Source organism: Panthera pardus, unplaced genomic scaffold (genome assembly GCF_024362965.1).
Source record: "Panthera pardus isolate Hobbes unplaced genomic scaffold, ASM2436296v1 HiC_scaffold_2, whole genome shotgun sequence".
NCBI classification, from domain to species: Eukaryota; Metazoa; Chordata; class Mammalia; order Carnivora; family Felidae; genus Panthera; species Panthera pardus.
The window spans coordinates 41,392,065-41,464,153 of NW_026526765.1; the positions used below are offsets into that span (position 1 = coordinate 41,392,065).

At 43.2% G+C, this 72,089-nt stretch overlaps 1 long non-coding RNA gene across 1 annotated transcript; it reads right to left on the reverse strand.

Moving 5' to 3' along the window:
- Window positions 1–620: 620 nt before the first annotated feature.
- LOC109275922 (uncharacterized) lies at window positions 621–59,592 on the reverse strand. The gene is made up of 4 exons (XR_008423702.1): window positions 58,745–59,592; window positions 55,809–55,990; window positions 4,114–4,234; window positions 621–1,113 (listed from the first exon to the last, which is right to left on the reverse strand). It is a non-coding gene; the product is annotated as an uncharacterized LOC109275922 (long non-coding RNA).
- Window positions 59,593–72,089: the final 12,497 nt, after the last annotated feature.

A 72,089-nucleotide genomic window follows, 5' to 3' on the forward strand; every position in this document is an offset into this window, starting at 1 on the left:
ACACACACACACACACACACACACACACACACACACATATCCAAACATGGTCTCATAGACTATTAAATGATATGAGAAAATATTCACAAAATATTGTTAAGAGAAAAAATGGGGTGCCTGGGTGGCTCAGTCTGTTGAGGATCCGACTCTCGATTTTGGCTCAGGTCGTGATCCCAGGGTCACGAGATCGAGCCCGGCCATGGGCTCTGCACTGAGCATGAGCCTGTTTGGGTTATCCCTCTCTCCTTCCCTCTGCCCTTCTTCCTGCTCACTCAGGAGCTCTGGAGCTCTCTCTCTGTCTCTAAACAGCAACAATAACACAAACAACAACAGTGACAACAACAACAAAAACCTGGAATGCCTAGCAGCACGTTTTATAGCTTTCCAATTGTAGGAACGCCCGTGGCACAGGATGAAAAATCTATGAAGAATTTCCCAAAATAACAGTGGTCTTTTCTGAGTAGCAGAATCGTAGTTCTTACTTGCTTTTTTGATTTATACCCTTCAGTATCTGTCCAATTTTCTATATGCGGTATGTGTTCCTTGCTAATCAGAAAAAAGCAACGTACTTCCTTTCAAATGTTTTAAAGATATTTTTTAATTGAAAAGAGTGCTGGACACTGATACCATAGCTCTTTGGGAACACCAGCTGGCATCTGCCGTGTTGAGGGAGACGAGAGCAAGGGACGTGACCACAAGTGGGCTCGGAGCCATGGGAAATGAATGGGGCAGCCTGGCTCCAGAGGCAAACTGAGCTGTCCTCACAGTCGTGCTGAGGGCTGCACTCTCAGGGCTTAGAGCAACAGATGTGGCCTGAGACAAACTTGCTGAAGCAGAGAGCACACTCTAAATATATATGCCCGCAGGGACACCGTAACTCGCCTCCACGGAGGGGCAGGTCCCCCCAGGCAGGCAGGTTTGACTCTGCCTTCCTCCATCCTCTACCCAGAGACGGACTGGGGAAGTAGAGTCAGAGACTAGAGGAGCACGTGATGCGCACCCGCTCAGGGCGAGTGTCCTTCTGAACACGCAGGTGGTAACAAAGACTGGCTTTGTGTGTTTTATAGCTTCAGTATCTTTCTGATCCAAAAGGCGGCCTGGGTCATAAAGTACCTGGAGGAGAGAAAACAGAAGAAGGGTACAAAGTTGATGTAGATAGTCTCTCATTTGGCACCAGGAAATATCATAAACTCTAGATTAAGAGCACAAAGTCAAAGGGGCCCCTTTGAAGTGAGTTAGTCAATTAGCTTTCTAAAACAAAGCAAACTTATGATCTTCCGGGAAAAACGAAGCAAATGATTTTTTTTTTTTTTTTTTAAGGGAAACACTGATTTCGCGAATAACCTGGAAATTCGATGGCCCTTCTCTAAGCTTCATTCTACGGCCTAAAAAACGGGATAATTGGACAAGATCAATGTCCTCAAGCTTTTGGAAAGTTACACAGTACAATTACGAAAACAACAGGATTCCCATAGAAGAGTGACACTAGTTCATTGAGAGATTGGTTCTCCTGTTGGCATTTGTTCCACTTAGTTTAAAACAGAAACGCTTGACAAAGCAGAGAGCTGCAGTTTGCAGGGTCTCCAAGCCGCTTTCGCTCGGGTCCTCACAATATCTGTGCCACACCTTCTCCAAAGCTCAAACAGCTTGCCTCTCTGCCACACTGCCCTTTGCTTTGCCCTGGGACCCGTCAGGTGCTAACATTCCTCCACCTCCTAGCCTCTGCCTCCTCCTTTTTCTAATGATAATGGAAATGATAACAATGACAATATGAGAAAACTTAAGCTACTCATCTGACAAGCTAGGGACCATACCCATAATGCTCCCAGGCATTTAAAAAAAAATGAGTAAACCCTTTGAAATTTCTGAGCAGGTTAGAGTAGGATGGGCTCTTCATTCATCTCTGACTCCTCAGTACCTGGGACAGCATCGGGCACGTAGAACATTCTAAGAGTAGTGAATGAACTCATGAATTCTTCCAGTCCCCCAAAGGTAAAAATACGTCACACCCTGCTATACCAAAAATCTCCTCCTTGAGGACCCTCATTCGTGATAGACCCTTAAGAGGCCAATATTATTTACCAGAGACACTGAGAGGTAATATGCATGTGTATTAACTTGCACAAAATCAATTTTATGTGCTTGTTGAAAAATAGAAAGAAAAAAACAATAAATACATAAAAACACTTCTGTCCTCCATTCCATAAAATGACTGTATGTCCTAGAGTTAGCATGAGATGATAACAGTGAATTTCATTGCCCTCATTTGCTCTCAGTTTTCATGTACCATTCCTGAAATGAACATCTCACTGTGCTACATGTGATTCTAGTGTCTAAAGTGATGCACTTTTCATATAACATGCTGTCTAAATACAAACAAGCAACACCATCTGACATTCAACTAAAGAAGCAACAATCCATTCTAAGCTAGAGAAGAAATCAGCTGAGTTGGGTTTGTTCTGAGATGACAGTCTGCTTTCCAATGTTGTCCTTTATAAGGAAATTTATTGACACTGCAGTGTTGGCCGTTAGGTTATTTTCACCTTTATACTAACTTGAGGACCAAGTCTAAGATGCCACTACACTGTGAAAACCAACAGATTCCCAAGCAGTCTTAAAATTTGTCTGGAACCACAAAAGACCCCAAATAGCCAAAGCAATCTTGAAAAAGGAAAGCTAAGATGAAGGCATCACAATTCTGGACTTCAGGTTATATTACAAAGTTGTAGCAATCAAAACAGTATGGTACGGGCACGAAAATAAACACATAGATCAGTGTTACAGAATAGAAAATCCAGAAATAAACCCAGAATTATATGGTCAACTAATCTTCGACAAAGCAAGAAAAAATATCCAGTGGGAAAAAGATAGTCTCTTCAACAAATGGTATTGGGAAAACTGGATAGCTACATGCAGAAGAATCAAAGTGGACCCCTTTCTTACACCATACACAAAGATAAATTTGAAATGGATTAAAGACCTAGATGTGAGACCTGAAACCATAAAGCCCTAGAAGACAACACAGGTAATAACTTCTTTGACATTGGCCATAGCAACTTCTTTCTAGATAAGTCTCCTGAGGCAAGGGAAATAAAAGTAAAAATAAACTGTTGGGACTTCATCAAAATGAAAAGCTTCCGCGCAGTGAAGGAAGCAACCAACAAAATTCAATGGCAACCTACAAAATGGGAGAAGATATTTGTGAATGACCTATCGGATAAAAGAACATATCCACAGATTCTGGAAAGAAGGACGTCAGTGTGTGAGCGTACGTGTGCATATGTGTGTTGCCATGACAAGATGCAGCTTTAAGCACAATGGAAACTCACCTTCCATCACAGAGCTTCCCGTTTGCCACTCCCCTTTGCCTTACTTAGTTGAGGAAATAGATTGTGTAGTAAGGACTTGTAGAGGTCCCTGCTCCAGGGGAATGACTTTTTCTCTTAAATCAGGTATATGTTCTTTTCAAAGAGAAAATGAGATCAGAAACTGGAGGCAAAGATAGTTGAGGAGAAGTACAATGGCTACCATCGTACTACCATTGAGTGAGAGACAGCCATGGAGATATATACATGGCGTCTATATCTTGGGAAGTACTTGTGTATTTTAGCATTCACAGGAATTAAAGCAATGCAGAGCATCTAAATCATAAGCTATATGACCCTGGACAAGCTATTTTCTCTGCACAGTCTTCATCTCAAAAATGGGCATAACCCATTTTACCTAATGCGTAGGATTGCAGTAAAGACTGGATGAGATGACACATGTAGGTGCCAGGCCCCATTATCAGGTATGCAAAACTGACTCAATAATGAGCTATTATCATCATTCTTTGCTCATTAAAGAAGGAAGAAAATTACACAGTCTCTCCCAGGTTTGATCTTTCAGCACAGAACCATCCAATAGAAATAGCCAAGTCACATACGTAATTTTAAATTTTCTAAGAGCCACATTTTAAAAATTAAAAACAGGTGAAATCCATTTTAATCATATGTTTTATTTAATTATTGCATACAACATATTATCACTCTAGCACGGAATTAATATAAAAATCATTAATGAGCTATTTTTCCCTCTTCTACTCCCTCTTCGAAGTTGAAGTGTTATACTTACAGTATACGTCAGTTCAAACTGGCTGCATTTCGTGTACTCAGTGTAGCTGTTGACCGCCATGTTGAGCCAGTGTTGACCATGTTGACACATGTTGACCAGTGTAGCCATGTGGAGCACAGTCCTAGAATAACAATGAGTTTAGTTTTAAACTTCATTTGCTTTGACTGAAGGCCATCGAAAAAGTAATGTCTCCAAAGCACTTAAAAGTTAAGCATTGAGACCTTGGGTGAGAAACTGGGCTAAAAATGGAAATGAAAGACCTATTGTCATCATTAATACCATGAGCATGGATGGCCACCACCAAGCCTGCAGTTTTTCCTAGGGGACCATCCGCTGGCTTAAGCCAGTATATCCACAAAGGAATTATAGGAAAATACATTCCCTTAAATGAATGATTGCTATGATTACATGGATTTTCCCATGGGCTTATGAGAGAGCAAGAGAAATTACGCAATGCTTAGGATCCTGACTAAAGCCCGGTGACTTAATGGTTATTGTTATTATTTATCATAACAATAATTAAAAGTTAATGAACAAGCAAAATGGTAATAATCATTAAATGTATGTAAACATAGTTTTATGTTAGTACTTGAACCAGAGAGCCACTGACAATGAATTGTGAAGCAAAAGAGGAAGATCATGGTGTGTGTGTGTGTGTGTGTGTGTGTGTGTGTGTCTGTCTACTTGTCCGTGTTTGACCAGAGGGGCCATGAGACCTGATAAGGAAAGACTGATTTAGCTATTGACCCAAGAATCCAAAAAGAAGGGTGCCTGAGTGGTTCAGTCGGTTAAGCATCCGACTTTGGCTCAGGTCCTGATCTCATGGTTCCTGGGTTCAAGCCCCGAGTCAAGGTCTGTGATGACAGCTGAGAGCCTGGAACCTGCTTTGGATTTTGTGTCTCCCTCTCTCTCTGCCCCTCCCCCACTTGCGCTCTGTGACGGCAGCTAGAATTGCAGGGCAGGAATTGCTAAAGTATCGGAACTGTCCCCTGTGATGCTTCGGTTGATCTATCCCAGCCAGCCCGTCGAATGAGCTTTCTCACAGCCCATAGGAAGGAGTCCACTGAAATTAAATCCTCTGCAGGGCTGCTCTGCAGTGGCAGCTGCCTCTTCTCGTGGCATCCATCCATGACGTCTAGATAGCGAGAATGAGGATATAAAATGGTTCCACCTTTGAATCGATGTATTTAGTCTTTTGATGAGTAAAATGGCAAGATGAAGAGCTCAGACCTGAATTATCCCGGACCTGGGCTTCGATGCTGGTTCTACCATCTGACCTGGAACCGAACCTCTCCAAATCTTCACTCCCCTGTAAAATGAAAACGTCGAGGTACCTCACTCACGGGAGTGTTGCCGGCTTGAGTGAGGAGGGACACTCAAGCCTCTAGCCTCACTGCCAGGGTCTCGTTATTATTGTTGTTTGTTCTAAACTCTCTCCCGGCAGATTTTACTTTGCTCAAGGCACGTTTTTAATTTGGCGGATCATAACCAAGAATAAGCATTTGGGTGATTCTATACGTCTTGCTTTATGTTATGCATTTAATTATTCTGGGTAGCTGGGGGAAAAATTAATAAAAATGCCATCAAGGAAGGCAATTTTTTTGAAATGTTGTTACCATATTCAAACATAAAAATAGAAATGAGAAAAACCGTATTCTGGCTTCATGAGGAGAATCTTTAAGGTAGCACTGTGATCCCACCGAGCCACAATAGAATCTTCTGGGGACGGGAATTTAGTGGAAGGAATATAAGTTTTGAGCCTCATTCAAGGGAGTTTAGCTATTAAAATATGAATGCATGGCCTCAACTGTCTCAGGGTTTCTGGCCCTGAGAACTTCTCCAGCCTCCACTCTATGAACCTCAGAATTCTCATCTGTAAAGTAAGAGCGTTGTACTAAGATCCCCGCTTTCCTTCACACATTTTAGGATTCTGTGTCTATAGTAGAATTGAATTTTTGCAGATCCTATTAATGAGCGTGTGACAAAATGAAAATTTCGAGCTTTTGAGGGTCCTCTCCCTGGAAGAGAGATCAACGTTATCACTCTCGGGATCACAGGGTGCAGGATCAAGAGGAAATGACTTGGGTGAGGGTAACAAAAAGCACACAAAGATTTAGGCAGAGAGAGGTCGGGGCAGGGGGCACCTGCAGTTTGAGAAGTGGCAGGGAGAAAGCAAGAAAAGAGGGAATTGGAAGGTCCCTAGGGATTACGTTTCTCGTTCATGTTGTTGAGACACATCTACAAAGGATTTGGTTTATTTTTAGATGGTTGTAGATGGCTGGTCCTGTTTTGATGAAACACCAGTCCTAGACCAACCAGGTGGGCAGAGGCATTCTCAGCACTCCCATTGGTTATAATCTAACCATCACGTGGTCAGGCTTACGCCTTTTCAGATTGATACACCTGCTCTGATGCCATGCATACTCTAAGGTAGTGTCTCATACGAGATGATTGAATATATCCCAACGGTGGCAATTTGACCCCTTTCACCTGGGAAAATCCAAGACCACAAATGTTTAGGAATTTCCTTTTCTTAGGTAGTTCAGAATTTTCTTTGCCTAGACCCACACCCATCCTTTGTACATGGACATCGGTGATGGGAAGACTGTCGTTTTTACTTTTCTGAGGTTTTAATGTCTTTCTCATCTTTTCCTCGTGCATTCCAACCATTCTTCATGCTTTCGAATTGAACCAGGAAAATAAATGGCCATTGATGAGAGATTTCCTCCCACTCTTTCCTCTCATCCTTTGTTGGGCTAACTCCAGGACAATTTTCGAACACAATTTAGGCATTGTCTCTCCTAAAGCTTCCTTGACCTCTCTCTTTAAACACAAAACCCCTTGCACAAAAGTATCACATCACTCACCACGCCGTATTGAAAGGATTCATTTAGTGGCCCCTTCTCCTCCCTGGTAAGCACTAGATCTTGTTCTCCTCCTTTCCCTCACTACCTGGGACAGCCTCTGGTCCTGAGCAAGTTCCAACAAGGGTGTGTCACCCTCAGCCACCTGATGAACCAGGAATTTTGGAGCAGCTCTTGAAAACTCCCTCCTGGTCCATTTTTCTTTGCTGAAGCCCAAAGAGGAGGGGAAAATAGGGAAGTCCCTCTCTAGGTTCCCATGGAAACTGAAATAAATGCAGCAGCAATTAGAGGAGAAATGAATACACTAAAAATATCATTTGACAAAGTAAAAGGATGTCACTTCTTCAAGTATTCACATTATACCTGCTGCCCTTTCTTTCCTTTAGGAGAATGTTTAGCACAGTTTATAAAACGATGGCTCTTTTGTTGCTCACAAAGCTTACTTCCTCTGTCCTAATAGTACAATTCATGCGTATATCATTACGGACTGAATGTTCATGGCCCCCTAACATGCACATGTGGAAATCCTAACCCCCGATGTGATGGTATCGGGAAATGGGGCCTTTGGGGAGATAGTTAGGTCGTGAGGGTGAAGCCATTATGAAGGGGACTTGCGGCCTTATAAGAAGACACGAGAAAGATGATTTCTCTTTCAGCAGCATGAGGATCAATGAGACGATGGTAGTCTGAAACCTAGGAAGAAGACGCTCACCAGATACGAGATCTGCCAGCACCTTGATCTTGGATGCCCCAGCTTCCAGAATCGTGAGAAACCAATGGTTGCTGTTGAAGAATACTAGTCTATAGTATTCTGTCACAGCAGCCCGGACTGACTAAGAAATGAATACGTGTCATTCCACAGTCTGGATGTGTCTATGGCCCTCTCCCTTCCTTTTATTCACTCAGTCATTTCTCACTGAGTGCCAAGAGCAACATGCCAGACGACCATGACTGAGAGACGCAGAGGAGTCCTTCCCTCACAGAGTTCACAGTGTAGCAGAAGAAACAGATGACTTAAAAAGTAAGCAAACGAATAAATACAGCCTCACCAACTGTGCAGGTGACCTTCAGGAACGAACAAGGTACTCCGATAGAGAGTAATGGAGGGACAGTTGGGATGAGCAGGTGCAAAGAGCCTGAGGCAGAGAGAGTTGGGGGTTTGAGGGACGGAGAGAAGGCTTGTGTGGCTATAGCAGAGTTGGACAGGTTGAGAGGAATTTAGGTTTTGCTCAAAGCGCAACGAGAAGTCATCAAAGCCTAAGCAAGGGCGTGTTGGTGATACGTTTTATTGATCATGGTGGTTGCTGCCTACAGAACAGTTTTGAGAGGGTAAGTACAAAACTGTGGAAGCCAGGTCTGAGGGTTCCCAGAAGTTGGCAAGAAATGCTGGTGTTTTAATTTTTTTTTTAATGTTTATTTATTTATTTTGAGAGGCAGTACAGGCGGGGGAGGGCCAGAGAGAATCCTACAGGCCCTGCACTGACAGCAAGGAGCCGGATGCGGGGCTCGAACCCACGAACCATGAGGTCGTGACCTGAGCCGAAACCAAGAGCTGGACACTTAACCGACTGAGCCACCCAGGCGCCCCGGTGGTGTTTTAGACAAGGATGATGGAAGTGAGACAGGAAGAAGTTGGATGCCCTTGACGAATATCTTGCAAGTAGGCACTTTAGGACTTCTTGTGTCCTTTCTCTGCTCAAAACCCTTTGATGGCTCTTCTTATCCCTCGGAGTGTCAGCAAAGCTCTTGCGGAATCTGCCCCTTCCCCCACAGCTCTGTTCTCATGTCCTGCTCGTCCACGCTGACCTCTTTGCTGTTCCTTGAAAATACAAGCCATGCATTCGGCTCTTCTGCCTGAAATGATTTCCCCCAGGATGTTCAGACGTCCTCACAGTTCACCCTCTCAGCTTTTCTTCTCTTTGCTCAACTGTCTCAACAAAGCCCTCCATGACCATATTCTTTAAAATTGCATGCCCCCTGCCACCTGCAGCTTCCCTTATTACCCTTCCTGCCTTATTGCGTCTCTTGGCACTTTCCACCTTCTATCATGTTGTGTCATTTCATTTTTTATTTTGTTCATTATCTGACCCCCTTATGCTAGAACGGCATGGAGCTCCCATGAGATTCACCACAGTATGGAACAAAGTCTACACATGGTAAGGACTCAATACATTTTGTTTTGTGGGAAGTCAGGGAAAGAATCAAGGCTAGGCAGCTGTGAACAACTGGGTTCTGCTTTTCTTTTAATTAAAAAAAATTTTTTTTAATGCTTATTCATTTTTGAGAGACAGAGAGAGACAGAGCATGAGCAGGAAAGGGGCAGAGAGGGGGAGACACAGAATCTGAAGCAGGCTCCAGGCTCTGAGCTGTCAGCACAGAGCCTGATGTGGGGCTCGAACTCACGGACTATGAGATCATGACCTGAGCTGAAGTCGGACGCTCAAACGACTCAGCCATGCAGGCGCCCCTGATTTTTTTTTTTTAATGTTTATTTATTTTTGAGAGAGAGAAAGAGAGCAAGAGCAGGAGTGGGGGAGGGGGGGAGGGACAGAGAGAGAGGGAGACACAGAATCCAAAGCAGACTCCAGGCTCCGAGCTGTCGGCACAGAGCCCAACGCGGGGCTCGAACTCACAGACCTCGAGATCATGACTGGAGCCAAAGTCAGATGCTTAACCCACGGAGCCACCCAGGTGCCACCAATTGGGTGCTGCTTTTTAACAGGGTGGAAAAACCTGGAGGGAAGCTATTTTGATTCTACGGTAGAATTAAAACAGCTCAGGTCCATTTTATTCTAGGACAAAGTCAGTGTTTATAATAAAATGGGAACGAACTTTGTTTGTTTGTTTGTTTGTTTGTTTGTTTGTTTGTTTGTTTTTGAGATGAGAAACATTGATCTTGAGGAAACGGTGAAAGCCCAGAGTAGAACAGCTAAAGGGAGTGTGGATGCTCCCTCTGTGTCCCTGTCTCCCTCCCCCGCCTGCTCCCTTCCTCACCCTGAAGCGACCTCCTTCTCCCTCCCGGTGAGTCCTACCTCCCCTGCTTTGTTGTCTCTGGCACTTCCTGCATTGGCTTCCAGTTGGCGCCTCCAACCACTCATAATCTGGCTCCTGAGTCCCTTGCAAACAAAAACAGTGTCTTCATCACGGAATAAAATCCTTCCATTAATTTTCCTGAACTCACCCTTCCAAGCTGCTCACCGTCTTACAACTATACGCACCATCCCCTGGGCTAATAAATCTAGACCACACACAAATCCCTTTCTACCTACCTGTTCAGGCCTTTCTCTCTTTTACAGGCCCACCTCCTTCCTCTCCATTATCTTTTGTAATCAACCATGGGATTCAGGCTGCAGTGACAGGCAGGGAATTATAGTTAGTGGCTTTCCTAGGGACCAGGAAGGCTGCTTAGAAAGTCTTTGGTGAATGACATAAACACCAGCATTTCACTGCAGAGCTACGCGCTCATAAAAATGCATTCCTAATTGCTCCCTTAACACTTTCATCCTGATGCTAAGCATCCTGCTCCTTGCTGGCCTTTTGGAAGAGAACTCTTTTAATTTTTTTGTTTGAATGACATCCTGTTGCAGAGAGGATTAAATGGGGTAATACGTGCAAAGCAATTAGGACATTGCCTGCCATCTAACAGATGTGCCATAAATGTTAACTATTCTGAGCTATCAAAGCCCTTTCCCTCCGCCTGTTGTCAGATTGGGTCTCATCCAAAAGGAGTCCCCCACAAAAGCATCCTCAAAACCGAGGGGAAGCCTTCCCCTTGCTGAAAGATTTCACACCTTAGAGCCTGGTAATCTTCATCTGTTTTCAGCCAGGCAACTGATACAGGGGTTGAAATTGGGTTTTTTGTTTTGTTTTGTTTTTTAAATATGAAAAATTTAAGTTTAACAAAACCAGCTGGTTATTAAACCAAAAACCACAGATCTTAGTGTTTGTTGTGGTTTCTCCACTACAGACATACAGTGATGGGTAGAAAGTGAGAACTCAAGCCTGAAAAAGACCTTAAACATCCTTACCCAATTTTTCATGTTCTTTTCCTTATAGGAAATGAAGGTACAGAGGGAGAAAAGTAATTTGCCTGAGGCCATGTTGGTGAGTTTGCGACTGAGCCAAGATGAAACCAAGGTTTCTGACCTGCCGTCCGGTGCCCTTCAGATTTCCTTCCCTCGCTGGCAGGGGGTTCCTCCGTGGAGCTGTAGTCAGATCTCATTCCACACAGGGACAGAGAGAGGGGAGCCTCAGGCTGTGGGGAATCGCAGACCCTGACATCCCCCCCACTCACGCTAACCTCTCAGGCACAAAGAAAGGCCAGAGACCAGCGCAAACTTCCTTGTTGGTCACGGGCACCTTGGATTAATCCAGAGTTGACCTAAACTGAATGCTAATTTGCAGAAGCAAGAGCAAACCAAGGATGCGGTAGGAATGGGCAAGGGAAGTTGGCATGCATCTTCCGCACTGTGCTTCTTTAAGGCCAGGACCGTGTTTTTCTGATCTTGCGTTTCTCAATAAGTATTTGTTGAACGAATGATAAATTCTCAGCCTTGCTCTAGCATTACCCTTAAACAATATGTTAAACGTATCCTAAATCCCTGTCGGAGCATCAGATACCATTGCATTAATCTGACAGTGCAAGAATGAGGCAAAATTAAGATCTGAAAAATAAAGCTGGCCCAAAACTATGCTCCAGATAAATGTGCCTAGTGGACTCATTTTCCAGCTCATTTGTCTTATCTAATGCAATTTCTTAGTTCTGTGTTTGTCTTAAAAGTCTCCTTATTTTGACAATTTTTAGACAGAGTGTACATAGTGCCTCCATGATTGAAGACAGACAGTAATCAAATGATTACCCAAATAAATGCATAACTACAATTGCAGTAAATCACACGGAATAGGGAACTCTGAGCAAGAAAAGTTGGATTTCTAAAGGTGAAGCTTTCAGAACATGGAAGGAATGGTCTGTTGCAACTCTTTTCCACATTTGAGTTTTGAGTTCAGATTTAGCTGCCTCCATTTTTTAAGTTTATTTCTTTATTTTGAAAGAGACAGCACGAGTGGGAGAGGCACAGAGAGGGAAGGAGACAGAATCCCAAGCAGGCTCTGCACACCAACGGGGAGCCTGACACGGGGCTCGAACTCACAAACCGTGAGATCATGACCTGATCTGAAGCCAAGAGTCAGACACTTAACCAACCAAGCCACCCAGGCGCCCCTAGCTGCCTCCACTTGAAAACCCAAGCAAGAAGTTATCCTATAGACTCCACAGTTAAGCTGATTGCTTTAAGTGCCATTTTTTTAAGGGGCTCTGCTTTGCTTCAGAGCAGGAGCAGAAATAGACAAAAGGAAACTAGATTTCATTTCTTCATCAAATATTTACGGAGTCCCTGCTAGGTGTTAGGCACTTTGCTAGAGCTTAAGATACAATGAATAATGACACAGATTTGGTTGCTGATCTCTTGATGTTTACAGTCTTATAAGAGAGGTGGATGGTAATTACATGATTATACAAAGAAAGACATAAACACAAGTTATAAGTGCCAAGAAACACAGGAACTTATGAGAAAGCGTCCTTTAATTCCAATTAAGGTTCTTAAAAGGCTTTTGTAATGATTGAAATTCAAACTGAGTTTTTTAGAAACCACTGTATGGAGGTATGATTGACATGTAAAAAGCTATGCGTATTTAATATGTATAACTCGACGAATTTGGTGATAAACCTATATCTGTGAGACAATCACCACCATTTAGATAATAGACATGTGCATCACCTCCCAAAGTTTCCTCCTGCTCTCTTTATTATTATTATTGTTATTACAGTATGTGTGTGTGTGTGTGTGTGTGTGTAAGAGCACTTGACATAGTATCTGTGCTCTTAGCAAATTTTAAATATATAGTACACTACATTGTTAGCTGTAGGCACGATGTCGCATAGTAGATCTCTAAAACTTGTTTATCTTGCATAAATAAAACTTTGTACCCTCTAACTATTGCCTCTGCGTTTCTCCCCCTTACACCATCCCTGAGCTACCACCATTCTATCCCTTGCTTCTAGGAGTTTGATTATTCTAGATTCCACATGTAAATGAAATTATACAGCATTTGGCTTTCTGTGTCTGGCTTATTTTGCTTAGCATAATATTCTCCAGCTCCATCCATGTTGTTACAAATGGCAAGATTTCCTTTTTTTTTTTTTTTTAATGGTTAAAACATAGCCACATACGAAAGAAAGAAGTTGGACCCTTATCTTATACACTCACAAAACACAAAAATCAACTCAAAATGGATTAAAGTCTTAAATGCAAGACCTGAAACCATAAAACTCCTAGAAGAAAACATTTCTGGTCTTGTTCCGGGCAATGTTTTTTTTTTCGGTTTTTGTTTTTGTTTTTTCTTGGCTATGACTCCGAAAACACAGGCAAAAATAAACACATGGGACTACATCAAACTAAAAAGCTTCCACAAAGAAAAGGAAACCACTAGCCAAGTGAAATGTCAACTTCTAGATGGGAGAAAGTAATTGCAAACTATAAATCTGAACACGAGTTGATAGCCGAAGTGGATAGGGGAATCCAACAACTCAATAGCAAGAAAACAAACAGCCTGATTTAAAAATGGGCAGAGGAAATGAATAGACAATTCCCCAAAAAAGACATACGAATGGCCAGCAGACACATGTAGATATGCTCAGTCAGGGAGATGCAAATCAAAACCACAATGAGATATCACCCCCCACCTGTCAGAATGGCTAAAATCAACACAAGAAACAAGCGTTGGATTTGGGATGAGCACTGGGTGTTGTATGGAAACCAATTTGACAATACATTTCATATATTGAAAAAAAAAAAGAAACAAGTGTTGGAGAGGACGCAGAGAAAAGGGAACCCTTCCACATGTTGGTGGGATTATAATTTGGCATAGAGGTCATGGAAAACAACCTGGAGTGTCCTCAAAAAATTAAAAATAGAAGTAGCTAGTTGAGATTTGAAGAAGGGGTAAGAGTTACCAAAGCAGAGAGGAGTGCAGCACAGGTATAGATAGATACTGGATAAACACTGCCATCAGACCAGTGTTTGTCCCTGGAAAATTACTTGACCTGATGATCAAACTGTAAATTACAGGGAACTGAGATTCCAGAGTCATGGGTTAAATTGTAGGGCCAGGGGACCAATCTGGCCCTGATGCTTACTTTTGTACAGTTTATGGGATAAGACTGGTTTTTTACTTTTCAAAGGCTAAAAGAAATCAAAAGAAGAAAGGTAGTTTGTGACGTATGAAAATTGTACCAAATGTAAATTTCAGTATCCATAAATAGTTTCATGGGAACATGTCCGCACCCATTTGTTGATGCAGGTTTGAGTCATTCATTGCAATGAAAGACCGTAGGACCGGCAAAACCTGAATATTTGTTATCTCAACCTTTGCAAAAGATGTTCACCAATCCCTGGATTATAAGAAAGTGTTTGTTTTGTTTTGTTTTGTTTTTTTGAGAAGACGTAATTGTCAATATTGAGGTTGCCACTTGAGGGAAGGATTTATATGTTTAAAATAGTAGACTCATATTAGTTCCAGGAAAAGTCCCTTCAATTGGCCTGCTCTCTGGCCCCGGGTGTCCCTCAGAGATAACTTCACTTCCTTATAATAAACTGCTCTGTCCCTACTATGAGGAGGCAGTCACCTGCAGGGGTGGGGGGATTGGAGTGGCTGTGGCAGTGGCCTATCTGAAAAGAAGAACTGCCCTTGAGCCTTGTCACCTGTCACGTCAGAAGCAGACGGCCAGCGTCTGGTGACACTAAGGCTGCCAGGGCCCGTGACTCTCACTTAGGGTATAAAGGAAGTTCCATTACTTGGAATGTTAACATTCCCGGTACCCCCACTGTCAGGGTCAGTGACTCCCAGGCAGAGGGTGTGAACAAGGCACAACATACATGCTTGGCTGCCTTTTGCTCCGTGCACATCCGACAGCTTGCAGAAACAGGGCCAAGAAGTTTAAAACAGAAAATAATCCTGCTCCCGCTCCTCCCTTTGGGAGGAACCATACGAGGAAGGGAAGAATATTCCAGGCAGAAGCATGTTTGAAGGCTCCCAAGCGAGAAGGAGTTCCAGGTGGTGGAGAACAGAAAGGAGACTGGTGTGCCTGGGGCTCAAAAAGCAGAGGTCAGAGTGTAGGAGACGAGGTCAGAGAGAAGCTGGCGGCAGGTCAGCCAGGCCTTCTGAGGATATGACCCTGCGTGACTTGCTAGGTCCTCAAAAGGGTTGTGTCTTCTGCCTGGTCCTCTTGGAACCCAGTCGTCACTCTGTGAGGAAGCAGGGAGCCTGCATGGAAAAGCTAGGTGAGATGTTCCTGCGAACAGCCCCACAGTGACCCCAGTCACTGGCTAGTGTTACCCTCCAGACGGAGGCAGGAGCCAGCCTTGACATGATTCCAGCCACAGCTACCAGTCCCTTCAAGCTTTTGTATCCCCACCCGAAGTCCCAGACACTGTGACGCAGGAGCAAGCTCCCCCCGACTCCCTGACCCCCAGAGTCCGTAAGCATAATAAAATGGCGGGAGGTGTTTATACCACTAATTTGTCAGGCATCGAGGCATCAGACTCTACAGTGATAGGGAACCGGAACAAGAGACTAAATATCCTGGTTTCCTCAAATCCATTCTTGTCAATTGCCTTCCTTTTTAACCTCGCAGAATATCTAGCGGCAATCGTTTTCCCTTTGATGTAGAACCTAACCACCTAGGATGACGTGGGACTCTTTACAGACCTTACTTAAGGCTTGTCCTACCAGTTCTGTTGCCAGGACCTCAACTCCCAAGTTCAACTCTTTCACAGAGCCCACCAACACACAGTATGTGTTTCCACTATGTGTATGTTTCTAATATGCATACGTCTCCAAAGCCAGTATGTGTTTCCAACGCCCTCTCAGGCACTGAACGGAATTTGGGATTTTATCTTCCCTCTCCTCAAAGTGGCAGTTGATTTAAGGAGGGGGGGGTGGGGAAGAAAACCGGTAAGCCAAGATCACTGTTGGTAGCGACGGAAGATGAATAGAAATGAACGTTACATGTTTTACCTCGCCGCAGGACAACTTGGACAAAACGAGCACCTGCTCACAGAGTGTCACCTTTCTCACAAACCCCAGGTGTGATTCACCCACTAGTCAGTCTGCACGCACATTCAGTCAGAACCTTGCTCGCTTACTCATCAGAACCTGTTTTCTTAGGAACAGATCCCTCCCGGGATTGCAAGAAGTTTGACATCAACTGTCAGGTTTCCCCAAGGGCTGGCTGTGAATTGTTCCGTGGGTATCTTTCTTGCCCACCACGTGCCTGTCCATCCTTCTTGCACGGACAGCACCAGGGGGAGGCTCTTAGCGAACAGGTAGGAGGAAAGTGAAAACGAACCGTCTTTCTGCTCTGGTTCTTTCTTGACCCCTGGCTTTGCAGCCTCTTCATTTACGAAGAGGAACAAGAAAGTAGCGGGATCCCTAGTGACCGATGGTTTCCCACTCAAAGGGAGTGATGGCCTTCAAAGGGGAGAGCAATTTGCTCTGCTTTTGCCAGCCTTTTCTGCTGCTCTTTTAAACACTGTTTGATTTAAATATAATAGTGAGCCTTCTGGATCAAATACTTTTCATTTCCAAGAGGAGATCAATTCCAATTTACTCCTGAAATTTGGCTTTCGTGAAAGAGCCTACTTTTCGGTCTCAGGGGTTTCTGACTTTTGTAGCAGATTTCGCTGAGCTGCTGACGACTGAGGGGGAGTGTATGTGCAAGCCGTGGATGGAAAGCCTAAAGAGCCACACTAAAGGAAGGAGAATACAGGGGACTGTGCCAGGAATATTTCTGAGCACTTACCAGGTGCCAAGCCATGGTGATCAACACACTGCCCACAAAAGATTCTGTCTTATTCCCCCAGCAGCTTCATGAAGTCCAGGGTAAAATTTTGTCACCATTTTGCAGATGAAGAAACTGGCGACTTGGAGAGCTCGAGTGACCTTCACGTAGTCACACAACGGGGCGGAGGCAAAGCTGGGATCCAGCCCAGGTCAAACACTCCAAAGTCAGCACTGATCAGAATCCACAGTGGACTCTGATGTGAAGCCAAGTTTGGGAACCAGGGAGGAAAGGCCTCCAGGTTTCATTCACTTCTTAATCGGGAAGCAGATCAGCCACACACACAACACGGTTTTGCAGGATGTCTGATCTCGGTTGGGGAATGCTAATCACTTCCCACAATGTTTGTAAGTTTTCTTCTTGACTGTTTGGATATGGTTGTTTTTTAAAAACCCTTTAAAAAGTGCATAGCACCTAAAAATACCGCCAGTAAACTATGTAACGTAGCTTCTAATTTGAACTCGCTTGGAATGGAAAGCATGGTAATCATACCAAAGGAGAGGCCGCCCAGTTTGGAGCTGGGAGGTCCGGGTTGTGATCCCCGCTCCGCCCAGATTTGCTGGGTGACACTGGGCAAAGAAGGCTACCCCCACTCCCACTTTGCCTCCTCTCCATGGGGCTGCCAGTCAAGGGCCCTTAACCTTTCAGCACTTAGGTGTGGCTCCATGACCTGTATCAGGGCAATGAGATCCTCTAGGAAAGTTCCAAGCATGGAATTCAAGAACAGAAGCATAGTAAACCCCACAAAAAGACTGGGCTCCAGACCTTTCTCCTCAGAGCCCAGACCTGCTCTTTCTAAGGTCTGGTATGTCCACTTCTCTTGGAATCTGTGACTGACTCCAGATCCTCCCAATAAATTCCTCATTGGCATATATTAGGCAGAATGGGTTTCTGTTGTTTAAAACCAAAAACCCTAACACAGTGCTTCTTAGAAGGAAACAAATCAAAACCACAGCCTAGACTTTCCTAAACTCTCTTCAAGCTACTAACCCTGGCCACCTCATGGTCTTTATATTACTATCTTCTTAGGACCTTCCAATCCAGTCTGAAAAGGAAGAAAAAAAAATCGGGCAGTTTGGCATTTTCCTTAGAAGTTTCCAAAGTGAGTATCTGGGAAAGTTTGCCAGAAATGTCCAGTCCTTCTATTTACTATGAAATCTAACTGGGGTCAAGTCTGAGGAGATTAGAATGAATTTCGGGGCTAGAGAAATCAGAATTCAAAACTAGCCCTGCCACTTAAAAGTGCTTAACCTTGTGCGAGTTGCTCTGAGTCTGCTTCCTATCTGTAACACGAGTGTGGCAAAATGATTTATCAAGACGTTACATAGTGTTCTGTTCACACTCTTACCTTCCATAACTCCCCATGAATATATGCATGTGTGCAAATGCACGTGCATTAACACAAATGCACATGCACAAACCCTCACACACAAGTATATACACAGAACTCCAAGAGCAAGAACTCCAAAAATTTCAGGCTCTTTTGTGACTCTTTGACTTAGAGCCAAAAAAAGATACCTGAAAATAAGATATCTGTTCCTGGGCCTGGAACTTCTGGAGTGATTTGTACTGGGGGGTTGGGAGGGTGGGGTACTAGAAGAAGGACAGTCCTCAAGACAGGGAAGAGGACAAGGTCTTTGGGTTCCATACAGTAGGTACTTTGGCCCTGATTCCCAGACTCATCTCCACCGAGGGACTAGGACCACAGAAGGAATGTTCAGAGGGTAAGTCTGGTCTCAGCAAAGATTCTGCTCCAAGCTTAGCATGTAAGGCACTGAACTGCCCATATCAAGGATCCATGCAAATGTGGATAAAATAGGCATGAGTGGCTACCATGGGGCACTGGGACCAGAGGATTTGTATGTGACTCTAGAAAGGGAGGAAAACTCCTGCAAAATCATGGGGATTGAATTTCCTGTCTTCCTGTTAAGATGAATCAAATTTCCTTTGATCAAAAGAGAAAGAATTGGCATTTCTTGTCATCTATATGTTGTGTGTGTGTGTATACATATATATATGTGTGTGTATATATATATACACACATATACATATACATATATAATAGTGTATATATAATAATATAAATATATATACTATATACATAATAGTATGTAATATATATTCTATATAATATTATATACATCTAGACTCCAGTGATGGCTTACAAGAATGAAATTATGGAATACACAACATTTACCACTTGCTTTTTTTTTCAACTAACAGTGTATTTTGGAGGCTCCTGGGTGGCTCATAGTTTAAGCATCCGACTTCTGCTCAGGTCATGATCTCACGGTTCATGGGTTCAAGCCCTGTGTCGGGCTCTGTGCTGACAGCTCAGAGCCTGGAGCCTGCCTCAGATTCTGTGTCTCCTTCTCTCTCTCTTCTCCTCCCCAGCTCACACTCTGTCTCTTTCTCTCTCAAAAACAAATAAACATGAAAAAATTTTAAAAAATGTATTATGGATCCTCTCCGTGCCAATACATATAAATATGTCTAATTACTATTTAACAGAAATAGTACATGCTACTGGTTAAACAAATTTCATATGTGGAAGATGTAAACTACAAAATAACGCTGTCCCACCCGGCTGCGGAAGTAACCACTGTTCATCATTTCATGTTTCTGTCTGAATAATTTCAGCGTATACGCGCATATCTTATGTCTGCTTTGAGCTAACCTTAACTGCTCGGGTATTGTGGTCCCCGTCTCTTCTCCACACGTCGCTATGTGAACTATCTATCACCCAGAACACCCTCCAGTCTGAGTTCTAATCCGTTCCCTAAACAGAAGAGCAGTGAGACACAGGGACCCCAGGAAAAATTTCTACTTCTAAACAAGCCTGATATTTGGTCTTCTAAATATTTTTGGAAGCCATAAGTAGCAGACAGTGATTAATACAAGAATATGCAGGCTACTGAACAAAACATACATAGTTCGGAGTGTTACCTGGTGTAAAAAACTGTCCATAAGTGGCTTTCTTTAACCAACCTCATCTACTAATTCTCAGGAACGGTGATTCCCATGGTCCGACTCTCATGCTTACAAGCCTGTAATGGAAAAGACTTCCTAGTCTGTTTACCTAACACCTCCCTCTCTTAGCATGACATCTCTGAGAGTCCCAGTTAAACAGGCTGAACACAGTTCAGGAAACTAAATCGCTACTAATGACCAACCAATGGAATTCTCAGAAAACTCTATAGTAAAAACGATTTTGATTACACAGCCAGTCTTCTCTGCATTTCCTACCGCAATTCTTGTCCGTGGAAGAATCTTGATGGTGTGAAGAGGTCAGCTCACGAACAAACTGCATTAAACCCCACTTGACGTTACAGTGGCTTGTTTGGTGATACGATCCCCGGTATTGTCTTCAAAAGGACACACAAATGTCATGGAGGAGAGGGTGCACTTCTTCAGGTAACGCGGAGTCAACCAAACCTTTCAAGTGGAAATGGCACACGTTGGCCTGCCCCTTGGGAAGGTGGCTTTAGCAGCTTCAGGAAGAGGTATTAAAGTCATGAGAAGCTAGACGTGATGCCCAAACCCAAGGTCCAGTCAAGACACGATGAAGGCCTGAACCAGGAAGTCCTAGTAGAAGGAAGTGGGCTAGGCAGATCCAGGAAAAGGAACGTCGAATTTGGAACATCTACTAGATAATCCCCATTGCAGGTATAAAGGGAGCAAGAAAAATAATCCACCATGAAAATCAAAACTATAGTATGAAAAGTCTTAAAGGCAAAGAGGGAGATTATGTGAGAGATGTCGCTGATCTAAAGGGACACACAGGGAACTTTCCACAGTTTTAGTTCCCAGGGTCACAAGATTCCTTTGTATCCAAACTTGTTTTACTCAACAGAGAAGCTGACAATTTAACTCATCAGCTGAGCCCAGAGGGACTCCCAGGGCTTATGCTACTAAACTTCATCTCCTTACAAATATCCAAATGATGCCAGGGACAAAGGCTTCCCCTTCTGAAAGGAAACCTAAGAGCCAGCTTTCTCCCTCTGCCTTCCAGATGGCATTACACATGTCAATTCGAAATGTTCAGGAAGTGCTTTCCTCTTTGTAACCAAGAGAAGTATTTTCTTTCTTTGGAGACTGCTCCCACTTTCTTTCCCTCCTAAAATGGAATCTGATGTGTTTTTCCCAAATTATCCATGATTGGTCCCTTGCACTGTTTGTGCTCTTGATTGATACTCTGCAGTGGGCAGATAAGGATGGGGCCCAGTGACGTACATTTCCCGCTCGGTTTCCTTAGCAATGCCCCAGCAGGCTTCCCGCTCCCCTACAAACCTGCTTCTGACTCAGCCTGTTTTCGGCCTACGGACCAGGCTCTGCCAGAACATCACTTTAAAAATAATAATATTTTTTTTTTCTTCAAGGCACTTTACGGTTTATAAAGATCTATCATAGTCTTCATTTCATTTTACCTCCATAGCACAATCTTACAGAGAAGATATTATTAATATCACCATTTTACAAGGAAAGAAATCAAGGCTCACAAAAGTTTAATGACCTGTCCAGATTGCATAGCAATAAGTTAACAGAAGGGGATGAGGTTTGGAAACAGGGCTCATGGAGTTTGTTCATCTTGGGCAACAGTGGCCACCAAGTCATAGCCAGACTTTCTTGTGAAGTCTGAAAACCTCAGATATGGGTTATTCCAGCCCAGAATGCAATAGGGTCAGTTAATCTTTGACAAAGGTGGCAAGAATATTCAATTGAAAAGACAGTTTCTTCAACAAATGGTGTTGGGAAAACTGGACAGCACCATGCAAAAGAATGAAACTGGACCACTGTCTTATACAATACAAAAATAAATTCCAAATGGATTAAGGACCTAACTGTGAGAACCGAAGCTAAAAATTTTAGGAAAGAACATCGACAGTAACTTCTCTGATTGGCCATAGCAACATTTTTCTAGATATGCCTCTTGAAGCAAGAGATATAAAAGCAAAAATAAACTGTTGGGACAACATCAAAAGGAAAAGTTTCTCCACAGCAAAGGAAACAATCAATAAAACAAAAAAAAACAACCTACTGGGGGCACCTGGGTGGCTTAGTGGGTTGAGCATCTGACGTCAGCCCAGGTCATAATCTCATAGTTCATAAGTTCAAGCCCCAGTCAGGCTCTGGCTGACAGATCAGAGCCTGGAGCCTGCTCTCTCTCTGCCCCTCCCCCACTTGCACTTCCTATCTCTCTCTCAAAAATAAATAAATGTTAAAAAAAAAAAAATAAAAGACCACCTACTGAATGAAAGAAAATATTCGCAAATGACATATCTGATAAAAAGCTAGTATCCAAAATACAGAACTTATGTAACTCAACACACAAAAAACAAGTAACCCAAATAATCCAACTGAAAATGGGCAAAGTACATGAACAGACATTTCTCCAACATCTCCCATCTCCATTCAGATGGCCAACAGACACATGAAAAGATGCTCAACATTCATCATCAGGGAAATGCAAATCAAAATATTGAGATATCACCTCACACCTGTCAGAATGGCTAACATAAAAAAAAACACAAGAAACAACACTTAATAATAATTAAGTGCTGATGAGGATGGAGAGAAAAGGAACACTCATGCACTGTTGTACCACTCAGCCATGAAAAGATGAATGAAATCTTGCCATTTACAACAACTTGGATGAAGCCAAAGAGTATAATGCTAAACAAAATAAATCAAGCAGGGAAAGACCAATACCATATAACTTCACTCGTGTGTGAAATTAAGAAACATTTTAAGAAATAAAATAAATGAAAAGAGCGAAAAAAGAAAAGAGGTCCCAACAAATGGGCTCTTAACTATAGGGAACAGGTTACCAAAGGGGTGATGGGTGGGGGGATGGGTGAGATAGGTAATGGAGATTAAGAGTATACTTATCACGATGAGCACCGAGTAAAGCATAGAATTGTTGAATCACTATATTGTACACCTGAAACTAATATAAGCCTATATGTTAACTATATTGGAATTAAATTTTAAAACTCCATTAAAAGCATAGGGGGTAGATCTTCTCTCTGAATTAAGACATGTTCAAGATTCATTGACAAAGTCTAGTTCATGACAGTAAGGATAAAAGGCTTCTTAATTCAGTCAGCATCTTGTGCCTCAGGCAGGATTAGTGGCCAGAATACAAGAGTTTCTAGAGCGTTCATCAGAAAATAGCTGCACTATGGACTCATCACCGGTGTGCCCCCACAGTTGGTCAATGTATACATTTAATTTTGTTTTAACTCTTGGCTCCCACTGTTACGAAAATTTGTCAGGTAGAACACTGAGTTGAGTGGTTTACCAAAAGAGTATAGAGTCGGTAGAACTTGTATGGAATAATTGGTACAGCTTGATAGTCAGTTGGCATCAGAGAAAGGATGCATGTTTACTGGCCTGTGGCCATGTGTGTATAAAAGAAGCTGGAGAAAGCAATGAAGTGCTCTCCTCAAGGGGTTCCACAACGCTGATGGGAGTTGAGGTTATGCCGTATGCAAATATTAATGTGTCTACAGAATCTCTGAGACGCCAGTGCATGGGTTTAGTACGTGCATTGCAACTATTGCTGACTTGTCAAGATCTTTTTGAATCGCTTCATACCTGAGGGAAGCTCTAAATTTCTGTGGCTGAATGTGAACCACACATTCAAAAGCCTGAGAACTGCTATTTTTCTCTTCCTGGCAAGACTAAAATTAATATTTATGGTATTTGATTTTTAAAAGTCTTTGAAATGTTACTGGGAAAAAATTAAAATCCATTGAGTTAAACTCTCCGACCAAATTTCGATCCCCTTGCATCACCTGACCCATGGAGGGGAGTCTCACTACCTCCCAAGATAGTCTGATTTTCCTACCACGCACTATCTTATTTCTTCAGATAACCTGCATTTAATTGATGGGTTCCACAACTTGGGGTGAATTACTTAACACTCTGGAGTGGCAATATTCCAATCTATGAATAAGGGAGAATGAAAACAATAATACCCACATGATGACTGTGATAAGGACGAATTAAAATAATGCATATATTTTTCTTATTACACAGTGGTTGGCACATGGTAGCTGTTCAATTAAGCACGACCACCATGCATATTCTACACCTTGTTCTTACCTCACTTAGTCTTATAGTCTTGTGAAATAGATCAGCAAGTTCATCCACATGTAAGCCTTCTCATAAATTTGACAATGTTCCCACTGATACCCACCTCTTCTCTTACAGCTACTGATCTTGAGTAACATTGCAAAGTAAGTACAAACCATTCCTGTCCCCACAAAGTTAATTGAAAGATTATGAAGCGCTCACCATTGGCATCCGGGAGAATAAGCCTTGGCTCCTAACTAAGCTTACAAGAGATTTGTAAAGAGGTAACATGATATAGCCTTGGAGAGAATACTCAAGCATGATTTCAGAAACATGGGTTGTATTTGCTCTTTGCCTTTGGGTAAGTCATTTGACTCTTTCAATATCTTCAATTGCAGAAGCGAGGAAATGAGATTATTGTCACAACACTCTTGTGGGAAATTAAGGGGATTCATATGCAAAAATGCTATGAGGAGAACAGTGCTCAGCACATAATAGGCCTTCACCTGGTATTGGTTGATTGTAATTTTTAGACCCTAAATTTTGACGCTCAGTTAGTATTCTCAGTCTAGATAGTCGCCTTTCTGTTCGTGGTTGTGATGCTGTGTTTAACTAGTCTCCCTGCTTCTAGCCAGTCCCTGGAAGTCTGGTTCTAATCATGTGCTCAGAATCCAGTAGCAGAATATAAAGAGAATAATAATTATGAATTGAAATATATGGGAAGTGGTCAAAACAGTGTTTAGAGGAAAGTTCATAGCTTTATTTGACTTCATTTCAAAAAACCAAAAGACAATTCACAAAGTTCTCACCTCATTCTGTAAGGCAAAGAAATTTATTTAACAAAGAACTACAAGAGAATAGGAAACTGCACATGTGATAAAATAAACAATAAATTAGTGAAATAGTAAAGAAAGCAAAAAGAAATGACTCATATAACCAAAGATTATTTGTTGAAATGTCTAATAAACAGCAAATTTAGTTGCAAAACTGATAAAAATGTAGAAATGAAGCAGGCAATAGAGCACGTAGGAAAAAAATGTATCAGTAAACCCTTTGCATGGTTAAATACTAATTATTTTAAATTCTGTGTAGAAAAAAAAAAACTGCTTTCTCAAAAAGAAAGGAAATACCACTCACTGGGTGTTGACTGTGTAACCTGTTACAGTACTGAGTGTTTTACACTCATTTCCTACTTCTGTAGGTATGATAATAACCCCATGAGGTAAATATTTATCCTCCTTTTACAGGCAAAACTGAAGCTTAGGGAGATGAAGCTATATGTCCAAGGTCACCCGGCTACTCAGAGATGCAGCTGGAATGCAAATGCAGATCTGCAAGGCCTATACTATTTATACTTTTCCATGTTTTCATCCTAAAAATGTAAACCATCAAAATAGTCACCATAAGGAAGAATAAATTTGAATATCCAGTATCTAAATATATTGAAAAATTGTTCACATACCACACACATAACTAAATATACTTGTTTAGATCAAAACTTCTCCAAACTTTCAGGGGCCCTTGGGTGGCTCAGTGGGTTAAGCATTCGACTTCGGCTCAGGTCATGGTCTTGCAGTTTGTGAGTTCCAGCCCCACATCAGGCTCTATGCTGACAGCACAGCTCATTCTCCAAAAAAGAAAATAATGGCAAAGTACCTAAATTACAATAAAAAGAAAGTGTTTTTAATCCTAATTGTCATTAAGACATACACACACACACACACACACACACACACACACATCCTAAGGGTCAGCTTGCCTTTTATAGACAAAAATTTTTTTAATAAAAAAAAGTAAGCAAATTGAATAAAGTGATGAGTTATTACATGCTAGAAGACACGAGCAGAACACAGCCATTCTAGACTGCAACAAAAGGAAAATATATTCTACTTAATATTTTTATTTTAAAAACTTCTTCACAACAAAGTCACATCAAGAGGAGCAATAACCTGTTTGCCAGAGTCTAAGCCCCATTCTTGATTTTTCGAAGGTTTTAGAACAGTCTAGGGCAACATGACAACACGAGGAGCTCCACAGACCTGCTCCTCAGTGAAACTGGTGACAGTTATGTACAAAAACAAAAACAACCACTTAAAATATCTGGAGATAGTCCCAAGGAAACACAGCAAATGAAAAAAACCATGTACAAAAGAATATCTACCAAAGTTTGGTAGTAATAACAAGTCTGTGGTGTTTCAACTTACGCGTACTCCCTTCCTCTCCCTCCCAAGTCAGTGAGATGGAGGCTTTGCTCCAGACTGGTGTAGACAAAAACATAGTGCTCCCTCTCCCTCAGCGACCAGTTGGGGCTATCTCCCCTGGAGGAGCAGGATGTCTGCAACTTCCATGCTCCCTCTCCCTACCTGTTGGTGAGGCTAAATTCCCAGCAAGTTCCAGTGAGAAGTGAGGGCCCCTTTCCTCCTCCCAGACTCCACTGGTGGGATAAAGACTCCACCTTGCGTGTGTAGCCCCTGAGAATACTGCAGCTCCATTAGTCCTCGCCCTGCCTCATAAGGTGAGGGCTCCACGCCGGAAAGGCAAGTTAAGAAAATGGAGGCCAATACCACCAAGAGCTCAGCTCCGGAAGTGAGAATGTTACTCAGAGATAAATGGTTTAAGAGTCCCACCCTCAGCTCCACAGCCCTCTCAGAGATTTTGCTTGGAGGGCGAGAATCAGGCCATAAAGTAGATAGATCTTAATCTCTTCCCAAAGGAACTGACTTCCCTTGGAATAGACTGAAAAGTTCAAACCCAAAGATACTCAAGAACAGTGGAGGTTCTGACTAAAGGCAACTGGGACAAGATTAGTAGATTCACCGGATTTGTAGGCTAAATTCTAAGCTGGCTAGTTGGTCCAGGAGACCCAGGGAGAGGCACAACTGGAAGGGGACATTTGGGGTCAGAACAAATCTCAGACACTGATCTCAGGAGCTGTCCCTTCAAAGGAGCCTGAATTGGATGGTTTAGTTTATGGTGCAGTTTTCTCTCCAGGGTGTTTTTGAAGACAATAGAGTAATCAGCTTGCAGGTTAATGGAGTTTAACCGTTGGGTGTGGACAGGGAAAAAGAGAATGAAGGACAACCAGGCTAAAATCTCTATCAGCCCAAGATGCCTACAGGCATACACAAGGCTACACCCCCTAAAGAACAACTTTAGAGACTTAACAGTACATGGGAGGGAAACAGACTTCACTAAAATAGTCCAGCCTGCCGCTAAGCAAATAGCAATGAAAAACAACAAGCAGGGCGGGCAGTACTGAGTTGTTACAATATATTCTCTAAAATACCCCATTTCCAAAAGAATTGCAAAGACATGAACAGAAAGAGGAAAATATGACACATATACTGGGGGAAAGCAGGCAAAATAAACTGTAAGAGCAACCAAATGTCAGATGTGACAGACTAAGCCTTCAAAGTGGCCTTGACAAATATGTTCAAAGAACTAAAGGAAATCATGGTCAAAGTAAAGGAAGGCATGATGTGAATGTTGCATCAACTAGAGAATATTAGTGAGGAGATAGTAATGATTTTAAAAAAGAACCAAATGGAGAGGTGACTGGGTGGCTCAGTCGGTTAAGCGTCTGACTTCAGCTCAGGCCATGATCTCACAGTCTGTGAGTTCGAACCCCAAGTTGGGCTCTGTGTTGACAGCTCAAAGATAAACATTAAAAAAACAAAACAAAACAAAAAAACCTTAAAAAAAAAAAAAGAACCAAATGGAAATTCGGGGATTGAAAATACAACAATGGAAATGAAAAATTCACTACAGAAGTTTAGCAGTAGATTAAAGAGAGACCTATAGAGGTTATATAATCCAAAGAAGAGAGAGAAAAAAGAATGAAGAAAAATGAGCGGAGTCAATGGTATTTCTGTACATTTGCAATGATCTACCCACAAATAAAATTAGGAAAAAAAATTTCAGTTAGAATAGCATCAAAAAATAAAATATTTAGGAATAAGTTGAATAAAAGACATGCACACTTATAACTGAAAACTCTAAAACAATATTGAAAGAAATTTTAGAAGTTTTAAATGAATGGCAAGCATCTCATGTTTGTTACCAGAAGATTTAATATTTTAAAATGGCAATGCTCCTTAGTTTATCTATAAGTACAACACAATCCCAGTCAGAATCCCACCTGCCTTCTTTGTGGAAATTTGCAAACTGATCATAAAATTTATATGGAGTTGCAGTGAACCCAGAATATTCACAATCATATTGAAAAAGAACAAAGTAAGAGGACTCACACTTCCTGATTTTAAAACTTACTACAAAGCAATGATAATCAAGACAGTATAGTACTGACATAAGGATAGACATATAGATCCATAGAATAAAATTGAAAGCTAGAAATAAAACACGTGTCTGTGGTCAACTGATGTTGGACAAGGTTGCCAGGAGCATTCACTGCAGGAAAGCATAGCCTTTTGTGTATTTGTTTGTTTTTGTTTTTGTTTGTTTTTCTTTGAGTGTAGTTGATACACAACATTATATTACTTTCAGGTGTAGAGCACAGTGATTCGACACTTTTTTTTTAAAATGGTGCTGGGACAACTGAATAGCCTCATGCAAAAGAATGAAGTTGGACCCTTACCTCACACCACACACAAAATTTAACTCAAAATGGATACAAGGACTAAATCTAAGAGCTAAAACTATCAAACTCTTAGAAGAAAACAAGGAAGTAAATCTTTACATTTAGAAATGGACTTTTTTTTTAATGTTTATTTATTTTTGAGAGTGACAGAGACAGAATGCGAGTGGGTGAGGGGCAGAGAGAGAGAGGGGGACACAGAAGCTGAAGCAGGCTCCAGGCTCCGGGCTGTAAGTACAGAGCCTGACGCAGGGCTCGAGCTCACAAGCTGTGAGATCATGACCTGAGCCAAAGTCAGACTCTCAACCGAGTGAGCCATCCAGGTGCCCCAGAAATAGACTGTTAAATACGACACCAGAATCACGAGCCACAAAAGAAAAAATAGGTAAATTGGACTTCATCAAGATTAAAAACTTTTGTGCTGCAAAGGACACTATCAAGAAAGTGAAGACAGCCCAAAGAATGGGAGAAAATATTGCAAATCATGTATTTGATTGGGAACTTGTATCTATAATAAATAAAGAAATCTTCTCACTCAATAATAATAAGAGAAATAACCCAATTTTTTTTAAACGTTTATTTATTTTTGAGACAGAGAGAGACAGCATGAACAGGAGAGGGGTAGAGAGAGAGGGAGACACAGAATCTGAAACAGGCTCCACCCTCTGAGCTGTCAGCACAGAGTGGGGCTCGAACTCACGGACGCGAGATCATGACCTGAGTCGAAGTCGGATGCTTAACCGACTGAGCCACCCAGGTGCCCCAAGAAATAATCCAATTTAAAAATGGGCAAGACACTTGAGCAGACATTTCCCTATGGAGGATATCCAGGTGGCCAATAAGCACATGAAAAGACACTTGAGGGCATGAGTGAGCAGCGAAATGCAAATCAAAACCACAATGAGATTCTACTTCACCCTCCTAAAATGTCCACAACCAAAAAGTCAGATAACAACAAGTATTGGTGAGGATGTGCTGAAATCGGAACCCTTACGTTCTGGTGGGAATGTGAAATGGTGCAGCCATGTTGAGAAGCAGTCGGGCAGTTTCTCAATCAATCTTAGAGTAACCTTGTGAGTTACCTTGTGAGTTATCTTACCAGCCATTCTACTCCTCGATCCCAGGAGAATGAAAACACATGTGCATACAAAAGCTTGTATATAAAATGGATAGCATCATTATTCATAATAGCCAAACGGTGGACACCAAAAAGTGGAAGCAACCCAGATGTCCACCAACTGGTAAACAGATAAACAAAATGCAGTATAGCCATACAAAGAATATTATCAGGCTATTAAAAAAGCATGGAATAGGGGCACCTGGGTGGCTCAGTCGGTTAAGTGGCCGACTTCGGCTCAGGTCATAATCTCGCGGTCCGTGAGTTCGAGCCCCGTGCTGGGCTCTGTGCTGACAGCTCAGAGCCTGGAGCCTGTTTCAGATTCTGTGTCTCCCTCTCTCTGACCCTCCCTGTTCATGCTCTGTCTCTCCCTGTCTCAAAAATAAATAAAAACGTTAAAAAAAATTAAAAAAAAAAAAAAAGCATGGAATACTGGTACATGTTACAACATGGGTGAACCTTGAAAACATGCGGAGCCAGTCAATCACAAAAGACGACATACGATAGGATATTTTTATATGAAATTTCCCGAATAGGCACATGTATACAGACAGAAAGTAGCTTAATGGTTGCCCACGGCTGGGGTGCATGGGGAGTACAGGAGATGATGATAGCCAAAGGGTATGGAGTGTCTTTTTGAGGTGATGACATTGTTCTAAAATTAGCCATGATGATGGCTGCACATATGTGTGAATATATTAAAAACCATCTGTATTAATTTGCTGGGGCAGCCATAACAAAACACCACAGACTGAGAGACTTCAACAACAGAAATCTATTACCTGACGGTCTGGAGGCTGGGAGTCCACAACAGGGTGCTGGCAGGGCTCGGTTCCTCTGAAGCCTCTCCCCTTGGCTTGCAGACGGCCACCCCCTTGCTGCTTTGTCTTCGTTTGATCATCTCTGCGCATCTCTGGTTTCTCTTTCCCTTCGCACAAGCGCGGCAGCCCTCTGGGATGAGGACCCCACCCCCGTGGCCTCATTTTAACCTCATAGCCTCTCCGAGGGCTTTATCCCTGAGTATCTCCGACATGCGAATTTTGAGCATAACACCATCAACTTGTGCACTTTAAAGGGGTGAATGAGGGGCACCTGGGTGGCTCAGTCAGTTAAGCGTCCGACTTCGGCTCAGGCCATGATCTCACGGTCCATGAGTTCGAGCCCCGCATCGGGCTCTGTGCTGACCACTCAGAGCCTGGAGCCTGTTTCAGATTCTGTGTCTCCCTCTCTCTCTCTGACCTTCCCCCATTCATGCTCTGTCTCTCTCTGTCTCTCTCAAAAATAAATAAACGTTAAAAAATAAAAATAAAAAAAAAATAAAGGGGTGAATGATGTAATCCGTGAATCATATGTTAATAACGCTGTGGAAAAAATAATATGAGTGCTTTTAACATAAGGGGGAGAAAAAAGCTTTTACTAAAAACCAAGAATAAACTTATTAGAGAAACAACAGTCATTCTCCTTAAAAACGAAACCCTGGTGCCATGGGACATTTGGAAAGAAGGATATACGCATGGCAAATGGCATAAGAGAAGAAAAGGACCGTGATAAACTCTGGTAGGAATAGGACACTGCACAGGAGAAGGGGTGGACTGACCACGACACTACAGCCTGCGTCGCAACCCTGTGCAGTGCGTCACATGAAGTCACCAAATTGATTCACTGACTTGTCCAGTTTTTGGAGCAGCCACTAGATGCTACACATTCTTTTTGGTGTGTGCCATATGTTAGCAAACAAGAAAAAGATCCTTGCTTTCATGGAGCTCATCCTCCAGCAGGAGTCGGGGTACAGACAACAAACGGGCACAGTCAGGAAGTACATTCAGGATGTTAGAAGGGGATATGTGCTCTTGAAAAACTAAAAGGTTTAACAGAATGAGGGACCTGCTGAGGAGGGGCAGGAGGGGCAGGTTGAGGAGAAGGTGAGTGTGTTGGCCACACAAGTATTTAAGAGCGTGTTGCATTCTGATGCAATAGCCCACGGAGAGGCCGCTGGGTAAGAGTCTAGTTAAGGTGCCTGACAAACAGCAAGAAGACCAACTTGGCTGGAAAGATGCAGACAAAGGGTAGAGTGGTTTGAGACCAGAGCAGAAGGCGATGAAAGCCAGATCTTGCAGGGCTTGGAAGGGCATTGTAAAGACCTGGGCTCTTACTTTAAAATGAGGAACCAATGAGGTGCCTGGGTGGCTCAATTCGCTAAGCGTTCAACTTCAGCTCAGGTCATGATCTCGCGGTTTGTGAGCTCGAGCCCCGCATCAGGCTCCGTGCTGACGGCTCAGAACCTGGAGCTTGATTCAGATTCTGTGTCTCCCTCTCTTTCTGCCCCTCCCCTGCTCACTCTCTCTCTCTCTCCTTCTCAAAAATAAATAAACACTAAGAAAGAAAGAAACAAAGAATTTGAAGGGTGTCTGGGTTAAGCCTGCTTGGGATTCTGTGACTCCCTCTCTCTCTGCCACTCCCCTGCTCACCCTCTGTCTCTCTCTCCTTCTCAAAAATAAATAAACATAAATAAATAAATAAATAAATAAATAAATAAATAAATAAATAAATTGAGGGGTGTCTGGGTTAAGCGTCCGACTTCAGCTCAGTTCATGCTCTCATAGTTCGTAGGGCTCTGTGCTGACAGCTTGGAGCCTGCTTTGGATTCTGTGACTCCCTCTCTCTCTGCCTCTCCCCTGCTCACGCTCTGTCTCTCTGTTTCTCAAAAAATAAATCAATGTTAAAAATTTATTTTTAAATGAGGAACCATTAGCAAGGTAGGGAGCAGAGAAGTGACGAGATCTTCCTTGTACATCACAAGGAGCCCTTTGGTTGTTCTATTGAAACTGGAATGCAGGGAGGCAAGAGTAGAGACCAGGGGACTTTCGGGGGTTATTGCATGCAACAGCAATGAAGACTGGACGTGTGTTGTGTTTTTAAAACAGTGGTATACGCTGTGCAAATGGAGAGGATGAGGGGAACAAAGCAGAAACAGGGCCGGTAGAAGAGAGTTGAATCACCACCTTCTACCACAAGGAGTCAAGTACATAATACCTAACATTAAAACAGAAAGAAAAGCAGTAAAAACACAGCATTTGGGAATACTAAGTTGATTAAAGTAGGAAATAGCTTAGAATGGTTTGAAATGATTGCAGTTAGGGAAAGAAAGTGAGAAGAGGGATAAGGGATAATTTTTTCTTCTGAGCCTTCCACTAGGTTAGTTTAAGCATGTGAATGTATTACACTAATAATTTGTTTACAAAAGACCGGAGCAAGGTTGGCATGTAACTTCATCATCAGTGATGGGTTGAGAGATTATTCAATTGCAATAAGCTACAAAGGAGGAAAGGAACGCTAGCTGCTGGGAAAGCCTATGTAAAATATCGTTATTTGCAGACGGCAGAATGCCTACTTAAAACAAAAGTCGAGTAAAATATTTCAGTAAAGTGATCAGATAAAGAGGCATTTAAAAAAAAAAAAAACTTGTTGGCCAGTATAACATCTTGTTTAATAAATGTTTTTCTTAAGTGGACTAGAATTTTGTTCAATACTAGTTCAATGCTAAATTCAGCATTCAACTATAGTTAATGACTAATGTCTTAGAGACTTGCTCTTTTTAATTCTTCTGTTTTTTTTTTTTTTAACGTTTATTTATTTTTGAGACAGAGAGAGACAGAGCATGAACGGGGGAGGGGCAGAGAGAGAGGGAGACACAGAATCAGAAGCAGGTACCAGGCTCTGAGCCATCAGCCCAGAGCCCGAGGCGGGGCTCAAACTCACGGACCGCGAGATCGTGACCTGAGCTGAAGTCGGACGCTTAACCGACTGAGCTACCCAGGCGCCCCTCTTCTGTTTTTTTTTTTTTTAAATTTTATGTTTATTTATTTTTGAGAGGGAGAGAGAGAGAGAGAGAACGAGTGGGGGAGGGGAAGAGAGAGAGGGAGACACAGAATCCCAAGCAGGCTCCAGGCTCTGAGCTGTCAGCACAGAGCCCGACGCCGGGCTTGAACTTTTGAACAGTGAGATCATGACCTGAGCTGGAGTCGGATGCTCAACTGACTGAGTCACCCAGACACCCCTTTCTTTTCAATTCTTAAAAAGAATTCAGGGCACCTGGGTGGCTCAGTCGATTAAGGGTCCGACTTCAACTGAGGTCATGATCTCGCCATCTGTGAGTTTGAGCCCCACTTTGGGCTCTGTGCTGACAGCTCAAAGCCTGGAGCCTGCTTCAGATTCTGTCTCCTTCTCTCTCTGCCCCTCCCCTGCTCATGCTCTGTGTCTCTCTCTCTCAAAAATAAATAAAAGTTAAAAAAAAATGTAAAAAAACCTAAATGACCATTCAGCTTTTTTTTGTGGTTGAATATTATTAACTGCTCTGGGCTCCTTTGGGAAGAGAAAAACATTTCATTGTTTTCTCCTGGATATTTTTGGCTTAGAAGCAATTGCCCAGCAGACGAATAAAACAGTTCAAGCCCAGGCTATGCTCCAGTCAAAAGCCAAGGGCTGGTCACTACAGATGGTTTTTAATATTCACTTGCTCTGTTCTTGAAAGGGGAGTAGAAAGTGGTTTCCTCCTGAGTTGAAGTCAGCAAGGCATCCATCCATCCATCCATCCACTTATTCAAACTCCTTATGACCAAGAGTAAGTTGGACCTTGAGATTTAAGGAGAAAGACTTTCCCCCAGCTCTCAGTGGCCTTGTGTGAACAACACATGGAAAGGACAAGTACAGAAGACGGTAAGAATTAAGAGAGGGGTGTGCCTGGGGTGCTTGTGGAGACAGGCTCAGTGTTAGCAGGGGTGGAAAATGTTGGGTAGAGGGAGTGATAGAGAGACAGGAGAGGAAGTGGATTGTATTGGTTGAGTGAATCTGATAGGACAGGTAAGTAACAAAAAGAAGGGAGATGTCACCGCCCCTCTACAGCTCCAGTGGTTGGCGCCAGGCAGGACCCGGTGTTCCTACGCCTTCTAATTTTCCAGCAGAAATCCAGATTTCTAATGTGGGGGGAGGATGTGTGTAAGAAGTTAACCCGTAGTGAATTCAAATGCCTTAAAATGAGAATAAGAAAGTCTACTGTGCCCTCTTCTCCCCTCCAAAAGTTTGTGCCTGATTTCAAGCTGAGAGCTGTTAGTTTGCTCCCAGGGTAGAGCGGTTGAGTTGTCCTGACGACTACAAACAAACCACGTAAGCGATCCGTAGCCTCAGTTTCCACCATAAATAACAGCATTGGATTTAATTTAAATCACAGGATTTTTTTTGAGAGCTGAATGAGGCCATTAAGGTACAGCTCTACCCTACTCAAGGACGCCACTTTGTCATAAAGTTAGCTTTGAGATGTTTTTATTCCAATATACTGCAGATGCATAGAAACCACTACAGCACATCGCATGCGACGAACCTCTACAGTAAACTCTGTACACGCACGTATCTGTTCTCTGCCAATGAGGACTCCAGAGCAGGCTGCCTAAAAGGTATTCATCAAGGTGTGTGGTTGACTCTGCTGTTGATTTCCTTTTCGCCATTGATGTTGCATTCTGGCCAGTAGTGTTGTCCCGTAACAGCTGTTACCGAGATCGGGCAGGTGGATAGGGCTGGACCTCCTAGGGGTCACAAAGGAAAAGTGTTGTCATTCTGCATGCTGAAATGCAAGGCTCAGCAGCTCCCCGAGGCCTCCCAGACACGGGTGCAGCTCAGAGGATGAAGAGGCCGTATGGGGAAAGTCCCCACAGCCCAGGAAGATCAACCAGAAACTGAACTGAGGGAAATTGGTGGGCACTGTGATTCAAGGCACACAGCGATCTCAGGAAATTTGAAAAGAACGTGCCCCCACGGATCTTAATTTAGCCAGCAATTCCGTTTCCAGGAATTCCTACTTGAAGCCAAATGGGATTTGGGTTAAGTGTTTAGTACAGACTTTGGTCCCCAAAAGTGAGCTTTTATTATTATTTACTTGATATGGCTAGATTATAGGTATATGTTAGAAGGTCGTAAAATGTGAGTCTGAAAATGTAAATTGCCAGAGACCAGATCACAAAAGGTCTTAGAGGCTACGCTAGGGAGCTCAGAACTTCTCCAAAGAGTTTGGCAGTGCACTGAAGGATCTTAAGGAGAGTATTCATCACCTATATTAAATGTGGCATATCAAAGGTGGCTTACTACTTTAACCCAAATACAGAATGATTGACGTGAAGCTGAAATACGTTCAGCAGATTTTTCAGTTCTTTTCCAATGTGACAGTGCGCACAGGAACACGATCTTTAGAATCTGCCTTTAATTAATAGATTATGTCTGTCCCAGGGGAGAAATGAGACTTAAGTTCCATATGCTCTCCCCAATGACACTGCTTCTAAACTTTGCATCGGTGGCCACTCTAAGACAGCATTAGCAGAAAACAAGGACCAAGAGACCTCATCGGAAAAATGACATCTCCATATTCTTGAACTTCAATCCAGTTAGTAGACACCAGAAGTGAATCAAAGGGTGTATTAGTTCTGCTTCCTGCTCTCTGAAAGGCAGGGCAGACAGAAAGTGGGAGCTGGGAGAGAAGGAAGCCACACTTTGCTGACAGCAATAGCTTCTAGATAAGGTCTAACCTACAAATACTGAATGGTTGGTTTCCAGAAGAGGGCAAAATCAATGTTTTTTAATCCTTGATGTTGAAAAGATCTCCACACTTTTGCCTTGGTTTCTCTCATTGTTTCAGGATGACGGCGCGGGAATGAGTTGAGAAGAAATGACTGTGTGAGGTCATCTCCCTGGCAGTTTCTAAACTTTCTTTCCCCAGAACCACAACGGTAACGGGGAGCTAACACTGATTGAACACCTGCTAACCTGTTGTCTGCCGGGCATTTTCTTTACACTGAACTAAGAAAATTGTCCAGTCTTTTCCTACCCATCTCTTCCCTATGCTGTCCTGTTGGTGTGCATTCTGACTGGTACCTAACACATTAAGCAATTCACCTTAAGACACACTGCTGAACTTATTGAGGGAACATAAATTGAACTGGACGAGATTGGGCGGGGCTCCTACACAGAAAGCACCAGAACCTCATATTCTGTCCCTTTTGCTTCTGAGTAACTGCAGGTGAATCTGCTGGAAGGCGTCTAGGGAAATTAATATAATGTTTCAACTTATTAAAATCTTTGAGAGGGTTTCTCCCTCTGCATCTATTTTAGATGGGTCATCATTGGGTATCATGTGTCAAATAAAGATTTCCTAATATTCTTTCAAATAAAATGGTCTCTGCTCTCTAAAGTTACCCAAGACCCCAACAGGCCATGACCACTGGAGGATTTAGTTTTGATAACCTAGGATACTATACACACGTTAGTAATTATTATTGAATTAAGGATTATCATTTAAGACACATTGTTTTCTCCTGGAATTGCTAGGAATTTGAGAGGTAGAGAAGGAAATAGGAGTATTAATAAAGAGAAAGAAGCCAGTTGGCCATCTTCCATTCAATGGGATTAACTCACCCTGTGATAGAAGCTGATAATGGTCTACTTCTTACCCATTATCACTTCTTCCTTCATAATAGAAACCTGACCTTGTTGGGGGCGTCACTGTGCCCTGAAGCAAAACTACTTTTTGCCAGCCTCACCCTAAGGTGGGGATGGTGAGGTAAGTTCTAGATAAAGCTTTCAGGAGGGGTGCTAATCTAGTTAAGAGGCCTTTTTGCTTTGTTCCCCTTTCTCCTTCTTCCTGCCTAGAATATAGCTTTGATGCCTGGAGCTGGCGGTGGCCATGCTGCCCCTTGAAGATGGAAATCACATGTTAATGATGACAGAACACAAAGATAAAAGAAGGCTTGAACAGTTTATATCACAGAACCACCATAACAACTATAGAAAGTCACCCTCCAGACTGCCTAAGTGAGAGAGCAAAATAAATTTTCATGCTGTTAAGCCACGTTAATTCAAGTTTCTGTTATTAGCTCCAAATGCAGTTCCTGACTGATTCATCTTATGTGTTGTAAAGTAAGGAAAGCAAAGGAAAAATTTCGATCAAGATGTGAAGAAAAAAAGAGAGAGAACATAACATTTAAATTTCATAGTTTTCAGGGCACTATCTGTGGGGAGGCAATTATAGGGTGGGGGCCATGGGATAACTGTGATGTCCAAGTTGGCTAGGAGGGGGATTTCTTGTAAGAGGAAGGATGCAAGAATTCAGCAGTTTTCACCTGTGGCTTTCAAACACTTTGCCCTTTATAGCGATTATAAGCTTGCATTATTTATCAGCATTGAATTTGCCTAGTCTATAGGAGAAATGACTGGTCCTTGGAAAGTGTTTGCCATGGGGGACCAGGGAGACGTCTGAATCTACTTCATGAAAAATGAAACGAGACAGTATAACAAGTTCAAGTTCATTCAAGTCAACATCAATGCCACTTTCTCCAGAAGAAGCAGGAAAAGAGACCAGCAGAGAGGAAGATAATAAAAAGCTCTTGGCTCTGCTTTCCTAATTATCCCTAATCCACTAAAGAGCTGGAAACATGTTACAAATGTTAATTAATTAAGCCCCCTACCAGTCAAGTGATGAAGCTGGGAAAAGGCCTCTCTGCTAAAAGTATGAACTGTGACAGAACAGGGTGGGCTGGAAGTGGACATCTAGCCAAGCAGGAAGTGTTTGAAGTTCTGTAGGGTCAGCTAGAATGATGAGAACCAATACTAGGACCACAAGAACAAGGAGAGCACAGAGTTAAGAAGTTCCAGAATCAGTCTGTGTGAAACCATGAAGAGACCTTCTTCATTCATTCAGAAGACCTTCTTCATTCATTCATGAAGAGATCTCTTCTTCACCCTATGCCCCACCCAGTTTCTAACTTCAGCCTTACAGAAGAATAACCATACTGAACCCTACTCTCAGGATCCCTTATCTTCTAGAATTCTGAGTTTTACCTCACCTCTTTCAACCACCCTCAGCACAAACACCTGCCAAAAATTACCATTTCATGGTATCGTCCTGTTGCCATGCTTCCCACACCGTGTACTGCTTAATCACGCTGTGTGAGACATCTGAACCAACCACAATGTTTTGGCTGCAAATAAAAGAAAATTCAACTCAGTGTAGCTTAAACTGTAGAGGGAGTTTATTATTTCTGCTTTATTTAACTGAAGAGTTCAAAGGAATGTCAACTTCAGACGTTGATTTAAGATTAGGGTTCTGGCTCCATTTCTATGCAGTTCTTTTGGTGTTATTCTCATTCGTTTGCTCTTTCCTTGGACTGATTTCTATCATAGTAACAAAATGCTACAGCATTTCCTTGTGACACCTCTATATATCACAGCCTCTGAAGACAGAGAGTGCCTCTTCTCCCTGATGTCAAACAAATGCCTTGAGAATCATCCTTAACAGATAAAATTAGGTTAGGTACTCGCTCTTTAAAAATGTTCAATCTGGCCCGAGAAATGGTGTATGAGTCATCCTAAGATAAGCTGTGCTGTGGTAACAAATGACTCCAAGACCTCAGTGGCTTACCAAGAAAAAAAAAAAAAAAGGCTTATTTGTCGTTAACTTTCCTGTTGGTAGCTGTGGATCAGCTGAGACTTCATCCATACCCTCTTTGTTGGAGGACTAAGACTGAAGGAACAGTCAATTTCTAGGGCATATCAATCTTGTGGCAGGGGGGAAATGTTGACAGTAGACCCATGTGCTAGCTCTTCAACCTTCCGCTTGGAAATGGAACATATAACTTCAACCCCCATTTTAGGGGACAAAGCAAGTCATTGCCTCGGACTGTTATCAGTAGAGTAAGAAATAAAGTCCTTCCATGAGAACATCCAGATGTGATATGCTTGACATATTTTGAAAATGATACAATCTACTACAAATGCTATGTGCTGATTGGCTTCAGCTAGGTTGTTTTCTCTCAACCAATTACCAGGAAAGGGAGATAAGATTATATTGGGGGGTTTATATGGGTCAAAGCTTACTCCTCAAAGTGGTAATGGGATCACTCACGCTTAGACCACATGGTCTACTTCACCTACAAATAAGTAGGACATCCTCATTTTACAGGTGAAAAAGTTGAAGCTTGCCACGATTATACCCGTTCAGGATCATAAAGCTAGAATAAAAAGCCATTTCACCTAAACTGATATTTAATCCTTTCCATTGTACTAAAAACTTTGAGTTTCATACTACTGTCTCTAAAATCACTGTCCTTACTTAACTCATTCATTTGACTAACAAACTCAATTAATATGAGCTGGAATCATATCAGGAATTCATAATACTTCCCAGACAGTCACCATCTATAATTCATAGTTTCCAAATTTGAAAAAAAAAAAACACTAGAATTTGAAGACAAAGTCCAGAAGACACACTTCATCTAGGAAAACAGGCATCCTCAAACACTGCAGCTCAGAAAATACAGTGTACAACCTTCTACAAGATCAGTGTGACAGTATCAAGTCTTACAATGTGCACATAGATTGATCCAACAATTCCACATGTAGGAACTTGTCTCATGGAAATAACCACAGTTGAGGGCAAAAGTTAAAAAAATAAATAAATAAAAGTAAACTACAGGATGTTCAATGCAGCAAAATTCTTAAACTAAGAATCCTAAATATTGAATCTCATTATCCAACATATGGGATATATTATGTAAACCACGGAATATGCAGTCAATAAAATACTATGTAGCTATTAAAGAATCTCATGTCTGAATATTGAACCACACAGAGATTTTTTGTAACAAACGTGAATTATCAAACGATGCATGAAATTTGTTTTTTATATTATCGGAACTATAGAAGATTTGTTCTTTTCTTTGTTTATGTTTTCATTTAAATTTTCTACATCAAATGTGTATGACTGTTATACTGAGACGATAAACAATGAAATTTTCTTTTTTAATGAATTGCCTTCCAAAACTAAAGAGAAGCCAATGGAAACAGATGAGATTACCATCTGCAGAATAAGCTCTAAGAACGTATTGCTGATTAGACTAGGTGTCTCTCTCTCATACATGATGGAGGAGACTAAAATATAACTCAAGCAACATAACCCATGATAGGTAGTTCCATGATAATTCAAGAAAAGGTCTAGAAAAATGAGAGACTGTGATTAAGGATGGTCAGCGTGTCTCTAGTACTGCCCATTGGAAAGGGTTGTAATTTTAACCCCCCTCAGCAGAGAGTGAGGCAGAATTTTACCCAGAGGGAAGACAATTCGTCCAAATGTTCCAGCTTGGTGCTTAAAAATACCAGCTTCCTCTCATTTAATCCTATACTGACCCAGCTACCTCCTGTTTGATTTTTTTTCTTTCATCAAGAAGCAATGCCCCATGTCAATGGCATGTTACTTTTCCTGTTAGAATTTCCATCAAACAAGGATAGGTAAAAATTGTACTCTATACCGCCAGTTTCAGGGGGCAGTTTAATCAAAGCCTTTGTGTTTGTCGAGGTCATTTCAACCCAGGGTGAGTTAATCCCATTGAATGGAAGATGGCCAACTGGCTTCTTTCTCTTTATTAATACTTCTACTTCCTTCTCTACCTCTCAAATGCCTAGTGCAATCCGATGTTTTGGCCAGTGTTTCCCAAAATGTTAAGCTTTAGTTTCTTAAAACTTATGAGTAGGTTTCTTAAAACTTATGAGCCTATGCTCAGCAACTTACTTAAAATATTTGATTTAGCACTATAGAAAGGAAAATCAGGAGTGTGCCTCCTCCGTAGTCTGACCATACTGCCACCTACAGAGGATAAACCTCCTTTGGTACAGCCACCCTTTCGGACACCTCTTGCATTACCTACATCACTGTGCCTTGATTCACACTCACCCTTCTCTGCCCTGTGTCCAAATCTTCTCAACCACTGATTCTCTTCCCCCAGATTCCTCCGTTCTAGAATTCTATAAAGGAAGACCGTGTTAAGCAAGAATGCAAACTCTAGGAAGACTTTATTTTGTTTATTTCTGTACCTCCATGGCCTGTTGAAAAGTATCTTCCAATAGCAAGTAATGCAAATTGCACAAATTAGTGTAACTTGTCTTATTCCTAGCCTCTCCCCTCCCCTCGTGGAGAGCAGACGCGAGCAACATTCGTCTGAATCTCTCATGGAATTGCACAACACCCTTTATCCTTTTTTATGCTAATAATTTTCAAACGTAGTCCTAAGTAGACATTAATAAATAGCTCCTGTCTGAATAACCTGGTTTTAATTTTAATCGGTATTTCCATACCCAACAGTGACAGTCTTGAGTGATCCAAAAACACATTCATAGACGGACCAAGGGTAAAGTTAATACATTTATTGAAGTATATGTCCTTGAACATTATTTTCAAAAGGCTCAGAAGCTTATTTATACAATTTCTTTTTTAAAAAATGGAGTATGGTTGGCATACAATGTTGTATTGGTGTCAGCTGTACAACACAGTGATTCAACCTGCACTCTTTTTTTCAAGAAAAGTTTAAAAATATGGCAGGGAGAAGCTCTAAGATTGTGCGAGGTGCTAGCACAAACTTATCAAAATGTTTTTAAGAAAAATATAGAGTGAATAAAAAAGTAAATCTATGTCTCCAGGTACCTCTAGATCATTAAGCTTCAAAGGAAGCACTGACCCAAGGCCATTCCGGGTATATCTTTGACAAATGCTACTGTTCTACAACACAGAGACTTAGTTTTGAAAATTTAATACACTACTGGAGATCAGTGAGGGGTAATAGAACGTCATAGTTGAGAATACCATACACAATTTGAACTGGGACAAGGAAGACAAGAAGCGTAAGGCAAAAATGGTCAACAAGGAGGAGTATCCTAGGCCAGGGAAGGAGCTGGTTCCTCAGAAGTGGACAGCAGGCCACGAACATGCAGGACCTTCTGGGGTCTTCATTTCACAAGTCCAGAAAGGCCTCGTCTTTGGCCACCCAGTAGGCAAATAGCAAGGGCACAGTGAAGGCCCGCGAAGATGGCGTCCCCATCTTGAATGCTGAGGTGAGGCGGTTTCCTCACCTACTGCCCTAGAGCCCCTCGGTCCTTGGCTCTGGTCATCTCTTTCCTTTCTTAGCAGTCTCTCATGACTCTGGAAGACAAGTTTTTCTATCGTTCTTCCTTTCTTCTCTCTCTTCATTGCTGGAAAGTGAATCTCATCACAAATCAATCCTGAACCAGAGAGATATTCCCAGAAACTCGATGAAGTCAGCCCAGGAGGTTTCTGGAAGCCAGTCACGGCACATGAATCTCTAAATTACTGGCATTAACCAGATGTCTCCTAAATCTCCTCACCTCACTGCTTTCCCACATGGGCAAATCCACTCAGAGCCAACTCCTTTCCTTAGCACATTTCTTGACACCCACTATTCTTAGAGTTGCTTGATCTAAGACATAGTGAGTTACCGGTCCACTGCACAAGAAGAGGTAGCATTTAATGAGGGGAAGGAAAATGGAGTGGGCAGTAGTGAGCCAGAATGAAATCATGAAGCCCAAAATTGGCCTGCCGTCCACTTCTGAGGACACAAAATTGGATGTGGCTGGAGGGAAGCAGGAAGGAAAGAATGCAGAAGGCAGGGAAGCAAGCGTCACCATAGGCTTCAAGGTGGGGAAGTATTAGAACAGCTCCCTGAGAATACAGCTGATGACTTTTGCTTTGTCTTAGTGTACAGGACATCAGGTGCTAGACAAGGACAGGTCCCCTTCAAAAGGTTCAAGATGCTGCAGTTGGAGGGGCGCCCAGATGGCTCAGTCCATTAAGCGTCAGACTCTTTGGTTCGGGTCACGTTCTCATGGTTCGTCAGTTCGAGCCCAGCATCGAGTTCTGCGCCGACAGTGTTGAGACTGCTTGAAATTCTCTCTCTCTCCCTTTCTCTGCCTTTCCTCCACTCAGACTGTGTCTGTCTCTCCCTCTCAAAACAAACAAACAAACAAACAAACAAACAAACAAACAAACGCTTTAAAAAAAAAAAGGGGGCGGGGGCTACTGTAGTGGAAATAAACCAGCACCATTTTGTAAGTCCCCCTGAGTATGCCAGGTGCTGTACCTGCATGATCTCACCCTTACAACGGAAGTGCAAGGACTGTTATTTGCATGTGTAATTCGCTCCCATGGTTCTTGAATAAAATAATACAAAATGGGCCCCGTTGACCTCATTCCCACCTCACCCCTTATAGGTAACGGCTTTGGTGTATCCCTGTTTATCTGCCTGGCTTTATAGTCTTTGCAGACAAAAAAAAAAAAAGACAAAATATACTCTTCTTTCCCCCCCAGGGGTAGTAGGGTTACCCACACACAAGGAAACCAAAGCTCAGAGAAGTTGATTTTTGAGCTGATTTTCGGCTGGTGAGTCAAGAACCCACCTACTTCTAGGGTTTGTTGGCTAAAGGACCCAGCATGAGGGTTGAGGGCCAAGAGACCGGGCTGAAAGAGACTCCAGATTCTGAATTCAAAGTGTCTGGTTGAGTTAGCAGATTTAAAGGTTTAAAAAAAGTGTTGCACCTTTGTCCTATAGTTCTAAGAGATCAAGGATCAAAGGTACCCCTAATCCCTGGAGCTGGATATTGTCATGGACCATTCAATGAGGGTCCTTTTGTAAGCTCCCAAGAGGGAAAGATTGGGGTATCTGTGCTTAGGGTAAGGTTGTCAGATAAAATGCAAGATTCCCAGTTAAGTTTGGACTTCAGACAAACAAGAAGTTTTTAATATAATTGTATCCCGTACAATATTTAAAAGCATGTCTTGTTGTTGTGGTGGTGGTTGTCGTTTGTTCCATCTCACAGCCTTAGCGTAGGGAAGGGATGGACCTTGGGCCTTTATGTCTAAACACAACAGGCCATAGGTCTGAGGGACTAAAGGGGCTTCCTGGAGTTGGGGATGAGCTATGACTTATTCCCGAATACTAAAAAATTCTTGATGTAGAAATCTTGCGTTCTAGATGTCGTAGGCCTCAAGAATAGAGAAGACCACCTTGGTTATTTGGGGGGAGTATAGCTTTTCAAAAGTTTCCTCAGCAGGGCATGAGAGTTACAAGGGCGCCTCCTCTCACCGGGGCACCATTGGCAAGTCTTTGAATCTCCCGCTGCCGTTAGTTTAGCAGACATAAGACAACACCTTCATGTTGCTTTAGTTTTCATTTTCTTGCTTATTTTAGAAGACAACATTCTCTTATGTATTTCTTGACTATTCGCATTCTCCTTCATGTAAAAATATCCCTTTTATCCAGTCGTGTTAAATTTGAAAGCTTATCCTAGATTGTTATGCCTATTAGACTATTGTCTGTCACATTTGATAGAAACATTTTCTATCTTGCCTCTTATCCTTTAGATTTTTAATTTATGGATATCTCGATGTTTATGTACAGGATTCTATTTTTTCCTCTGCATTTGCTTCTTTTACTTCAAAGCCATAGAAAGTTGCCACCTCCCTACGGATCTCATAAATTTCTTATTTTCCACTTGTCTTCCTACGTTTGAAAATATTAGTTGACTCTTAAATATGATGGTTCTTTTTTTTTTTTTTAATTTTTTTTTAACGTTTATTTTTTGAGAGAGAGAGATAGAGCACAAGCAGGGGAGGGGCAGAGAGAGAGAGGGAGACACAGAATCTGAAGCAGGCTCCAGGCTCTGAGCTGTCAGCACAGAGCCTGACGTGGGGCTCGAACCCACAAACCGTGAGATCATGACCCGAGCCGAAGTCTGGCGCTTAACCGACTGAGCCACCCAAGCGCCCCTTAAAAATGATGGTTCTTAAAGAGTGGTTTCAGAATCCCCTACGCCAGAGTACCTGTTTCATTTATTTGATTGTTTGCGATACCCAGAACAGACCTTATTAATCAAAACTGCCCTAGAAGGGTCATGAAAATATGTGCTTTTAACCACCCTCTACGTGATTCTTCTGCCCCTGAGGCTTAAAAATCATTTCTTTAAGCCATATGGGATTTAGTATGCATTTCTGCATACTAAATTAGATTAGGAATAATCTAAGCCCAGAGGGAATGTGTTAGGAAGATCAAAAAGAGTTTACAGAATAAAAGTGAAACCTGATGAGCTTGGCTTGGAGAGGGAATATGCAGGCAGCTCTGGGGATCTTAGTAGGAGAAACCACTTGTCACACATAAAAGGACCAGAGCAGTGAAACGAAGAAGCACTCACTATCTTTCTCTTCACTCCTTCCTCACCCACCCGAATGTAAGCTCCACGAGGGCAGGGGTCTGTGCCTGGCACAGAGTAGGTGTCCCATGAAGATACCTTTTCCCTGTTCCTCCATTCATGGTCCCTTTAGATAGACTCCAATTGTCCTGACTCAGGTGACTGCTACCCCTTGACCAGAAAAGGGCAAAGAACCTTGATTTATAGTCCCCCCCACCCCCGCCACCGCACACATACAAGAGAAGAGGTTATTCCCTAAAACGAAGTTAAAATTGGTTATCGCAGGAGGGAGAAATAGATCCTGGGTGATTTTAAAGTAATTTTGCAGTGTATCATGGTATGAGATTTGATTCTAAGGTAAATTTTTTCCCCAAATGGTTCTCCAATTATTCCCAACAACAGCATTTATTTATTCAGCAATCTTTCCCATCTTCCTTCTTTGGGGTGTTTTTATGCTGTTACATAAAAAACAAAAACAGAACAAAACAAACAAAAAACACGTTGTTACACCCAGCCACATCCACATGGAAGTTTGTATTTTATTCCCTAGATCTCTAAGGCTGTGTTTGTAACACTAAGTGTACAGCTTTTTAAGACAAGATTTTCCCATCACCTTTTAGAAGCCATAAACCAAATAGGCTGCTTCTTTCCTACTTACATGGTTCCACTCCCTGTAAATACGCTTCTAGTTTTAATGATACCGTTTTTCGCGATGTTAACATTTTGCATTTCCCTCTAGGACTAAACGGCACGTTCACTTAGCACCGAACTCCCCTCTGTTTTTCCTGCAAGTACGCTCTAACCAGAAATTGATCATCACATAAAATACATTTTCTTCTTTGAGCATCTTTTTCTTTAAGTTTACTTATTTATTTTGAGAGAGAGAGAGAGAGAGAGCGCGCGCACAAGAGAGCATGAGCAGAGGAGGGGCAGAGAGAGAGAGTGAGAGAGAGAGAATCCCAAGCAGGCTCCATGCTGCCAGCACAGAGCCAGATGGGAGGCTCAGTCCCACAACTGCGAGATCATGACCTGAGCCAAAATCAAGAGTCAGACACTTAACCCACTGAGCCACCCAGGGGCGCCTCTTTGAACGTCTTAACAAAGGTGATCTCAACCTTCTTCAGTTGAGTTTATTTTAGGAGATGTAAAACCATGGGCAACCAAACAGAAGGAAGCGAACAATACAGACCTTTAATTTCTCAAGTTTCTTTAGGGTTCAAGGGAGCCCCTTCCGCTTAATATCCAACTAATTTTGCCTGAGCTCCTATACTATATTTCACTTATGTATTATAAAATATCTTTTATTGGGAGACTCCTCCACCTTATCACTCCTGCGAATCTTTAGGGAATATTTCTGCATTGTAACAAATCTACCTTGGTCCATTTACTAGCTCTCACTTTGGGCCACTGCTTGGGTCCTCTGCTGGTCACCTCTCGCCATCACACAACTGTTTTGCAAGCTCTCGCTATGCGAGTTTCTCAGAAGAAACAACCCCAGGGATGTGGCCCATGTCTCAGGGTAGCCCATGCCGAGAGGACACAGGTCCTGTCTTGATTCTCTGTAGTCCAGGGCATGCCAGCTCTGATGTCTGATAAAACACTACTGAAATCTTGAAAGGGATGCAAGGGAAGAAAGAACATTTTAAACTAGATATCGGATAGCACGATTCCTAGGATCCGTAGATGTAGGATTGTTTTCCCTTCCCTCCTACACGCTATAGTTCAAGGGCTGGCTCAGTCCCCCGAGAGAGACTTGTTCGATTTTTCTCTGTACACCTGGAGTCCAAGCTCTTACCCCCTTCAGCCCCAGAGAAAGGAGGAAACAGAGCTACCTCTTTCCCTAATCCAAGGCTCGATTCATTTCTCCACCAGGTTGTATCACAATGAGAATGCACCCCTCCCGCCATGCCGAGATCTAAACCAGGCAACTCCAGTGGTAAAAAGCATAATTCTCCACGTGTGTTTTTCTAGTCATAAGGGATGTGTGGATGGCGCTGAACACTTCAGTCCACAGTGGACTGAACCACACTGGCTACCACCCATGTTTACAACTCCTGCTGAAGGAACCATGAGGCCTGCCCCCTGCCTGTCGGTGGGGATCTGGTCTGTGGCATCCCAACAGCGATATTCAAGCCAACCTATTCCCCAGGGAAGAATGGTGATTAGCTGGGATAGTCTAAATGAAACCTACACGAAAACTAAAATCAAATGTCTCTGTGAGGACACAGTCCTTTGAAAGATGCTCCCAGGTTGCGTTACTGACAGAGCACTTTATATCCCAATCTGAAGCCTTTGACAGGGTTTGGATTATTTCACGGACAGGGCTTCCCTGAGTACAACGAGCGGGTCTCGCAGGTATGATTAAAATGCTTCATCAAAGTGCTGAGGCCAAGGGTACAGCTCAAGGAGGAACAACAGGGCTCAAATTCTCCGGTGACTTACCAAGAACGACGTAAGGAGGAAGTCGGTGAGCAACAGGCTGGAAGTTCAGGCCGGCAGACGGTACTCTCAGCAGCAAGACTCGTTCGAAGAAACAAATGGAACACTGCTGTCAGCAAAGGCAGGTGTCTATCCTCTTTGTTGTAGAGAGACTTGTCTCTGGGCCACAGAAGACTCAGTCCCAAATGATTCAGAATGCCACAGAGCTACCAATCGCTAGTGCCGAGGAGGACTGTGCTCGATTACCTTCTGGTCTTGGCTCACCCGTGGTCGGGGTGCTGAAAACAAAGTAGCAGCAGCAAGTGCTTGCCCTGTGGGAGAGGCCTGCAGGAGGCCCAGGAGGCCTGGAGGCCTGGAGGCCAGGGCCCCCACGCCAGGTCTTCACCGTTTAGAAGCCGGGTGGCCGTCGCTCTGGACAAGCCATTTCACCTTTCTGTACGCTAACTGGAAGACCGCACAGTCAACTGAACATCGGGCTGTGGTTTAATCATTCGCAAACATAGACGACTGGGGGTTCTGACAGAAGTGAGCTCATGACTAGGGTGGATACGGACGGCAGGAGAAAGAACCATGGATTCCACCTTACAAATGAGCAGGTCCTGCCTGCCAGGTAATGCAAGCTCCGTGCGCATCCCAATTTTTCCTTTTCACACTCTTTGCAACAGTTTCAATGAACTCCGGTGTAACTCCTTTGACACAACTACACTGGAGGATGGATCTTCCTCAAGGTGTGGCCAGGCCTGCCCTCTAGCGGTCAGAAAACTGCAATGTCTCTTATTATTAAATTGGTTTTGAACTTGGTGATAGTTTTCCATGGTTGGGTCACCACTGCTGTCATATTAGCCGTGGCATAGAACGTCGCATTAAAAGCGACTTTAACATTCCTCTGGTCTCTTTTCATAACTCAGTCCTTCCAAAAAGGTACCTGACTCTTTAACACCTGAGTTCCACATAAAGAAAGAGGAGTGAGGGGCGCCTGGGTGGCTTGGTCGGTTAAGCGTCCGACTTCGGCTCAGGTCATGATCTCGCGGTCCGTGAGTTCGAGCCCCGCGTCGGGCTCTGTGCTGACAGCTCAGAGCCTGGAGCCTGCTTCAGATTCTGTGTCTCCCTCTCTCTCTGCCCCTCCCCTGTTCATGCTCTGTCTCTCTCTGTCTCAAAAATAAATAAACGTTAAAAAAATTAAAAAAAAAAAAAAGAAAGAAAGAGGAGTGAAAACAAGGCCACAGAGGCTTCTTCCCACATTTGATGAAATAGTAATTTTTAAAAAATAATTCAGCAGGGGTGCCTGGGTAGCTCAGTCTGTTTGTGTGCGACTTTGGCTCAGGTCATGATCTCGCGGTCTGTGAGTTCGAGCCCCGTGTCAGGCTCTGTGCTGACAGCTCAGAGCCTGGAGCCTGCTTCGGATTCTGTGTCTCCCTCTCTCTCTCTGCCCCTCCCCTGCTCACACTGTCTCTTTCAAAAATAAACAACATCAAAAAAAATTTTTTTAAATAATTCAGCAGTAGTATCCAGAGAGGAAAGAGATACTACCTGAACCATAATCTTTTAGGTTTGGCAGCCATGAAAAGAAAGAGATTCCACTGTGAGTGAGGATAGCTAGCTCACAAAGCCACCGGCATCTCCCCAAAGCAGAGTTAGTCACCAAAATACTGGGAATTCAGAATAATATTCTATGTTTGAAAAATGAATAGAAAGCTGCACTCAGCTCTCAGGCTGGAGGGAAGACAAAACAGTCCCAGGTGAAGTGGGAAGGGCGGAGGAGAATTCATGGCACCATTTCAGAGGAGCTATCAACAAGCTGTTCCTCATTACAGGTGACCCAAAAGAGAGGCATTAGTACAGAAATTACGCAGACCTACTCCAACAAGAGCGAGCCATGTATCAGGCAAGAAACAGACAAAACAAACAAACAAAACACTCTTCAGGAGGAAAATAAAACCCAAAGGAGAGATGCTGATTTCCTTTGAATGGTTCATTATGGAGAAGAATTCATTACAAATATGAATTCAATAAAACAAGCCCTTAAGGAAACATGGTAAAACAATTGACTAAGTGGAAAGAAGAGATTGCAGAGCTAAGGAAAATAACTGAGCAAGGAAGCCACATTGTCACAGATCTGATGAATTATCAATGGTGAAGGAGAGAAAAATGGGGTTGAAAAGGCCTGGAGGGATGGCCAGGGTCATGGTAGAAAGTGCAGGGTGAAAAGGCAGCAGAATTAAAGTGAAGACAAAAGATACAGAGAAAGAAAAATTGTCCAACTTGGGGACAATTGGTATCCTTAGAATATCAAGAAAAACAAAAAAGAATTTAAAGATACAAGCCAAGAAGAATTTCCTGGAAGGAAGAACTGTATTCACAGATAAAAAGGGCACACCTACCTTAGACCAAAACAAAGTGATACAGAATGATCGAAATTGAGGTATTTCTTGGTTAAACTATTAAATGCTAAGGATAACGAAAACAATCCTCCAGACATTCAAGGAGACAAAAGCGAGTCAGCCACATGAGAAGAAGTCAGGTGGGTTCAAGGCTTCTCCATGGCAATTCCAATGCCCAGAGACCATGGAGCAATGACCACAAACTTGGAAGAGAAACAGTGTGACTCAAGAATATTATTCCAAGTCAGGTGTTATCCAGTATGGAAATAGAAGATGAATATTTTCTGCCATGAAGAGTTCAGGATATATAATATTCACGAACTCATTTTAAAGGTTTTTTAAAATTTACTTCCTTAGAGAGAGAGAGAGAGAGAGCTGAGGAGGGGCAGAGAGAGAGGGAGAGAACGAATCCCAAGCAGGCTCCACAGCGCCAGTGAGGAGCCCGATGCGGGTCTCAAACTCACAAACCATGAGATCATGACCTGAGCCCAAATCTAGAGCCCAACATTTAACTGAGCCACCCGGGTGCCTCTCATGAACTCATTTTAAAACAAAAACAAAAACAAACTAAACTATTTGACAGATAATCCCAGTTGAAAGTGAGGTGAATAATATAAAGATCTCATGAATGAAAAAACTACGAAAAAAAAAAAAACTAGTATGAAATACTGCTACGATCTGAATGTTTGTGTCCTCTCCCAAATTCCATGTGTTAAAATCCTAAGTCCCAATGTGATGGTATGAGCAGGTGGGGCCTTTGGGAGGTGATGAGTCCCCTATAAGAGGCCCCTTCTGCCATGTGAGGACATATGAAAAAGATCGTTGTCTAAGTAGTGGGTTCTCACTAGCCACCACATTTTCCAAAGCTATGATCTTGGACTTCCCAGCCTCCAGAACTGTGAGAAATAAATATTTGTTGTTTATAAGCCACCCAGTTTAAGATATTTTTGTTACAACATCCCAAACTGACTAGGATAATACACACCAGGTTTATATAATTTCACAGCTATGGCTAATCATATGTGGGAATAAAGGCAGAATAAAAGGATATATGCTACCATAAGCCCTAACAAAGTAAAAAAAAAAAAAATAAGCAAAATCTGGAGAAGTGAGGTATAGAAGGAAGAATCAGTACAGTAATTCTCTTATTTTTTTGTAGTGGGGCGTTAGCAAAATACAATCTCAGACCAACTCCAGCCCAGCTTTTATAAATAAAGATTTATTGGAAGACAGCCACACTCCGTTCATTTACCTATCATCTCTGGCTGCTTTTTTGCTGCAATGCTAAAGTGTAATAGTTGGGACCAAGATCTCTGGGCTCGTAAGTGCTAAAGTGTTTACTATCTGACCCTTCACAGAAAATAGTTGTTGGCCTGTTACATAACACTGAGACAATATCCACATATTTAAATTATATAAATATGTATGTTATCTCTAAGATGTTATATGTGGATTAAAAAATGAGTATGCTTTTTAAATTGCTTTAATAAAATTTTTTCACTGTAATGGGATCTTTATTGAGGACATTTTTCATCTAACCTATTTATGCATATACATGCCCATGTCTAAAATAATGCTCGTTGAATGTTAATACTTGTTACTTCTGAGTGGTAAGATCTGGAGTAAGTTTTTGCTTTTTTATGTTTGTGTAGTTCCTGATTGTTCTGTAATGAGCATGTATAATGTTTTTAAAAAAAAACAGTAAAATGAATAATTATGATGAGGGACCATAAGGCAGGCTGAGGGCAAAGTACAAGCTAGCACCCCCCCACCCCCCACCCCCAGGTGGGATACGTGTGATATTCCTCAGGCACTCCTGGCTGCCCAAGAACAAAGGAAAGGGAAGAAAACAAATGGTTCACTGAGAGAGATCACAGTCCTGCAGGACACGAGTCTCCATCAGTTTACAAATATCTTAGTAAATTACAAGAAAAAGGCAATCCTATCAATAGCCTAATCTCCAGAAACCTACAGTTTCCTGGAGCCCCAACATCACCTCCCCTCCATAGTGATATGGAACAAAGGCCAAGAAGGAAATGGCAGCTAAAATTAAATTTCCTTATAACCTGCAGCCCATTGACAAGTGCTTGTGGCAAATACAGAGTAGAACATTTCTGCAGGAATCCCCTACCGTCCTAATGCTAATGCCTTACTAGAGGAAAAACAACCTTAGCTTAGCTTGACAACAGCGAGGCCTCAGGTATCTTAGGCATTCTTTTTAGCACATCAAAGTCCTTCTGGAGGCCTCGGGTTTGCCTTTACCCCCACCCCCCCCCCCAACTCCTTAGTAAATAACCAGTCCCTCCTCACAACCCCAGGGCAGCTCTTTCTGCCCACGGGTTCTGTCCCCAAGCTTTAATAAAATCACCTTTTTGCACCAAACATGTCTTTAGGAATTCTTCGTTGCCTGTGGGCTCCGAACCCCCACCATTCCAAAACCTCATTGATTACACTGAAAAATTACTTTAAAAATATTCCATCTCCAACCCAGCTTCGCTGAGGAGACTGAACCTATCGACTGAGAATTTCTTTCTTCCCTCCTTAATTTCTTTATTCCCTCCATAATTGCCACAAGAGTAGGTACATACCTCCCTGTCTTCTTGAAGGTCACACGTCTGGCAGTCAGCCAGCCAGTGCTTGGCGAGAGACTACCCAGTAAGTATTTGTCAAATGAATGAATGAACGGATTGGCAAAATATGTGTACTGACTGCTCCCTTGAGGTTATTTATTAGAAAACGAAAAAGGATGCACTGAACTGTGTCCCCCCCAAATCCATCTGTTGAATCACATAAACGATTAAGTAAAATGAGGCCATTGGGATGGGATCTGATCCAATCTGACTAGTGTCCTTATACGAAGGGGAACTTTGGACACACGGCGGCACCAGGAATGCGCTCACACAGGAAAGACTGCGTAAGGTCATCTTGCAAAAGGTGACCATTCACAAGCCAAGGAGAAAGGCCTCAGAAGAAACCCAAACGGCCAACCCCTCCATCTTTGTCTTCCAGCCTCCAAAACTGGGAGAAAATACATTTCTGCTGTTCTATCCACCCAGCCTGTGGTGTTTTGTTATGAAAGCCTTAGAAAACGAATACAGCTGTTTATGAATTAGAAAGCAGTAAATGAGGGACGCCTGGGTGGCTCAGTCAGTTAAGCGTCCGACTTTGGCTCAGGTCATGATCTCATGGTTTGTGGGTTCGAGCCCCACGTCGGGCTCTGTGCTGACAGCTCGGAGCCTGGAGCCTGCTTCGGATTCTGTGTCTGTCTGTCTCTCTCTGTCCCTCCTCTGCTTACTCTCTGTCTCCCTCTGTCTCTCAAAAATGAATAAACGTTAAAAAAAGTTTTAGAAAGTAGTAAATGCAAACAACAGCTTAATATGCGGAAGAAAAATGGTTAGGCACTAATGAGAGATCAAGACGGCAAGTGTGTTCAAGCTATGTAGCTGAAGCAACAGAATTTAAGAAGCTGAATTCTGAGGTCAGAAAGGCAGGGACGACTTCACAAACTGTGGGCCCCAGGCCAAATGAAAATCTGGGGCCCCCTGTCCAAAGAGATGAAAACAGTGCCAGTAAAGACACTACAATATAAAGCTTTCTCTTTCTTCCACGGCCTTCCTCTCCTCTTGTCATGATGTTTTACAGCTGCTCTTTGATGTCGATCTCAGAAAAATTTTAATGTAATATTAGCATGAACTTTCCCGTTGTCTTTATATTGTGCAATGTTGCTCTAAAGGGCAAACGTGAGAGCATGTGACTCGATGAAGAATCACTGAAATGACTTGATTTGTATCCTGTAGCTCACACAGGGACAGGTATTTCCTTCTCACCAGAGCAGCGAAAATGCTGCAAAAAACTAGCGCGGCTGTTTTTATTTCACATGTTGATATGTGCCCATTCTGGCAACGCTCTACCCTCGCCTTACTGACAGGTGAGGAAGGGCTGCAAGGAAAGGAATTGTGGGCTGCCTCACCTTTCCCTTTGCTTCTGTGTCACAATTTTCAGCCGAAGTGTTGGCTATTACACAGAAGCAATATGACTAAGAAAGAATATGCCGGGGATCCTTGGTCAAGAATGTGATTGTCCCCTTTGTGTATTCAAAGCGAGTTCTGATTGGAACACGGGCACAGCTTCTCGGGGGTTGAGGTCACACACTTGCCTTGTACTCATTTCGAGTCTCACCTAACTTCCATTTGTCGTGGGTGCAGCTGAGTGCTGTCCTCAGGGGCCATCGTTAATGCTTCACGTAAATGAGGCCAAAAGGAACAGCAGCGGACGTCCGAGTTACATGTATCTCCCTGCTCACATGTATGTGCCTTGTCTAGTTGGCTTTACCTACAAAAGTTTGAAGATAAATGATTGGGGCACTTGGACGTCTCGGTCAGTTAGGCATCTGACTCTTGATTTTGGCTCAGGTCATCATCTTGCAGTTTGTGAGTTTGAACCCTGAGTTGGGTTCTGCACTGACAGCATGGAGCCTGCTTGAGATTCTCCCTCTCTCTCTCTGCCCGTGTCTCTCTCTCTCTCTCTCTCTCTCTCTCCACCTTCTCTTGAATAATAAACAGATAAATGTAAGAAAAAGATAAAATTATGAAGAACTTCAAGCTGGCCACAGCAGAGCCTTGAAGTACGCACGGGGTCCTGTGAATGTGAGCTCCTGGTGAACTGTCATTCAAGAGCAAAGACATTGAGGGGGCCCCAGGCTGAGTGCAAGCAAACAAGCATCCGGTAGAGGTCTGTAAAGCCTTCCTGTAAAAAAGTGCCAAGGTGAAGTTCAGTGTCCACCCCTCAAAAGTAGACACAGGAATTAATCATTTCACGCTCCTAATGTCCAGTGGGTTTTACGGGTCAGACTGAGAACCTATATAACACAAAACCACCTTTCTAGGGGGACTGTTCTTGAGTTCTCAAAGACTGGCCTGCAAATGTTCTAAAGTAAAAGCTACCTGTTCCCATCAGTCTTGGGTGCACATGGGTGCACATGGGTGCACATGGATCCCCAGGTCAGGGATCAGGTCCAATAAGAAACGTGTAGCCTTAATAACTCATTTCCAATCGGGCTCATTTCTTTCTTCTGCAAAACAAGTGGGTTGGATTTTGATGATCCCCAAAGGCCCATACTGAGCTAAAAATACCCCAACCAGCAAAACTTTGTGTGACGGAGAAGGGAGAGAGAAAAGAGCGACAGAGTTGCATGGAATAACTTAACAGTGAATAATAAACTGGGGCCAATTTTAGAAACCAAGGGGCTGGTCCTTACCGGCTCTTTACAGGTCTTGCAAGTTCCCTGGCCACTTCCGGTCTGACTTCTCCCAGGCCAAGGGTGGACTGGGGCAATGGGTCATGGGCGCCTTTCCCAGCCAGCTGTTTCCTGCCTGCCCACCTGGAGTGATGCTTTGCTCCTGTTACTCTGTTGTCCAACGTTGGCCAATTTGTGATGCTCTGTCAGAAGAAGATCATGGAGGACTTGTGACCTCTCTGTTTTATTTTATTTTATTTTATTTTATTTTATTTTATTTTATTTTATTTTATTTTATTTTTTTAATATACTTTACTGCCAAGGTAGCTAAAAATACAGTGTATATAGTGTGCTCTTGGTTTCAGGGGTAGATTCCCGTGATTCATCGCTTACATACAACACCCAGTACTCATCCCAACACGTGTCCTCCTCAATGCCCATCACCAATTCTAATGTTTTAATCGCCACTGTTTTTCTGACCAACCCCTTGCTGGCCTCTGATCCCCTTAAGTCTCTGGGAACATCGATGGAAGCAAAGTACTCAACTGACAATAAGGTTTGGAAGAAAGCAAGGTGGGGTTAACACCTGAGATCTAGCTTTGATCCTAAAAGCTGGGTGACCTCAAACAGGTGTCTTCTTCCTGTGGTTATCAGTTTTTCCCCTCCCCAGCGTCTCTTCTCAGGTGACAGCACCTTGAGTTTCTATTGTGGATGCACCTCTTTTCTATTATGAAATCCTAATATTTCAGTGGGATTGACCCTTCTCCCAGCTCCAGGAGTATGTCTGTACTGGCCTAATCCAATTGGTACATCCCATATCTCTGGCCACAGTGATGGCTCAGGGCCAAGAACAGGAGCAGTTAGAGCCAACAGGAAGGCTTCAGGCCTGTAATAGGACTTCTGGGGGAGAAATGTTCATTATCTGTTCACTAGATTTGAAGACATAAGCATGTGAGGCTTAGAGTTGTGGCAGCCATCTCCCTGACATGAAACCAGGCCAGTCTGAGGTTGAAATCAACAAACGTATGAGGAAAAGCAGAACAAATAGCAAAGTAGAGACACTGTGTTTCAATAACATTTTCTGAGCCTCTGGATCAAACTGTACCTGAAGCCAAAAGCCACCCCTAGATCTGAGTCAATTAATTTTTTTTGTTTATTTAAAACGGTTTAAACTGAAGTTTTGGTCACTTGCAAGAACAATAATCCTAACTCCTACACTTCACCTCTCTGGACCCCAGTTCCCTCTACTGCGAAATGGCTATTTTGTGGACGGTAATTAGCATGGGCCAGCACAATGGCATTTTTTCCAGGAGTGGTCATAATTCCAGGGTGGTGGCAAAGGGAATACCTCAAAGTGCCAGGGACTTGCGACTTCACCCAGTAAGCATCAGATATCATAGTATTGTGTACATGTTACACAACAACCTTTAATATATGTAATTATACCGTTTGCATACACTATAACCCTGTATTTCTTTTTTTTACGTTTTATTTATTTTTGAGAGAGCATGAGCAGGGGAGGAGCAGAGAGAGAGGGGGGCAGAGGATCTGAAGTGGGCTCCGTGCTAACAATAGTGAGCCCAATGAGGGCTCAGACTCCCAAACCATGAGGTCCTGAGCTGAAGTCGGACACTCAACCGACTGAGCCACGCAGGTGCCCCTATAACTCTGTATTTCTAACTAGAGTTATCACATCCATCACTGTGGCCAGAGATATGGCATGTACCAACTGGATTCGGCCAGTATAAACCTATCTGGGAAGCTGGGAGAAGGCTCAATCCCACTGAAAACATTAGGATTTCATGATAGAAAACAGGTGCAGCCACAATAGAAGTCAGGGTGCGCTGTCACTGTCCCCTGGGAAGAGGTGCTGGGGAGGGAGAGAACTGATTTCTAACTGTTGAGCCCCAGATGCCATATTCAATTGAATACCAGAGGCCTCGCAACTTGGCCTCTCAACTTGGTTGGATCCAACAGCCCTCCCTCCCCACTTCCTCCCTCCCTCCCCACTCCTGTGTTTCCAACCCACTCCTGTGTTTCCAACGTTAATGGCACCACGCCCCAGTTGCCCAAGCCTGAAACCTGAAACCTAGAAGTTGCCTTTCCTTCCTCTCCCTCTGCCCCCTCTGCCTTCAGAGTCTGTTCCATTTTGCAAACCTCGTGATTTGCAAACCTCTTGGCCTTTATTTATTTTCGAGACAGAGAGACACAGAGCATGAGTATGGGAGGGGCAGAGAGAGGGAGACACAGAATATGAAACAGGCTCCAGGCTCTGAGCGGTCAGCACAGAGCCTGACGTGGGGCTCGAACTCACCGACCATGAGATCATGACCTGAGCCGAAGTCGGATGCTTAACCCAGCTTAACCCACCGAGCCACCCAGGTGCCCCGTGAGGTTGGCCTTTACATAGCTCTCATAGTTTCACCTTTCTCTCCGACTCTCCCGCCACTTCTGTATTGCAAACGCCCCCCTGCCGTGCCCTCGCCCCGCCCCCTGCCTCTTGCCCAACTCGCTGACGCAATTTCTAATTGGTCTGAAGATGGCTCTTCCCTTTCCGGCTTCTGGTTTCAGCTCCCTCCGCTCATCTCTGTGGGCCTAGAAGGGGGTAACAGCGGCAAGGCTACTACCCCTGAGCGACCACGTGATCCTTTGCGGTTCCTCTTTGTAAACAAACCTTCCCTAGATTATTCTCAGGTGAGGGTCCCATCCATTTCTCACTGGGAGCCTAACTCTCACAGGTCTGCCCATGAGCACCTCACTCCCCACGAAGATGACCCCATGATGACTCCTCCCCCCCCCCCCCCCCCTCATTCTGAGTCTGCCGATCTTGGAGATCGGACAGGAGGGAGGAGGACCTGAGAAGCCCATGATGGCAGGGCCAGGTTTGGCTTTGGGGAGACCCTGGTGATTTGTGCGAGAAGAGCTGTTGAAATCTCTCTACCAGAATGCAGGCCTACCTCCTCTTTGTCCTCGGTCTGGGGCCCTGCTTGTCAATGCTGCAGCAAATAGGAAAAATGTCACTGACCATCCCCTCATGGACGGCCTTCTGGTGCAAGATTAGTGAGGCTTCCAAACACACAGAGGCTTCATCACCATAGATCTTTCTAATGCCAGCTGATGTTTTCCATTTATGAAGTTCTCTTACTAGAGTTAGCTTTGCCCTGAATGTTTGTGGGCGGGCAGAACTCGGGTAGCTAGCGGTCACTCTTACCGGGAGAGAAGACAGGTGAGGGAAGCAGAGCAAACACACCCAGTCTGACCCAGCGGGTCGTGAATTTTCTGCATCGGAGGAGAGCGTCGTATTTGTATAACATGTTACAGTTGAACGACGGCCTTTCATCTCCAGCGGCTGGCACACGGCTGAGTGATCAATATCCGTTTTGTAAATGATGCAGTGAATGTGCAGCGTCTTTTTCTCCTCTTCAAAATAACCCTAGAAGGTAGGCAGAACAGAGATTCCCAGTCCCACTTCACAGAAAAGGAAACCCGGGTCCAAGGGGGTGGGAGAAGTTTCTGGAGACTGCACAGCTAGCAACTATAACAGCTCAAACCAGAATCTAGGTGTGTCGGTCACCCGAACCGGTCCGCTTCGGGAGGACACCGGCCCGTCGTCAGAGAGGGGAAGGGCTTCTGGAAGGCGTAGGGGCTTGGATCACACCCTGCCTCGACAGGCACTGCTGTAGCCCAGATGGGAGCTGCCACGGGGCGTTGTAGATGGGTAGGCAGAAGTTCAGGCTGCAAAGCAGCTGGGAATTGAGCAAAAGGAAAAAGAGAAAGATCTTCCGGTACCAAGACTCCAGGGAAACGTTTGTTGACTTTTTGCTTTGTATCGACTATTTCCAACTAGGCGTGGAGCTAACTTTTTGATACAAGGACTCCCCGGGGTGGGTGGGGAGTTCATGACCCCGTTGCCGTGGCTCTCCAAGCAACCGCAAAGCCACAGCAGCTCCAGGCAGATGCCTGGATTACGCGGAAAGTGTGGAGGGAACTACACAGAAAACAGCGAGCACTCCTGGGAAAGCCAAGACAGAACAACAAGAATTTAAAGGGAAAAACAAGAACGGCGAGAGGGGTGGGACCACCGTCGTCAGCGCTGTGCCTTTGGGATGCCAGCGAGGCCTCTCCTGGACTGCTGCCCTGCAAAATTGTTCCCTAGAAAACTGAACTAGGACAGGTCCAGAGGAGCCAGCAGCCTTAGCTCTCAGCCAGATCTCTTAACATGGGTCTCTTGGTGGGATGCTCCAAACACATAGATAGGAACATACATACACCCCCTTGCTCATAAGCTGTCCTTGCTCCCTATCACCTGCAGAGTGAAGTCTGGGTGCTTCTCCAAGAGCCCACGGGCCCTACTGAATTTTTCTCTCCACCTGCAACAATTTTCTTGAATTGCATTTGTGCAGATTTCTCCCTCCTTGGCTAACTTCGGTTTATCCTGAGGCTTATGCTTCAATGTTTCTTTTTCCAGGGCACACGTGACTCCACAGTGGACCCAGCGCTCCTTCTACATGCTTCTACAACATCACCGACCTTTGATAATGGCCACACTGCCAACTCTGTCAGGGACATGCGTGTGGCATCCTCCGTGTATGTCCTGTGGGCAGCAGCGGTCATAGCACTTAGGAAGGGTCCGTTAAGTATCTGTTCAGTAAATAGGAGGGAGAACTAGTCAATGTCTTTGTAAGCACCTTCTCTTTCCCCATGCAAGGAGGGAAGGGGAAATAACCAGGTGGGGAGGGGATTTAAGCAAAGGGATTTTCTGAAGGCTAGAAACCAGATGAAATAAATGACCCTTAGTCTAGGGGTGGTCAAGCAGTGTATTATCTCCCTTGATGACCGTGCAGCCACAAATGCTTCTGCTGAAAAGAAGGACCACATTGGAAGTATTGGAGAGATTTGGAGACGTCCTTCCTTGCGAATAAAAGCAGAGAATCAAAATCCACCGAAAGTCTGGACACATCCGAAAAGCGATCGCACTCAAATCGCTACTGATCAGGCAGGAAAAGCAACTTGTATGAGGCCCAGAGATGCCGGTGTTTGACCTTGGTCCCAAGAAACCTGGCCTCCCTGTGGATCTGTTTGCCTAAAACTGTTGACACCAAAGCTCCAAACAATGTGATTCACCCATAGAAAATGATCAATACGGGAAGGGAGAAATGACGACAGAGACTTGTCCGGGTCAACTGTTGGCATGTAGGGTGGTCAGTAACTGGCTGCCGAGCAGTAGAAAGAATAAACGAATAATAAATAGGTCTGCAGTTCAAGATTTCTGCCACCAGATGGCGAAGTTCTTCTCCTCCTCCTTTTTTCCTGCAAATGGAAGCATCGTTTTGGAGATTTTTAAGTGGGAGGATTTACCTTAAAATCAAACAGTTCTCTGAAGAAATAACATCTTTTATTAAGATAGTTTATGGGCACGTCTACAAGCCATGCATACTTAGCTTGAACATTACACAAATAGCAATAACATTTTTCTCATTGTCTTTGCTATCCCTCCTGACTCCCCACTCCAGTCAGCTCTGGACAAATAATGTCATTAGAAGGAGACGGTGTCCCTGGGTGTGAGTAGCATCATGGTTAGAGGGGGAGGGGCACCTGGGTGGCTCAGTCGGTTAAGCATCCGACTCTCGATTTCGACTCAGGTTCACGAGTTCAAACCTCACATCGGGCTCTGCACTGACGGTGCGGAGCTTGCTTGGGAGTCTCTCTCTCTCCGTCTCTCTCTGCTCCTCCCCTGCTCACGCTCTCTCAAAATAAATAAATAAAAACTTAAAAAATTTAAAAAGGAAACAGAGGAAGAATGCTAGATGGTGGTGGCGGGGGAAGTTGAGTATCTAAGAAGCTCACGCTCTTTGGGGATCAACAGACCTTTACCCCAGTTACAATACAATGTATCAGATACTAGAATGTTGGTGTGTGGATGATGTTTTGTGGACCCAGAGGTGCGAACAACAACCCCGTCTTAGTTGAGGGGGGGTACAGTAAGTCCTTAGAGGCATAGCTCATGGGTTGGATGGACTTTGAAGGATGAGAAGGAATTCACCAAGGTACCAAGGCAGGAAGAGTATTCACTCATTCATCACATATCTACAGACTGCCCATCACTCTGCTGGTCACTGCGGATACAGTGTGAGGAGTAGGGGCCAGGGGGTCCTTCCAGCAGAGAGAGCAATGAAATGCTCTCCAGGAAGAAGACTCAGTCCTGTGAAATTATTTGTGACAGGTGGGGAAACCTCCAGGTATATTTAAGAACCAATAGAAAGTTGCTGTTGTGTTAGGATGTACATTGGGAAAGGAGGAAGGAAAACGGTGGCGGGGGCGGGGGCCCTTGGGTGGCTCAGTCAGTTAAGCGTCCAACTCTTGATCTCGGCTCGGATCATGATCTTGGTTGAGATCATGATCTCACGGTTGGTGAGACTGAGCCCTGAGTCGAGCTCTACGCTGACAGCAGAAAGCCTGCTTGGGATTCTCTCCCTCATTCTCTGCCCCTCCCCAGCTCTCTCTCTCTCTCTCTCTCCCTCAAAATAAATAAATAAACTTAAAAAAAAAAAGAAAGAAAATGGTGGGAGCTGAGACCAAAGAGAAGGGCAGCATCTAGTTTGCAGAAGACCTCAGCCTTTATCCGAAAACTCAATCTTTCCCAAACAAGTGTCCTACCCATAGCAACCTCACCATTTCTTCCACAGCCTCATTCTGTCAGAACTATTCTTTCCTCATTTTTCTTTCAATAAACTTAATTTTTTACCTTCACTATCCTTAAGGAAAACAATACGATGGCTCTTACTAAATATAGAAAAAAAAAATGAGATCCTTTGGCATGAAGAGCAGGTAACCAGAAAAATAAATACAAAACCGATAAAATTTTCAAATGTCTTACATAACCTCCGAAAATGTTCTCAAGCAGTTCACATCCTGTACTCCAGGATGTGGGGACAGAGGACACTGAGAGGATTGAATTAGGAAACTGCGGAGTTGAGATTGCATTTCAGAAATCAGTGCTAAAAGCACTATTCCATTTATATCCCCTACAAAAATGTGATAATGACCCTGGCAGCCATAAAAAGGGATATTCCCGGACAAGAACTTCTCCCCCCAAGGGGCTTTCCAGTGGAGAGTTACATGAAGCCAACTTTGAAAGCCCTGCTGAAGAGCAGGTTACCACACCAAAACTCGGAGACAGACCGGGTAAGGACGGCCCGCTCGGCTGAAATCCCCATGGTTAGTGGCATTTCCTCCAGCTTGGGGAGGATGGCTTAGCTACTTGGCAGCTGACAAATAAAGAGATTTGGATAAAGCTCCTGAAAATGAGGAACTAGCTCATAATTCTTGACTAGGGAAAACCGCAATACAAAGTCTAATAGACTCTTTTTTGTTTGCCTTATGAACTCATATCTGGCAGCTTAGAGGAAGAAGCCTACATAAGTACCCATCTCCTGGCACAGTTTTGGCTTTTCGTTTTTGCCATTTGACAAATGTTTAGGAAGAACCTATAAAAAGGCATGTGCGGAGTAGAAATCGAAGGTGCTTAACGGGGTTGCCCATTCAAGTGCTAACAGGTGTCAGGAGAGACATGTTAAAGAGACAAGCAGCCCAGCGGAGGCCAGTCGGGCATGGTGGGGACTGTGGTGAACTGGGGAACACAGTCTGCATTCCCAAACAGAAACTGCTATCAGCTGTAGTCAACAGTGGCAATGCAGGAATGTGCGGCCCGTGTTGACAGGACTTCAGATGTTTCAACCAAAAAAAAAAAAAAATCACTGCACAGTGGTCATTCTATTTAGGGGGACAGTGCGGGATGGGAGGAATACCTCTTGAATTTTAAAAGCTGCCAAGGAAATCAAAAAAGTTTTAAATACTCTGAGGGCCAAGTAAAACAGATCTACAGATGGGATGCAATCCGAGGGCTCCAGAGAGTGACCTCTGGGTGTCTCAGAGTCTCAGCCTTTTTGGGGCTTGTGTGTTGGGAGATAAGACGTGTTCATAAATAACTCTGATACAGAACATGGTGATAAGTGTTGCGTGAGCAAGACAAAGTGCTGGAAGAATTCAGAGGAGGAAGAAACAACCGAGTAACAAAGCCCTAAGTGGGGAGTAGAGGTTTTGCACAAAGCTATTTCTGGCCACATTTCAAGGAGCTCACTAACCTCAACGAGAAAGGGAGAGAGAGGTGTCCAGGGAGCCCAACAGGCAGGTCAGTGAAGTAGTTAATAAAGTCAGGACCGAGCATCAGAATACCCCAGGGAGCATGTTCACGACGCACGTGACTAGCCCCGACCGCAGACATCCTAAATAGGAACTGCCTGGGTTGTGAATTATGCACTCAAATTTTAAAATGTCTCTTCAGTAAATCCTCATTAAGGCCCTTCTTTAAGAATCTCTGCTCAGGGGCGCCTGGGTGGCTCAGTCGTTTGAGCCTCTGACTTTGGCTCAGGGCACGATCTCACGAGTTCAAGCCCCGTGTCGGGCTCTGTGCCGACAGCTCAGAGCCTGGAGCCTGCTTCGGATTCTGTGTCTCCCTCGCTCTCTGGCCTCCTCCACTCACTCTGTCTCTCTCTCTCTCTCTCTCTCTCTCTCTCTCAAAATTAAGTGAACATTAAAAAAAAACCCTAAAAACAAAAAATGAATCTCTGCTCAAAGGAGGTGACCCCAAAATGCTGACTAAAACAACGAATATGATTCTTTTGTCCTTATTCCCCTCAATTCAGACAACCTAGGATTTGTAGGCTGTCGGGTTGCCACCCAGAGTTAAGGCAGACTAGAATGTACTGGGAATATATAGTCTGTGTCTGTACCAGGGGACCCCAGCCAACAGGTTGTGCCAAGGCCATTGATGGGCCTCAGTAAAGCACTGAATTAGACCATAAAAAGCACCTTCTTGGTTTTTTTTTAAGTTTATTTACTTGCTTTGAGAGAGAGAGAGAGAGAGAGAGACCACAGGAGGGGCAGAAAGAGAAAGAGAGAGAATCCCGAGCAGGCTCTGCACTGTCCGTGCAGACCCCGATGCGGGACTTAAACTCACAAACTGTGAGATCATGACGCGAGCCGAAATCAAGAGTCAGGTGTTAACCAACTGAGCCACCCAGGAGCCCCTAGAAAGCACCTTCTTGCTCTTGGTCTACTTGGAGCGGGCGCCATTTTGTTATTCACACAAAGGCTCTCTGTGCTAGACTGGCCTGCAGATTTTACAGGAATTACTGTATTTCCAAGCCATCTTTCTCTAAATGCTATCTAATAACAAGTTCCATAGCCCTTTTATTGACACAGAGTAAAAAGAAAACATGGCCCAAAGCGTATATTGAATATGCCTAGGATTGAGGATGGGATTTGTATTCAACACAGTCCTATAAATCCAGGAAGTTCACCCACACGTTTCCAACTTATACTCAAAGCTCCATCGGAATCTTTCCATCTATGCTTAAACTTTCAGCTTCTTTCAGGCATCTCTGGGCTCAGTTTTCACATCAAAGAAACCCAGCAAGTAGTCCCTGTTGTTTCACTATTTTTGTTGCCACATGAGAGATATCTCCGGGCTCCCCTCTTGCCACCGATCATCCCTCCTGAGGCCCGCTTATCCAAACACCGATCTACCCCCGACAACTCTTGTTTCACACTGTGCGCTGTCCCAAAGTAGGCGTACAAAGAATGCAGTGTTCTTCGGTTGTTTGAATCACATGCATTTCAAAGTCAGGGCAGCCTTTAGCATGCAGAGGGGGGCTGCTGCCTCAGAGGGCCCCTCCCTTTTGAGCTACGACCCTCTCTTATTTCCCAGTTCCCAGGAAAATGGCAAGTTGTACGTGCCTTCGAAGCTGTGAAGTGAAAAAGGCTTCCTAATTAAAGTTAACGACTCCACAGAGCTCTAGCAGCGACCGTCCTTAAAAGAGAAATGTTTGCATTTTGTGAACTATGTGTGCTGCCCAAAATAAAATAAGGGGAATACCCTTGAATCCTGCGAGGGGAAGTGACCCCAGGAACCTTGAAGCTGCAGTCGGAAGGGTGGACCCTGCTCATTCAGCTCCATTAGGCTTGTGTACTTGCCAAGGGAAGGTACCAACTCCTTTCAACAATACACTGCATGCTGTGTGAATTTCGTAGTTTAGAAACGTTTACACCCACTGCTTCATTTCTATTTTCACAGCACCCTTGAGTGGTGGGCCGAGCAGGATTATTATAAGCATCTTACAAAGAAGCTGTAATGTAGCAGCAAAGCAATGTTGCTGCCAAACGTCCCTTTACCCTTCTCCTAATTCTCCTCCGGGGAGCACCCTCCCCCGTTCTCGGTCCGTGTGCTTTGGCAGGATCTGACAGCGCCGTTGGTCACTCTCGGGACGGGAAATGTGAATCAGGACACTAGACTCTTCAGGTCCCGCAAATTACTTCAGGGACAGGCCTATACTTGGTTAAGGTTAATGAGATGTGAGAAAGCTTCTTTTGGTTGGTGGAGAGATGTGTCTACCTCCCCCTTTGTTTTTTGAGAGAGAGAGAGAGAGAGCATGAGTAAGCATCAAGTAGGGGAAGGGAGAAGAAGAGAGAGAGAGACAGAGAGAGAGAGACAGAGAGAGAGAGAGAGAGAGAGAGAGAGAGAGAGAGAATCTTAAGCAGGCTGCACACCCAGCATGGAGCCTGACTTGGGGCTCGATCTCATGACCGTGAGATCGTGATCTGAGCCACAATCAAGAGTCAGTTGCTTGACCGACTGAGCCACCCAGGCGCCCCTACTTTGCTTCTTACCATCAGATGAGAACCACCAGAAAGAGGGACTCAGTCTGGGTGAAATGATTGGCTTTCAAATCTTGAAGCAATTACATTTTCTTTCCTTCTCCTCCTCCTCCTCCTCCTCCTCCTCCTCCTCCTTATTCCTTTTTTTTTGTTTTGCTTAACCTAACTTGTGCTGGGATTGATTGATACACACAACTGAAATTCAAATTCAAAATGCTTATGGTATCCGCTTTCCCATAATGTCACTTGGCTTGCGGCCCACAGAGGTGCCCTAGCCCCCGTTCAGCATCACCTTTCTGCCTTTCTGCGCGTGTTGTTAACTGGCAACTTGTCTCCATGTTTCAGGGACAGAAGTGAGAGAGGAAATGTAGCCAACTCCTCTTTATGTGGTCTAAAAATTTCTGGCTACTGACCAGCCAGTGGATTGCATACCCTTGGCTCAAGTGCACCCTTCCTTCCTGACCCACCCCGCAGTGGCCAAAGGGTGGGGATGGGGAAAGGCCGATGGGTGATAAGGCACAGGACATGACCACTTACGTGGCAGAGGCTTAGAAAAAGCAGCTCACTTAGAAAGAGACTGTAGGCACAGTAAACCTTTCTACAGAGCTAGTGTTTCTCAGTAGAGTCTCAGGGATCCACAAATCTTGGGCATCCTATGATGATGTTATACTTTTTCATTTTAGTTTTATGATCACGCGAACATTTTTAATACTCGGGTCACCAGCATAATGACCTGAGGAAATTTCTGGGTCTGTATCCGTTCTGTTCATAAGCAGACTGACCCCAAGTAATACCACTTAGCTATGACGGCAAGTGAAAAACAAAGATACAGGCTGTCTTAATAACTAAGTGATGTGTTCACATCAAGTGAGAGCCAAATGACATCACAGAACTTCATGGAACAAAAGTTTTGCAACAATGCAAATAGAAAATCTGTGAGGAGAAATCTGAGGCTCGTGGAAGACAAGACAAGTCAAACTCCCAGTAGCCTTCAAATTGTATGCTGTCTGCTAATGTTATCTGTTATTTCATCCTCAAACTCTGTCCTCAAAAGTCTCAGAATTCCTTCTTGGGTACTTTAGCAATGAGTAAGGTAAGCAGGGCTGCCTTGCCTTTGGGCTTTAATGTCCAGGCGAAGAGAGTTCTTGAAGGAGCAGGTAACCAAGACTGAGAATAACGTGTTTTACAGAGCAGGTTCATATGTGTATTTGCTAAAATATCATAACCACTAAAAATGAAATAAATTGCCTTAAGAAACCAAATGCTTGGTAAGATAAATACATAAGGTGCACTTTTCATTCTTCTTGGGTCTTAACTCTTATTAATCTCTACTAAGATAAATGATTTTATTCTTTGCATTTTTGTTACTTAATAAGACTTTCCATGAATCTCCAAAACATTCACCTTGGAGTCAAAAGCTCTTCCTTGGGCATACTTACATCTGGTACCTTAAGGATCTAACCCGGTGTGTTACTAATCAACTCCCTTTCTCTATTCCTTCCGTCTTTCCTTCCTTCCTTCCTTCCTTCCTTCCTTCCTTCCTTCCTTCCTTCCTTCCTTCCTTCCCTTCCTTCTTCCATCCCTGCCTCACAAATATTTACTGAGAAACTGCTGTATTCCAGTCTGTGTACTAGGTGCTGAGTACATAACAGAAAGCCTGCCAGCTATGATCCCTCTCCTAATGACCTCATTGCCAAATAGGCACCTCCGTTGAAAACCCTACCTACTTGCTTGGGTTGAATCAAAGCTCCACTGTTTTTGATTTTTAGCTTGTATAAGGAAAAAGCTGTTAAGAGAGAAAAGAAAGGTAATGTCTTGTCTTTGTCTATCAACACATAGTGATTTCTGTTTCTTTTTTTGGGGGGGGGGGGAGCTTCCAAATATGAAAGAATTGTGAGTCAGATTTGTCATGCTGTATCTATAAGGAGTGGGCTGTACCCTGATCGGCAGCGCTGAAAAATGTGCAATGGGTCCACTTTGAATGGAAACATTGTAAGACTAGATTTGAATGATGTGATTCTGGTGGGCCCACTAGTCCCAGTAGACCTTGTACTTCCTTCAGCATCAGCACAATGGGTCAGCCAGGCCCTGACGCACGTGGTATCCTATCGGTTGACCACGGTGACAGTTTCGCAGGAGTGCATGTAACCTTAGCTGGGCCAAACCAAGGCCTCCCCTGGGATTTTCTGCTTTGGAACAGGTGAAAGTTTACTTTGCCCTCTAGGTTCAAGGAGCAGAAAAAAATGTGAACCTGAATGTGTTTACTGCTTTATTGCTTCACAGATGAAAGATGGCCACTACATTTGGAAAAGATGAAATCACCACATGAAAACCTAGAGTGTTTACAGACAGGAGAAAAGCCCTGTCTTGATGACATCATCTGAGACCCTCAGTATGGGTGTGCTTGAAGAAAGACCTAATAAGTGTCCTTTTCTGTATAAAATAGTTTAACTCTTCGCTTATGTCACTCATAACTTGAAAAGTCTTGACTGCTAGAAGTTTACATGGATTGTTATTTGTTATTTGAAGTAGTTCACTAAGATATTTTCCCTAGTGATTTTACTTAAAGAGAAACGTGTGTGTGTGTGTGTGTGTGTGTGTGTGTGTGTGTGCATGAATGTTTTCTTCTGAGCATGTTAGAAACAGGTGAGGAGGGACTCCAAGGGGAGGCTCAAACCTTGAAAACTATGGCTTCCTTATAGGTAACCAGATCCTGTTATGTTATGGATCAGAGCAAGTGAATGAATCCATTAATCCAATGCATCCATTGAAAAACATCTGCCAAGCAGTTATCTTTTAATTCTTTTGAGAATACTAAAATAAACATGCCAATGTATTTTCTTTCTTCCTTTCTTCCTTTCTTCCTTCCTTTCTTTCTTTCTTTCTTTCTTTCTTTCTTTCTTTCTTTCTTTCTTTCTTTCTTTCCAAAGGAGCACATACCATACATGCTATTTGGGATTTTGCTCTGGCCATTTAGCAACATGTCTCAGAGCAACAATAAATCTCTGCTTCATTCTTCCTGTATGGCTTCATGCTTTTCCACTGGACAGATGTTCCATAATTTTTTTAGTACTTCTTTGCTAATGGAGAACTAAGGTGGTTTTTTTTTTTCAACTTCTTGCTACTACCAAAAGAGGTATTATAATAAACGGTCATGTACAAATATCTTTGTTGTACAAAAAGATGCTGTCCATTTAGAAGTCTGGGCAGATTTTGCCAAACTGCTGTTCAAAGAAGTTGTACCAAGCGGTACTCTCACCTTACAGCATACGAACATACCCTTGGCTATGTTACATTGCCATTCTTTTCAGTATCTGCCAATCTTAGGGATGGAGAAAGGACATTTCAATGTTTTCACTTACATTTCTTTAATTACAAATGAGATTGAACATATTAATAAATGTAGAAGCCATTTGATTTATTTTCTGTGAATTGCCTGTTTATATCGTTTATCCAATTTTATTCTTTTTCTCCCACATTTGTTGTAACTCTCTAATATTGGAGGAATAGGAGCCTCTTTTCTTTCTTATGTAGGGCCAATTTATTTTTCCCCATAGCAGTTTTAAATTTTTATATGGGTACATTTATCATTATTTTTATCGTTGCTAAGTTTTGTGCCTTGCTTTGAAAGAATTTCCTCACTCCCAACAAAAGTTTTCAAATATATAGCCATCTTTTCTTTTAGTATTTTTATACTTCAATTTTACATTTAAATGTTTTATCCTCATGGTATTTATGTGAATAAGAAGAGAATTGGATTTGATGTCTTCCCAAACTGTGATTGAATAATCCTTCTTTTTTCCACTGATTTTAAGTGCCATCCATATGGTCTATTTACTCTCTTATATATTTGGGCGTATTACTGACTGGTTTGCTATTTAACGTGCAACTATTATTAATAAAGGCATTGTGAAAGACGTCAAAGTGGAACACGAAAGTTAATAAGTATTGCTTCAAGCCCCATGAAAGTAAAAGGACAGACAAATTTAAGACACATTCTTTTGTTTACATTTTGCTTCTTGTTTCTAATCATTCTCTACTTATTGAGCACTTTGCTGTTTCTTTTTAAAAAATTTTTTTAATGCTTATTTATTTTTGAGAGAGAGACAGAGTGCTAGCAGGGGAGGGGCAGAGAGAGAGAAGGAGACACAGAATCTGAAGCAGGCTCCAGGCTCTGAGCGGTCAGCACAGAGCCCGACGCGGGACTCGAACTCACAAACCGCGAGATCATGACCCGAGCTAAAGTCAGTCGCCTAACCGACTGAAACACCCAGGCTCCCCAAGCACTTTGCTGTTTCATATCTACCTTCTTCCTTCATCCTAGGTCTGTAGAAAAGGCGATGCTACTTCCCCACTTTACGGATGAGGAAACTGAGGCTCAGGGAAGCCATGTGGTTGGTTTCAGAGTCTCCTGCTGGCATGAGGCGGTGGAGTTGAAGTAACATTTTCTGATTTCTGTAGACCTCCTACCGAACTCCAAAATCCTTTTGAGAAAGCAGACATCATATAAATAATGATGTTATTTATCTCCCAATCTGTTCCTCTTTCTACTCTGGCTCCTATTAAAGTGGGTTCCTCAATCAGGCATCCTTTTTTCATCTGAGAAAAAAAAAATACAAATCCGGAGGGGTCACAGTCAATATTCAGTAAACAGTTGCTAAATGTTTTAGTCAGTTAGAGCACCTTCCACTTTGGGTGGGGACAATAGTATCCTCAGTGGAAACTCTTTCCAAAGAAGAGGACTTTGGGGGTACTGGAAACGGTCTCTGAGTTTTGATACTTAAATATCATTTCAGAAAAATGTGTAATACTTTGGTCCTCAAAGCGTCCCCTGCCTCTGCCTCTCATTCTCAGGACCTGAAACCTTTGAACGTGGTCGGAACCTTTCTAGTTTCTCTGCATTTGGAATCCCCTCAAATTCAAAATTGATCACATAGTGGAAGTGTTTGTTATCAGTTTCTGGATAGCCGTGTCTCACGGCAAGAAGTCAGAGGATCCCAGCGAATCGTGGGGGCCTCCTCGGGCCACGCTCTGCACACAGCCACGTTTCCACGCAGAGAAATGGACTCTCCTTTCTCCACAAGTGGATTTGTACAATTTCAACATAAGGAGTTATCCAGTTTAACTTTTAGCTCGTGTCCTTCCAACCCATATCAAGGAGTTACGAGAAAGGAAAAAAAAAAAGACAAACCCAAAACGATGAAAACTTTCCGGTGAGTAGAGTATCAGCGAGGGTAAAATACAGTCAGTCGTATTTATGACAGGAAGTCATCAAGGAGACCCTGGGACCTGAGAGGCCGTTGGGCAGACAGCAGGCATCCCTCACTCAGCCACCTATCCCTGCAGTAAACCCAGGCCCAGAACAAAAACCCCTACAGTCTCTGCCTTTACGGAACCTACATGCTGATGGAGGTTTAGGCTTGTTGCTTTACCATTTATTTTCCGTTTGTTTCGTGTAGTCTTTGTTTTCCTGTTTTTCCTTTCCTGCTTTTCTTAGGGAGAATTTATATTTGTTTAGAATTCTACTTTAATTTATCTGATGGTTTTTAGACTATATCTCTTTGCTTTAATTATTATTATTATTAT